The sequence below is a fragment of the Musa acuminata genome, chromosome BXJ3-4, assembly GCF_036884655.1.
Source record: "Musa acuminata AAA Group cultivar baxijiao chromosome BXJ3-4, Cavendish_Baxijiao_AAA, whole genome shotgun sequence".
Classification (NCBI taxonomy): domain Eukaryota; kingdom Viridiplantae; phylum Streptophyta; class Magnoliopsida; order Zingiberales; family Musaceae; genus Musa; species Musa acuminata.
In genome coordinates, this window is record NC_088352.1 from 38,242,673 (window position 1) to 38,303,620 (window position 60,948).

Genomic DNA, 60,948 nt, shown 5'->3' on the forward strand with positions numbered 1-60,948 from the left:
AACATACTTCAGCAATGTTGATTGAATCTATCTTCCATGCAAGAAGAAGATAACCTTGTACAGTAAGTAGCATCACAAATCTCATACCTGCGATATGCAGCATTCATAGTTGTTCTCGTTCTCTATCTAGCAGCTGAAAATTTGTTATTGATTATGATCATAAACAGAAGAACAGTGCCAGCTGAATCTGGCAGAGTCATATTGGATCAATAATGTAACACTTGTTTCCTTCCTGATGGAATCAGATAACTTTCTCTAAATGTATACACTGATCTATACATTGTCTGCTAATACCTTTCGAAAAATTTTCAATAACTCATGCAAAAAAGGGTATGTTAATCTTGTTTCGTTTATTTCTGAAATCACCAGATGTGAAAAACTTCAGTGTCAAATTCTTTTGAAAACAAAAGCATTTTCAATATTACTTCCACTCCACATTAGGGAAGAAAGCTGAGAAAATAATGGCTTCTTGAAGGACTTGCTTATAACAAACAAGATGAAAAAGTGAAAATGAGGTGGAAAATTGTCTAGAAATTGATAACTACAGATGAATTTTCAATATATTAGAAAAGAACTAAATATAAATATCCAATAATTTAGAAGTAAAATGTAGCAATGCTATCATTGAAACTGTTCTCTAAACTATTGATGAAAGTATCAGCCCTTGGTGTTATATGGAACTCAATTTCCTTTCTGACAGCATAGTAGAAAATGATTATGAAGACTTTTGGTTGGGTTTCTCTATTAGATAGTCACAATCACAAATGAAAAATCTGTGATCTTTTTCTTGTTAGCATATCAGTATCAATAAAAGCTAAGATACTTTTCAATTCCATACATCCTAACTAGTAGGGTTGATTACATAATTTTTTTCTCGAAAAATATTTTACATAATATTTGGATATTGAAATTCACTTATTGGTTGTTAGATATATTTTATTTATTTGAGTGCAAGTCAATTCGAAAAGGTTACTATATATCACAATTCAAAAACCTATATATATATATATATTATCTTACTCATCCAATTCGAATTATTACTATTATTATTATCTCAGTGTCTCTAATCTGCCTATAATATCATAATATTTTTTTTACAAAAATTAAGTAATTCGTATGATTGAAGCTACCGTGTGATCGAAAAATTTAAGCCATTAGATTATCCTCTCTCACACAGAAATTATATTCCAAAACAGTGACATGGTACCTTATTGGAATTTATATCAAGACCACAAATTGAACACCTACCTGAGAGATCATGCAATGGAACTATCAGCATTTAATTTGGGCCCCTATATTATTGTCGAAATTTGAACAAGGAAATAGCCACCACATGAATTCATGAGGATCTATGAAAACAAAAGTCTTATTACAGCTTCCCTTGCAATATTCATGCGATAAGCTACACATGAAAAGTTTCTCAAATTCAATGTGTTCTATAACGTTTGATTTGAAATTAGCCGATCTCGAAAAGAATTATCTCATCCTTAAGTCAAAGAACATCATTACTAATGGAGAAGTGAAATGAGAGAGACTAATGTACTGTGTGTGTGTGTGTGTGTGAAGCACATTTTAATTGGCAAGAATCTAATGAACCTCATCGAGTTTATTGTTTTATGCGTAAGGTTAAGATGCTTTCGAATCGAAACAAAAACGAGCATGAAATTAATCAAATCAATCATTTTTCTTTTTGGGTTATATTCATGCTTTCGAAACCAATCGATTAAGGTAATAAGATAACAAGAAAGGTTAATCGAAATGATGTCAATGCATTTGCAAGTGTGGATGATAATGAATGAGAACTATTTGGATGTTAATTCGACTCATTAAAGACCCATCGATTTGATGCATCCATGTGAGTTGTGATATCAATTCTTGCCGCATGGTATGCCGGAAAAGTTGGTGCCATGGTCCCATAGCTATTAGCAATCTCGATAAGCATGTTGTACTAAGTACAGTGGGACTGCCTCTCCCTTGTCTACTTAGACAACTTGCTGGTCCATCTTACAAATGTGTTCGAGACACCTCTAAATTCCACCGGTTTTCACGGGTAATTCCGAATCGAATCAGAATCTCGATTTCGACTCTTGAAATTTTGAATCAGCTAAAAAAAAATAAAGCATTTCATATTAAAAGTTTAATGATTTGGATATGAATCTTGATAGAATAATTTAAAATTTTTTATTAACGATTCGATAGTTTTGGAAGTAACGATACCAAAATCAAAATCAGAATAATTTGAAGCCGATCGTTTTTAAATTTGATAGAATCAAAACCGTCGATTGTGAAACTAAAATTAAATAAATTATAATAGATAATAATAAAAAAAACAAAGACCTTTGAAATAAATATATAGATGATTATATGATATAATCCCACGTCGGTAAGAATGGGAAGAACAAAGGCCATAAACCAAAGGTGTCGATTCCTCGCGGCTGTGCTCGATGGGTAAACATTATCTTTACTTAAAATGATAAAAGTGTTTGATTGAATCTGACACAGAAACGAGAGTACGATACATAAACTCGTGAGAGTGCGCATTGACACCCAACCAAACAAAAGAGACCAGTCTCGAGGTGCCAAAAAAGAGAGCATCAAATCTACCACGAGCGGTACACCTACCCCCAGTTAGGGTCAAGTGTGTGGAATCGGGATCTGAAAAGGCTATGTCACCCACCCACCATTTCCCTAAATTGTAGAGAGTGAAGCCTGGCGTGCACCTCCTCTCGATGGTGGGTAAAAGCTAAAACCATGGAAGGTGGCCAGCAGCTCGAGCTCTTCCTCCTCCTCTGTCCGCAGAGCCTACACAGAGAGAGAGAGAGAGAGAGAACAAAAGGCTATGGTGGAGACAAAAGCAGAGGTTATACGAAGTGGGCAAGCGTAGGGGTGTGTCCCTTCCTTTACTCCTGCGGGAAACCCAGGAGTGGTCACATCACTTCCCGCACTCAATGGCTCCTCAAGACAGTGACAACTGATGCCGTCCACCTTTTCCCACCTCTTACTTAAATCTCTACTCCTACTGCAAGTGAATCTCTCTCTCTCTCTCTCTCATTCTTCTCGTGATAAATAAATAAATATATATATATATCGATACATGGTTTCTGCAAAATTATATGGCTTGTGGACTCGACATAGGGGATGGATTTGCAGCGGCTAAAACTGGAGGAGAAATGATCTTCCTGGTTTGGATGCATCTTATCTATAGTAGGGAGAATGATGGAGGATCATCCATAGATGTTTTAGTCTCCTTTACATCAAGTTTACCACAAGTGATTAAAGTAGCTGGACATATAAGATTTGCATGTATCTCCTTCGATCACTATGCATTCATAGAAAAGATGAATCCATGGACATTTTATATATATATCTTGCTGTCATGAAGTCAGAACAGCTACGGAGCAAGCTAGAGATCGATCGAGCATGCTCATCTTTGACCGGAGTAATAATTTGATGAGCTCAAAAAGACAAGTGAGGTTAATTCTCCTGTCTTAATCATTAACAAAGATGCTAAGCATTCACCATACGTCAAAGATCTCAAGAAAAATAGGCGCCGCATGCCTTTCTGTAGCTGGGTTGGGGTTGGCCGTACGTACCATGAGTGGGGTTCCCCCCGGGCATTATTGCCAGAACAGAACCCTAAGCCATGGTGCACGCCACATCCCTGTGAAGAACTCTTGGACACAGGAGAGCAGACTGCCGCTTCTCTCCCTCTCTTCTCCTTCTTCCTCTTCGATCTCCCTGTACGTACTCATGGATTTGGTCTCTCCCATGGAGCACTTGTGTTACGTGCGTTGCACCTACTGCAACACTGTTCTTGCGGTAATTCCTTCGATGAATGGAAAAGGGGGGAAACATAGAGCAAACATGATGGTTTTGATGCACAGGAAAAAGCATCTTCTTCAGCTACATGAGCTAATCCGTTGTAGTGTTAATCTTAATGCTATTTCGTATCATATATTTATTTTGCTTCACCTATTTTTCAAAGTAATGTTCATCATCATCATCTTTTTTTCTCATACCCTTCTGTTCACTTTGAGAAGATCCGGTTGATGATACTGCTTTGCTATTCTTCTGTTCATGTTGATAGTGTTAGTGCTGTTCATGATGCTTTTCTAGGCTTTTTGTTCTGTTAACTTAGGAAATCAAACTTGCATGTAAGATTTGTACTCCTCTTCGCTGAGAGAGAAAAAGAAGGGATAAATTCTACAAACGGAAAACAGCAATTCAGGGGAGATCAAAACATGTGCATGCATGAGGAAGCCAAAGATGATTTCCTCAGCTGTTGCAGATTTGAGTTCCATGAAATGCGGCTGATCTTGATCTGTGAGCACATACAAAGCCGATAGATACCAGCAAGCCCCCTTCCATGTTCGATCATATTCCACTGTTACGCCGTGCTGAATTGCTTTGTTTCCTCATCACAGCATTATGATAGCATACGCACGACTCCCGATCGACTCGACTTCGATGTGTACTCCCTTAGCTTTCTCTTAGTGTAATCGAAGATCGATTTCCATCCACTTGAACAGATCTAAAATGGACACCGAATGGAAAATAAGACCTAACAAATGCTTTCAATGACATCAGAAGGTTTCAAACAAGTGTTTCCACTTACTCCTTGCTCTTAAATGGAAACAGATCTTTTCTCTTGGCTGCAGGTTGGAGTTCCAAGCAAGCCGATGATGGACACAGTAACAGTGAGATGTGGTCACTGCAACCATGTCTCCTTTCTTAGCCCCAGACCCATGGAGCAGTCCCATAGCCCCACCAATCATCAGCTGGGCCTTCAGGTTTTCTCCTCCTTGTTTGTTTAGGTTTGTAATGCTCAGTGACAAACATGCATGGTGTGAAGTGTAGAATGACTAAGATCTAACTTAGACTAGGCTGTATTACTAATCATTGAAGTCTTGGTCTTGTGCTTTCCTCATTCCCCTTTGAAGTTTGTTGTTAGCTTTACTCTCAATTAAGTACAGTTCAATAATAATCATGCTGCAACATTTCTTTTGGGAAAGCAAAATAAATATAAACTTAGGTTACTTTTTACTATTCCTTTTCTTTCTTCCGGTGGCAGTCATATTTTTCAGCTACTAAATATATATACATACATACATACATACATATATATAAATATAACACTTGCTCTTCCTGTTGTTTGCTTTTAACTCTGAAAGATGGAAGAATTTATTTCTCTTTGTTGTTAATTAGGGTGGTTGCATGGACTGCCTGAGGAGCCAACCTTCACCATCATCATCATCATCGTCGTCGTCATCAAATTCAAATGAACCAACAATTCAAAAACCGTCGTTTGTCGTGAAACGTAAAGTTTTTTGTTTTATTTTCTTCCTTTCATGTTCTTCCTTCCTCTCCAAATTTTATTTCTCGTGTGATTGTTTTGAGGAAATTTTCATGATTTCTTGATGTCAGCTCCTGAGAAGAAACACAGAATGCCTTCAGCTTATAATCGCTTCATGAGGTAAGAATCAGAAAGGTTTGGCTTGGCATCATATTTGATCTGAGTAAGAATTACCAGCATAATGTTTATACATTCTAGTGGCTATACAATATATGGAACAGCAGATTGGAGCAACCTTCTAAATCTAACTTCAAACAAAGACATGCCTCTCCACCAACATTAATACTAATAATGTATTTTCTATGCTTCCTGGGAAGCATAAACACAATATAGCAGAACAATAATGTATTAAGCTTAAACAATTCCATGAATCTTTACTAATTTAACATGCCACTATGTTTCTAATAGTATACATTTTAGTGTTTTTTGTAAGATTTTTTCTGCATTCATTGTTGCCATTGCAAGTCCTTTGTCTGCTGTTGGAAATTGCATACAGTGTGATCCCTTCTTTGTGAATTATATTTGAGTATATCATCATCGAGCAAGTTTTAATGTGTTTAATAGAGTATTTATGATCTTATTCATCGGAATAAAACAAATCAAATTATTGTGATTAACAGACCTAAATAAAAATCATAGAACAAGAGGAAGACACAACAATAAAGAAGGTAATCGATAGAATTCACAGCAATAATAATGATTGAAGAAAACAATCAGAAAATTGGAATATTATTTCACAGTTTTATTTTTAAGAAGTCAATCGAAGGTATAGTTCATAAATTTTTCTTAAGTTTTTGGATATCTATTTTTTTATTAATGTTATGTGGAAAATAAGACTACATGTGGAAAACTAAGACGAAAACTTTCTTTGGATTAGAAGACCTGAAAAAAATTAATTGTGAAGGGTTTAAAGATACAGCACATGATGTGCAATTCGTAATATTCCAATGAGATTAAAAAAAATCAACTATTAACACGAATTGGATGATGAAGTAATATAATTAAACTATTGAGTAATAGTATATATATATATATATATATATATATATATATATATATATATATATATATATATATATATATATATATATATATATATATATATATATATATATATATATGTATGTTTTCATATGTTACTAGATCAAACAGAGAAGTGACATTTAGACAATCTTAAATTTTATTTATGATTAATAATATTTTGTCATACCATCAATGAGTTTAATGATAAATTAGATAAGAAATGTTACGAATATCAAGATAACGAAGAATTGGAAGACAACAAAGAGTATGAATAGGATGAAAATATCAAAGAAAGAAAAATATCATATGTCAGATGATGATGAGATTTTATTGGGATTGATCATATTTAGATCATGTATGAGCAAGATGAAGTGCGTGCAAAATCTTAGTGAAAAAGCATGTCTGAAAACACAGAAGATTGAAGAACAATGTCAGAGCCGCCATATTGTTAAACTTGACAAAGACTTTCACAATATAAAAATTTCAAAGAAAAATAATAAAGCATCGATAGTATTGGCAATATTTATTAGAAGTATAAAAGTTTATATAACTTTTATGTGAAAGAATCTATAAAATCAGATAATGTTAGTATAAATCAAGAAGTTGTTGGCAGTATTACTTTTTAGAGCACCACTGTTGAGGATAATTTTAGCAGAAGCACAATTGTTGAAGACTTGTAAATTACAATGCTTGATAAATTTATAGTGAATTTTCCACTCCGAAAATGTCGACCCTTTTCTTTTTTCAATATCTAAGTTTATGAACGAATTGATTTCATGATCGAAGGTTGATAAAAAAATTTTCACATTTGTGTCTGTCGAAATTTCCCCGCTTGATGTTAATGAGGGTATAGTGCATGTGAGAGGCAACCTAACCACTCGAATCCATTATCAATTGTCATGACTTGACCCGATGAGATAATTGGTTGATTAACTTTGTTAAGCTCAAAATGCTTAGACTTAAAAGCCATGTAAGTCTTACAAGTTCATTCAATACTTAACTCGCTTCAACGTCTCTTGTCTTCTTATATCCCTTGTTTATATTGTTCTAGCATTTTTCATCATTTTTCTCATAGATTATAACATGTAAATTGCACATATATCACAACTTTGCACATGGAGAATTCTTCATTATTAATGATCTGCAGCATTTTGATTTGGGAAAAACTCGGCCAATAAATACAAGTATTTGCACTAAACCAATCATCATTGATTGACTTCAGAGGGAGAACTCAATCCTTCCTCCCCAATTGCACTGCATCCAAAAATGCCTTTGAGATATTTGTTTTTCTTAGTACGTGATCAAGAAGTATCCACAACTGTAGAGATATCATGTCTTAGACAACAGTACTCCTAAAGCATAGTTGTCGAAAGTGAAGAGAGTTATCAAGATCAGAGAAATGTAGAGATGAATAAAGGAAAACAAAAAAAGTCACAGAATTATTGAAAAGATAATTAAATTTAAGATAGAAAGTAAGAGATAAATAAGATAATTATCATAATATTTTAAAAGTGTCATTGATATCTGTATATACTCATCGTATGTAATAGTAGAATCAATCAAGTTTAGTTCATTCAAATTTCGTGCCAATTTGTGTGCCACAATTTGAGGAAAAATTGCATTCTCATGTTGGATGCCTATTTTCATGTCATTCTAGCATTCCTCAATTTAAGATTTTCCTACTCGTTCTTGATAAGCTTTATTAGCATCATTTCCTTTACGACACTTCCATCGAATCCTTTAGAAGAATGAATATGTCATTAATCCATACTTTTCTATGCCACATTGCTTTCTTCGTTTGATTTCTTCATGTTATTTATTGCTATCCCACCTTTCATATCAATCATGATGTAATGAAATAGAAAAAAAATAAATAAAAATGAGATCAAGAAGTGGAAATAGGAGATATGTGAGTCGAAAAAACTTGCTTAAATAAAAATATATATTATCCTTTTGATTTCCCCAAAATTTGATCAGCACATATAATGCAACATTTTGATTCGGAATGCAGCTGAAAGGTAGCTAAACTTTCCTCCTGATTATGCCTAAGCTGCCAAAGTACATAACTCAAGTTGCACATCATGACAGGGAAGAAATACAGCGAATCAAAGCATCTAAACCCGACATTCCTCACCGCGAAGCTTTTAGCATGGCTTCGAAGAATGTAAGTTATCATCACACAAACAACCTATTTCTTCGTACATCGTCTCACTAATCTACTTCTTTAGATGTTGTTAATGCCTGTAGCTTACATGCTTCTTGTAACATGAACTAAAGTGGGCAAAGTGTGATCCTCGTTGCTCAATTATCGACGATAAGCTGACTCCCGTTCCACAAGTGGTAAATCCTATCTTTCCTGTGAAAAGAAAAAGAGTCGTTGTTTCCTTGTGGCTTCATTAATTGTTGTTTGTGTCCTCTTCTTGGCTTAATGGTACAGGAAAGAAGTTGCTCTACAATGGAAAACACCAATTTTAATGAACAAACGGAACAGAAGGATTAGGGTTCCCAATCAACATATGGAGCTCTGTTGTTAAGCTTTGCATGGATCTTGTCCTCTCCCTATAAAAAAAAACAACTCCATGCTGTAGTATTTCCTAGGAGGAAATGATACAGATGTGGCTCATATGAATTGAATGCATATATGTGAATTTTCATGATCCAGACCTAAGTATTCAGTGTGTAGAGAGAAAAAAGAGGACTGCCATTGAAGGTTAAGTTATGAAGTCTCTAACAAGTTAATTGATGTAGATAAGCTTTGACCCAGGAAGGAGTATGAGGACTTGTGTCAAACACAAAAATGCACTTTCATCTATCTCTATGGTTTTGATGAGTTCAAAAAGTTATCTGCTCAACCCAAGTCTTGACAAGGATTTGTCAGCAGCTATGTACATGTCTTTTATGTTTAATGGACAAGAGTTTGCAACACCAAATCAATCAAAGCAAACTTCTATAAATCAATTGAGTGCAACATGTTATTGAAATTTCAGCATTAGTTCAGGTGCCATCATCTGGACAAGCATTTTGAAGGCTCATTTTCCTAAGATCAATTGCTATAAATCTTTCTATCCTCTCATGTTTAGTTCATTATAACTTTCTATCCTCTCTTTCTATGAATTGCTATAAATCTATAATAAACTTACCTGTTTTATATGGAGCTAGTAAATGCAGCCATGAGCCATCCTTCTTATCTATCTTTTTTCTTTGAACAAAATAGTCCTTATTCTTCATCCTTTGGAAACTATCTTTCATTAATAAACTGTGGGTTGAATCCACCCATTTCAATTCATGATATGTAAATAAAAAAAAATAAAGGAAAAAAGTGATTAAGAGTTTGTCTACTTTTCTTTTGAGGAGAAAAATGGTCCAAACTCTCTTTCTTGGTCATAAAATATTATTAATTAACTTGAAACAAGTTACTGTAGTTACAGGGAAAGTTTTAATTAACAGGCTGCTAATTAAGAGATTCATCAATAGGAAAACAGGCAAAAGTGATGACTATTTATGAGGTTGTATATGGTTTGCTTTGGGCACCAATGGTGGGAGTCACTATGCATGAGAATGACTGTCTGATGTATCCAACACAAGATAAAGATTGTGTGGAACTATGCTTTAGTCTGCTTCATCATTCACCCACTCCAACACATATGTGGTCCCATAGCAATGGGAATGAAGAGAGTTAGCATTTATTTTTATTTTACTAATGGGAATCATATGTGATATAATAGACTATATTATTTGTAAAAAAAAATGAAAACAGTGTTTTACAGCTGACTTTTTGAACTGTGCATTATTATAATGTGTACTGTGGAAGCTCTTGGAATAAAAATATTTCTCCTAGAAACATACTCAATTTTTTTGAGATATAATAATTGAAATATATATATATATATATATATATATATGTATATTAAAAACTATTTTTTTGAAAAAAATTATTGGCCTAGGAAAATAATAAAAGATTGTGTCTATACTTTTCAAACCCCTAATTAGTTCAAAAATGTCATTATCTTAACTATCATCACCATTGTCAGTGTCACTATCACAGTCACTGTTACTTAGTGCCCAACAAATATATTTTTCTTCTAAAGAAATAAATAAATAAATACAATAAGAAATTAAATCCTGCTTAGCACAACCTTACAGTTGAGTACATACCTTTCCTGCTGGTGTCTAATCATATTCTGGCCTAGAAAAATAACCTTTCAGCAAGCTTACTTCTTGTGATTATGTCATAAACTTCATGGCTTGGTGGCATGTAATCCCATCAGTTGTTACTATCTTTCATAGTATGAATTACTCCTTTATATTCTTTTCATGTCTTGAATTCAGGTTACTCACAATCAATCAGTTGAGTTATTTGAGAACAAAGAGGTGCATCAGAACCCACAATATTTGTCAAAGAAACAGATAATTTTACTTCATAGCTTCATAATTGGCATAAGAAAGTTTCATATGCTCCAACTTGAGATATGGAACTAATTTCTTCTTGTGTTCTATTTGCAATCCGAAACAGAGAGGAAACAAAGATTGTTAAGATACTGGTTTCTCAAAATGCATGCAACACCAGAAATGGAAGCACGTCTCTTGACTACATCTCATAAGTCTTCAGTTCAAATAGATCAGAGCTGGAGTCACTCCCTCCTCCATCCTCCTCTTCCATCCTCATGGCCAACTCTTCTTTCTCCATGAACTCTTCACTCGCCAATGCTTCTTCCTTGGATAACCCATCACCATTTCCATTAACCCCGCACTTGTTCTCAGGATAACCATCCATGGACTTGGGTCTCTCAGCTGGCCAGACCTCGCTTGTCACCCTGTTGTGGTACCAAGCTTCTCTCTGTGAGCTGAAATGAACAGGCTTCTGGTGCCCGTTGGTCCTGTCATTGGAGTAACCCTCGTTGCTTCTGATGGTCTGGGAATAGCTGATGCTGATTCTTCTCCTCCCTGCCTGCATCTCCTTCAGATTTCGATCTTTCTCCGACTGTGATTTCTTCTCGTAGATAGTTTGATTGAAGAAAGAGCACAGAAAGGTAGCTAACTTACGAGACTTGTTGTCATCCTTGCGCTGGTTCTCACCCTTCTTGGACTGCCGGGGGAGGATGGCTCTTAGTACTGTATCCAAACTCTTCCTACCTGCAACCCAACTCACTCTATCTTCTCCCATGGCTCCCTGAAGGCCGAGGCCTTCACCGTCGACTACACCGGAGAAGTACCGTGTCGCCTCGAAGACGCCAATCTCATCCGAGTCACCTTGGCGTTGAGCCACCACGGACAGCCTCGAGGGGAGGGGCCGGGAGAAAGAGGGCATGCATGAATGCGTGGTGTGGTGCTTGGGATGATGGTGGTGGAAGAGCTGCACCCCTCTTTTGGCTACACTGACCATCACAAGAGAGATGCATGCTCGAGGGTGCTTTGGCTTTGGGAGATCTCTCCACTCGATGCTATTTATGCTGCTGTGGTTGGTCCATACACAGTGGCAGCAGTGGAACAAAATGTGATCTTGAACAGTACACAACCTGGAAATTGTCTCTCAACAGGTTGAGATAGTAAAATGTCTCTACAGTCTGTGATCCGAAAGAGACAGTTTGTCGTGCAATGAGTTCCATCCATATTCTTTTGGATTTCGAGAGCCCAAACCATGACATTGACAGGGGCGATAGGAAAAGACAAAACACAAAGTTTGACGCGATGAAAATGCTTGTATTCAATGTGTAGGTTACCACTCCTTATATACACTTAGTCAACATAGTGATAAAGAAAATAATAAATAAATCCTTAAAATAATTATATTAATCATCTAAATTTGTGGAACTGATAATATTTTCTGATTGCCTTAAATTTATTGAGTGATATAAAAGGATTCTTTCTTAATGGAGTGATTTGATGTTAAAAGATTTTTCCTCCCGATGCTTCCATCATAAACATTAATCTTCATCAGGGCTTTTGTAAGGATGTCATTATATGTGGAGGTACGAGTAACTTGAAGAGAATCATTTGTAATCTTATCTTGAATAAAATAATAATCGAGGATGACATGCTTCATACGAGAGTGGAATACCGGGTTAGTACATAAATAAGTTGCACCAATATTATCACAAAGAAGACGAGAAGGTTGACCAAGCAACATGCCCAACTCAGATGGAAGATTAGTGAGCTAAGATAACTTAGCCATAGTAGAGGAAATAAAGTGATATTCAACTTCCGTGGATGATCAGGCAATTGTCTATTGCTTTTTAGAGCACCATGCTATTGAGTTGGCTTTAATAAAAATGACATAAGCCAAGATGAATATAAAGTCATCACAATTATTGACCAAAGTAGTATCAGAATAAATAGAAAGAATGAGTGATTGGAAACATCGTATAATAAGGTTATGAGAGATAGTAATGTTTGAGATATCCAAGAAGACGCTTGGGAATTGTCCAATGAGTTTATTAACGGTATAAGAAATGTTTGACTATGTAAGTGATAAGTATTGCATGACACTAATGAGAATATGATATTCGATAGTATCTATATAATGAGAGCTATCTCTATAGTTTATTAAGGACCAATTGTGTTGTGGTGTTAAGAGGTGTGATTATCTCTTTGATGTCCTACATCTTTAATTGCTTAAGTAGATCTTGAATATAATTATGTTGTAAGAGAAAGATGCTTTTAGCAATAGATATAACTTCAACTCCCCAAGCAGTGAAGATTATCAAGATCTTTAATTGAGAATCTCCTAGAGAGAGCAACAATGCCATAATAAATAAACAGCTTGAAATTTCCTATGATTAATAAGCCATCTATATAGACAAGAATATAAATTGTGATAGACTTATCAATATAAAAAATAAAGTATCAAATTTAGAGTTAATAAAGCCAAGGGTGAGAATAAAGTTCTTCAATTAATGAAACCAAGCGCAAGGTACACACACATGATTGGGCAAGAGGCATCAACAAAGCCCAGCAGTATCAGCCATCCATGAGTGAGAGCAAGAGAAAGAGAAAGAACAAGCTGAGTTATTTGTGATTTGATTATAGGGCTGAAAGTTTCATAATAGTCTACAATAGGAAGTTGATGAAATCCTTTGGTGATAAATCGAGCTTCGCAAAACTTTCATCCGAATTTTGTTTGATTATAAAAATTCATAATAGTCTACTCTAGGAAGTTGAAGTTTTGATTGGAGGCATTAGGAACAAACTCCCAAATTATATTCTTTATGAGAGCATTAAATTCATCACATATGGCTTCTCTTCTCTCCACTTTGGATCTGTTTAATAGCTTGAGTGACAGAGGAGGATTCAAGTTGAAGAAATGAGGTGTTTCTAGAGTTGGATAAAATGATAGACCATACCTCTTGAAGGTGACTCACTCACTCAAAGGTAAGCCAAAAGATGCTCTTGTAGTGGTGTGTTTGCTTGATGAAGATCAACCACCAAATGGTAAGTCACTAACTTGCATCGACTCAAGCGACGGATATATCCGAATAGGAACCGAATGAAGTTGATGCATGCATCAAACTTGGCAGTGTGACTCATAAAATGGAAGGTAAGGATTCATGATTACCTACCAAAGAAGGTGGGTTTTGGAAAGACATGTTAGAAGAATCACAAATATAAACGGATTGAGTTGGTAAAGAATATTAAGTAATAGGAATTTCATAATTTAGAGATTACTATTATGGTGACATATTTGACTAATTTGAGATGATTTATGGATTTATTTTATCATCATTTGTGAATGTGGATGTGGATGGAATTTGATCTTCAACCATGTGAAAAGTAAATCTCAAGTTCAATTAGACCAAAACAAATATAAGAATTATTGATATTTAAATAACCTAGAAAAAATGTTATTCTAATTTATGTTTGTTATAAGGTCGAAGCCATGGATACCAAAGACATCTAAATATTCATAATTATTCTTAAGAATAGGTATTGGTAGTCGATTAACAAGATTAACAAAAAATTTAAATACATAGGTCCAAAGGATAACGATATGTCGCTGATGATGTTCAACAAATGTTATATGCTAGGGGGTACAGGGAGGAAAGTTCTTTAAAGTATTGAATTTCATGATTTTCAAATATAGATTTTAGACTTTAGTATTCTTTTCAACCATTTGAATATATTGTATTAATAGATACTTTAAAGAACTTTTTGATCATAGTTTTAAATTAAAAAAAAAGAGAGAAAACATCAAATTTATGAGCCATTAGGAATAACGATGAATATATTGTGAAATGATCAACATAAATAACATAAAAGGAAAGATGATCCATTCCATAAATTGGAGATGGACCCCAAACATCATCGATGTAGATGAGATCCAAAGATCATGATTTTCTAAAGTTGAGACACCAAACAGTAATTTATGATTTTTATTTAAATTACAAGAATTACAAAATGAAAACTTGGATTTACTCATATGAATAACAAGATTAAAATTTGGGATAGAATATGATAGAGTACCTGTATGGACGAATGACCAAGTCCATCATGCCAATGATTGAGGTGTTGAAATTAAACTTGTTCAAGTGTCATAAAAAGGTTTATTGCATCAAGTGGGAGAATCATTACATCAAAAAAATGGATTAGAAGTCTATAGAAGGATAAGTCAAATTGGTTATTGGTTCTTGAAAGGGTTTCTTGAAAGAGAATGATTCATCTTGAATACAATTAATATAATGTATCTTTGGGGACTATATAAACCCCATATGTTGGGTCATGAGGGTAATAGAGTTTCTGAAATTTGTAAAGAGTTTTTCTTGAGAGAAATATAGAAGATTGAAACTTGTCCTACTCTTCCTCTGTTTGATATCTCTATCCCCTCTTCCTATCAACATCAACATTTGGTATCAGAGCCAAGTTATGGCCTCTTCCTCAAGTGTCATTCAACTCCAGATCCCCAGATTGACAAAAGAAAATTATGACACATGGTGCATCCAAATGAAGGTTCTTCTAGGCTCCCAAGATGTATGGGAGTTTGTAGAAGATGGATTTGTTGAACCAAGTCCAGCAGAAGAAGGAGCAATGAATGCAGAAGAAAGAAAACAACTTAAAGAAAGAAGGAAGAAGGAGAAAAAGGCTTTGTTCATAATCTACCAAGGCCTTGATGATACAATGTTCGAGATCATCGCTCCAGTAAATACTTCAAAGGAGGCTTGGGAAATGCTTCAAAAAGCATTCGGTGGTGTTGATAAGGTAAAGAAACTTCGTCTACAAGTTTTACGAGCCGAGTTTGAGAAATTACAACAAGGTACTTCTGAAACCATTTCTGATTACTTCTCAAAAATCATTTCTATTATTCATCAAATGAGACGAAATGGTGAACAAGTAAATGATCAGAGAGTAATAGAAAAAATATTGAGATCTCTAGATCCGAAATTTGATTTTATTGCTGTTGCGATCGAAGAATCTAAAGATTTGAAAAAAATGTCTTTAGAAGAACTTATGGGTTCCCTTCAAGTTCATGAACAAAGGATTGCAAAAAGAGGAGAAGACAAAACTATGGAGCAAGCATTACAAACGAAGCTTACTCTTGAAAATAAATGAGAATCAAATTCTCAAAGAGGAAGAGGACGAGGACAAAAAGGAAGAGGAGGCAGAAATCAGACCAATCAAGAATCTCCAAACAGTGAAGATGTTGGAGAAAATTATAGCCAAAGAGGCTGAGGTTATGGTCGAGGACGTGGCCGAGGCCGTGGACGTGGCAGAAACTCTAAAAGGTCTGAAATACAATGCTATGTTTGCAAAAGGTATGGACATTACTCTTATAAATGTTATTATAATCCTAACAATCAAGGTGATAAGGCAAATTTTGTTGAGGAAGAAAAGAAGGAAAATCAAGTTTTGCTAATGAGTTATGAAAATTTGAAAAATGACCAGTCTATGACATGGTATCTAGATACAGGAGCCTCAAATCACATGTGTGGCATCAAAGAGCTATTTTCAGAAATGGATACAAGTTATTCCGGGAATATTACATTTGGTGATTTGTCTCAAAGACCAGTAAGAGGCAAAGGTAAAATTCTCCTTGAACTTAATAATGGCAAGGAATTATGCATTTCAGATGTTTATTATGTTCCTGATATGAAAAATAATATTCTAAGCTTGGGACAATTACTTGAAAAAGGTTATGATATTGAGATGAAAGATATGGCTCTCTCAATTCGTGACAAGAATAAAACATTGATATCACATGTGAAAATGGCAAGGAATAGAATGTTTCCTCTACATTTGAGTATTTTTGATCAATCAAATTGTTTTAAAGCTGATATTGAGGATATTTCTACACTTTGGCATCTTAGATATGCTCATTTAAATTTTGAGACTTTGAAACTTCTAGAAAAGTATAATATGGTGACAGGAATGCCAAAAATTGATCGCCCAGCAAAACTATGTGAAGTATGTGTCATGGGTAAACAAGAAAGAAAGCCTTTCAAAGTGAGAAGAACAAAAAGAGCATGGCATCGACTCGATCTGGTGCACTCGGATGTTTGTGGCCCTATCAATCCAGTAACATTTGGAGGAAGCAGGTATTTTCTTACATTTACTGATGATCATAGTGGCAAAACTTGGGTTTACATGTTAAAAGAAAAGAAAGAAGTTTTAAGCAAATTCAAAGAATTTAAGGATTTGGTTGAAAGACAAAAATTGTTGTAAGATTAAATGTTTAAGAACAGATAGAGGTGGTGAATATATATCAAATGAATTTGAAAGTTTTTGTAGAAATAATGGAATTCTACATCAATTCACCATGCCATACACACCTCAACAAAATGGTGTCTCGGAAAGAAAAAATAGGACTATCCTTAATATGGTCCGATGCATGTTAAAAGAAAGAAAAATTCCTAAAGAATTTTGGGGTGATGTTGTTGCTTGTGCAGTTTATTTGCTTAACAGGTTTCCGACAAAGCGAATTGGTAATGTTACACCAGAAGAAGCATGGAGCTTACAAAAACCAAGAATTGATCATTTGAGGATTTTTGGAAGTGTTGCATTTGCCAAGATACCAGAAGAAAAGAGAACAAAATTAGAGGATAAAAGTCAGAAATGTATTTTGCTAGGTTATCCAGAAAATTCCAGTGGTTACAAACTCTACAATCCTATCACAAATAAAGTTGTGATGTCAAGAGATGTTGAGTTTGATGAACAACAGATTTGGAACTGGAAAAGTGATAAGCAGCATAAGAAAGCTGTAGTTTCAGAAAAAGATGATATAATACAAGCAAGCACCGAAGTTGCTTTGCCAGAATCATCACCTAGATCAGCTAGGTCACGTGATTCAAGAAGTCCAATTATAAGAATGACAAGACCAATTCAGGACCTATATGATGTGACTCGAAGGATTGATACTAACAATGATGAACTTTCTTTATTTTGTCTTTTTGCAGGATATGATCCATTAACCTTCAAAGAAGCTTATAGTGATGAAAAATGACGACAAGCTATGAATGAAGAGATTCATGCAATTAACAAAAATAATACATGGGAGCTTACTACACTTCCAGAAGACCACCAAGCTATCGGTGTTAAGTGGATCTTCAAAACAAAAAGAAATGCAAAAGGAGAGGTGGAAAAATACAAGGCCAGATTGGTTGTAAAGGGATATAAACAACAATATGGGATTGACTATGAAGAAGTATTTGCGCCAGTTGCTCGATTGGAGACAGTAAGATTACTTATCTCTCTAGCAGCTCAAATGAAATGGAAGATTTTACAAATGGATGTCAAATCAGCATTTCTTAATGGAGTTCTTGAAGAAGAGGTATATATTCAACAACCCCCTGGTTTTATTATTCAAAAACAAGAAGACAAAGTATACAAGTTAAAGAGAGCTCTTCATGGGCTTAAACAAGCCCCACGAGCATGGAATTCTCGAATAGATACTTATTTTATTCAAAATAGTTTTTCTAAATGTTCACATGAACATGCTTTCTATACAAAATCTAACTCTAATGGAGATATCTTGTTTGTATGCCTGTACGTAGATGATTTAATATTTACAGGCAATAGTAGCTCAATGATTATAGATTTTAAACACTCTATGAAAAAGGAGTTTGAGATGACCGACTTGGGCTTAATGACTTATTTCCTTGGTATCGAAGTTATACAAGATAATGAAGGAATTTTTATCTCACAAGAAAATTATGCAAAGGAGGTTTTAAAGAAGTTTTCGATGGAAGATTGTCATCCTACATATACACTTGTTGAATATGGCACCAAGTTGACCAAGCAAGGTGAAGGTAAATACATTAATCCAACTTATTATAAAAGTCTAGTTGGATGTTTAAGGTATTTGACATGCACTCGACCTGATATATTATTTGGAGTTGGTTTAATAAGTAGATTTATGGAAGTTCCAAAGACATCTCATTTAAATGTCGCTAAAAGAATTTTGCGATATATCAAAGGAACAATTGAGTATGGAATGTTCTATTCATCATCTAAAAAGTTGGAGCTCATTGGATATAGTGACAGTGATTGGGCCGGAAGCTACGATGATCGGAAGAGTACAACTGGATTTATATTTTATTTTGGTGAAGCTACATTCACTTGGTCTTCAAAAAAGCAACGAATCGTTGCTCTATCAAGTTGTGAAGCAGAATATATAGCAGCTTCTTCTAGTGTTTGTCATGCAATATGGCTAAGAAGATTACTCCAAGAACTTCATATGCCACAGGAGAAGTAAACCAAGATTTATGTTGATAACAAATCAGCTATTGCCTTAGCCAAGAATCCAGTCTATCATGAAAGATTGAAGCATATCGATACAAGATTTCATTTCATAAGAGATCATATCAAAAAAAAAGAAGTGGAGATACATCATGTCAAGACAAGTGAATAAGTGGTTGGTATACTCACAAAACCTCTTAAATTTGAAATATTTCAACAACTTCGAAGGAAACTTGGTATGCTGGATGGAACAAGTTTAAGAGGGGAGAATGTTGGAATTAAACTTGTTCAAGTGTCATAAAAAGGTTCATTGCATCAAGTGGGAGAAACATTACATCAAGAAGAAAAAATAGATTAGAAGTCTATAGAAGGATAAGTCAAATTGGTTATTGGTTCTTGAAAGGGTTTCTTGAAAGAGAATGATTCATCAATGTATCTTTGGGGACTATATAAACCCCATATGTTGGGTCATGAGGGTAATAGAGTTTCTGAAATTTGTAAAGAGTTTTTCTTGAGAGAAATATAGAAGATTGAAACTTGTCCTACTCTTCCTCTGTTTGATATCTCTATCCCCTCTTCCCATCAACATCAACATGAGGTTCTGACTCCAATGCAACCTTTCTTTTTCATCGGCTACTCATTTGTGTTTCTCCCCTAAGTGAGAAATCCTTCATAAAAATAAATAGAAAGAATTCAATAGATGTATTATTTGTCTTACAAAATATAGATACAGAAACTAATTTTATTATACGAATGGAACATATAAAACATTTGAAAATAAAAATAAATTTAAAGAATTGGGGAGAGTAGCGGTGCTAGTACGTGTAATATGTAAACCTAAATCATCGCCAATAATAATATCATTTGGTCCCTCATATGATCGGTGAATATTTAAAAAAATTTTAATTTTATGTGACATGATGAGAAGCTACAAAATCCAACAACTAATTTGAGGTAAAGCCACCACTTGCCATGGTGTGATTAGCAATGTTACATGACAATATAGCCTTGTCTAGCAATAAGAAACAAGAGGAGTAACTATTGCTTTAATACCATATATTGAAACAAGAAGAGTAATAAGAAAAGACAAAACACATAAAGGGATGAAAAAGCTTGTATTCAAAGACCTAAAATAATTACATTAATAATTTAAATTTATGGAATTGATTCCGTGAAGATTTTTTCTTAATATTGATTGAGCTACAAACGTAGAACATAAGAAGATAGCTTACCAGACATTACTGTCATAGAAGAGATGGACCTTCAACCTCCAAAAGACTAGTCTTAGAAGATCCATGCTAACCCTATATAAATATCATGAGTACTAGTTCTTTAGATCTACGACTACCCGAAGAAGAAAAAGAAGAAGAAGAAGATGAAGAAGAAGAAGAAGAAGGAGGATTAAGATGTACACTCGCATTCACAGGGTGTATCTGTATCCAATATCGAAAGGCAGGACCAGTGGCAGATCAACCACAAGAAAGGGACATGAAGACCACCAGATTTCACATGCATTGGGTAATCAGGTAGTGCCATTTCGTGCAAAGTCTTCCACCGATCTGGTTTGAGGCTCATCCAAACCTCTCTTGTCTGTGATCTCCTGTGAGGTTGCTTTCCTCAGTCGACCCCCCCTGGTTCTAATTGCCAGTACTTTCTGGCTTAGCAATCTAATGCTGCAGCTTCCACTCATTGAAGTACTTACTATCTTTGACTGCATATGTACTTGCTTTCTCTTCCTTAGATCCACATATATTAGAGAGAGAGAGAGAGAGAGAGAGAGAGAGAGAGAGAGAGAGAGAGAGAGAGAGAGAGAGAGAGTTCAATAATAGTTGCTCAGTATTGGATGTGCCCTCGGCTTCCTTTTGAGGATGAGGAAGAAGAAAGCAACATCTCATGTTTAGCTCCAAACTATGGTTTGTCTCTTCTTGAGGAATTACTGAATCCAAACATCTCCACAAACTCCATTATTTTGTTGTTTTTTGTGGTCAGATAATACTTTTCTTGTATTATTTGGGTGCCACCAAATCCTGCTTGGTATACCATAACATGATTACTGAATTCTTTCTTAATTACTGAGACTTTTTTTTTTGTTAGCATGAGCTAATTCCTCTAAAATACATATTTAAGACTGTATAATTAGTCAGACTTAGATTTATAATTTTTTTAAATTATAAACAATGATAATAAATTTTTTTTCTTTCGTACCGATGTTTACGCGTCACGTTTACTAGAAAATATTTTTATTAAATATGACCTGAGTTCAAATAGGAAAAATAATAAATCAAGTTTGTTTTTCATATATGATGAAATTTATTGGTATAGTTGTCATCATTTATATTCATAAGATAAAAACTTATTGGTATAGTTGTCATAACTTGTTGGACCCATAGGCTCTACCTAAATGAGTCCTTTGGTTGAATTCAAATAGCAAGAGTGTCATCACCATAATACAAAGTTTGGAAATAGTATATTTGTTATTATAAATTTTAATATAGTATCTATATCATCTCAAATATTAAGATCCTTCTTCTATACAATTATTATTATTATTATTATTTATACAAATTTTCAAGATAATTATTTTTTAGTTATGATTAACACTACTTTGTTTGAGTTCAAGAAGTCGTGAGTTAAGTCGGTGTGTGAAGTATTATTCTCCGTCTTTGAGAACGACACCGAACTGAACAATCTGCACCTAACACGTGGCGATTTCTCCATGGTTGCGGGGTCGATTGTGAAATGGACGATTGAGATCAAATGGGTATCTATTCGGGTTTGTCGTGTGGGTATAAATAGCGTTTCCGCATATAATAAAGAGTCTATCATGATGAGAAGACTCCTCGATAATTGAACGAAGAAACCCAAAATGTTTGCGTACTCGACTTATTTCAACCCGAATTGTTGACCCACTTCTATCAAATCCCTTACTGTTAACTGGGCCCACAACGTCGAGTTCTTGTTTGGGGTAGGTAGTGATCAGGTGCGTGTTGTAATCAAATGAAAAGGCCATCAGCGCTCTTGACTCGAGTCTTCCTGCCTGCCTTCTATTTGGCCTTCGCTGCCTTTCCCCTTCCCTCCTACGCTGAGAAGCCATGGAGGGCCTGAGGAAGCTACTGGTGGAGAAGGCGAAGGAGGTGAAGGGAGCGGACGAGCTCAAGGAGAGCGTGGCGGAGTTTGTCAAGGAGAAGCTCGCGCAGCTGATCCATGTGTTGCAGGACGCCATCGGGTTCCTGGCGGAGAAGCTGGACCTTGTCTTCCCGCCTGAGACCAGAGCCGAGACGCTGCACCGATGGCTGCACGTTGGCTTAACGGTGGTCCTTCCCGTGGCTGTTGTGCTCCTCTGTCTCTACTGCTGCTGCTGCCGCGGCAACCGCTGCTGCTGCGGCGGCGGCAGCCGCGGCACTGGCCGGATGATGAGGGCGCCCGGGCGGCACGGCGCCGTCATGCCCCGGGCATCCTTCGAGAGCGACCCCCGGGGTTACTTCATCAACCTTCGAGCCAAGAAGGATCTTGTGTTCTAGAAGAACACTACATGATAAATGCATGGGGAGAGAGAGAGAGAGAGAGAGAGAGAGAGTTAGTCTTCTAAGTATGGAGTTGTGTGTGGGCTCTGAGAGTGTTTGTCTATGCTGTGCGTGCTTCAGATGGAAGTAATAAGCTGTGTTAGATGTCATTTCTTGTTTATCTCTTTGGAGAAATTGTGTTTCAATTGGCAGTATTGAGATCAACCGCTTTGGAGTTGCCTTATGGCATCTATAAGACATGGCCTTTGTTCACTACTTTTCTCCACTTTTGTGGATTAAAGATGTCTCGTTTCAAGATGAAGGCTCCTGCAAATCCAATCAATTTCATTGTCGGTAGTGCATAAGTTAGGTTTATTTTATATATATTATGGTGATCATGGTGGACACCTTTAATGGCCAGATAAATTTCCACAGCTATGCATACATCCAAAAGGAAGCCACAACAAGTCTAGCAATCATTAAAGATGAAATGATTTGACGTTCTTTTATATATATATATATATATATATATATATATATATAATATGACATAATCGGTACCTAAGTAGTTATACGATACATCTACGTTACATGATCGACACCAAGGTCATTACTAATCACATCATATATATTGCATATATTATAAATTCGACAATGGTCTATTAGGATCAAAAGATGCTCATAATCATCTTAGACATCATTATAAATCTGAGTATAATAGTCCAAAAGCCATATTATAAAAAGCGCTTTTATGTGCTTTCCTAAATACATAATATCATATCCTCTTTAGGCATTCAACTCTAACATTCTTGGCATTCTACCAACATCTTATTTATTGAATTGACTTAACCATAAGAGGAGCTTTGTCCAACATGCTCCAAACATAATTTTATAAGTTTTAACATCCCAAAGAATTTCATATTTCCCTAAACTATACAAAGATAGTGATTGAATTTCACCTCCGTTGAGTCCGAATTAATATCTCAATTAGATAACCAATTTTTTAATGTAACACATATTATTATATTAATTAATCAAATTACTTATGTCATTTTTGATATTATCATAAATATCATATCAATACTATTAAACTATCACCGTTAGTCATTGTCATTGGCCACTGAAAAATAGGTGAATTTATAGAAAAGCCTTTTTCCTTAATAAATTCTGCCTTAATTTTTAAAAATTCTCATAGAGCAACCTTTGTTATGTGAAAAGATAATTTTACCCTTAGCCCATGTTGGACCTACCTCTACCTTCGCCCTACATCATCCTTACACCACCTCCATAAATCTCATCCTCACCCGCGAGGAAAGAGAGAGCACGAAAGCAACAATAGGGCCTACAAGGGTCAACAAGGTTTGTAAAGGTAGTAATAACCCTCACCCACTCCTTCCTAATGCGAGGGTCATATGCGATCATGATGAGAGCGAGACATGCAAGGGAGATTCTGATATGAGTCAACAAAATTTACAAAGACGATGACGACCCTCCAACAAGAGTCATGAATGACAATGCTAGTTGCTTGTGCAATGGGTGAGAATAATGAGAATGAGATAACAAACTTGATGGGGCAAAGGGAAGATGAGACAAAGGCAAAGGCCACACAAGGGTAGGTGCAAAGTGAAGGCGGATTTAACGAGGGCTAAAGACAAAATTATCATTTATCAAAAAAATATTTTATAATTTTTTTTAAAAAATTAAGCCTCTATGCAAAAATTTCTCAAAAGACTGAATTTTTTTTTAAAATTTTATCCTTAAAAAATACACCCCTTTCTTTATCAATAAAGAAAGCAAAAACAAATAGGTTAACCTTTCTTCCCTCTTAAGCCAACTCCAAGCAATTGCCTTCAACTCCTGTACATATCAGTGCTATCTCACACTATCATGGAAAACAGAAGCAAGGTAGACGTGTCAGTTCATTTGTAGTGATATTATCATCATAAGAATACAGTAAAGATATTTTCATAAAAAAGTTATTGAAAAGAAAAAGACTAAATTTGGGCAGGAGTAAACATGGAAGGTGCATTAAGAAAGACATGCTACTTTACAACTCCATTTCATGATTCCTAATCCACTATTAAGATCGATGACAATCTCAATCCAGAACCATGGAGCACAGGCTCAATCTGGTTTGGTCAGTCCCTGCAGCTACTGTCATCTATTAGGTACTGTCATCTGTTCTCAATATAGTTCTCCATGGTGCTATAAAGAGTTAGGTGTATCAGGCCGACCAAGTGATGCAGTGTGATAATTGCCATCTTATTTCTGGATGTGATATCAACTCTAAAGTACATTCCATACTAAGTACCAAAATAGCATGCATCAGTTTTGAACTTGGAATGCTACCTTGATACTGTACAACACCACTTCAAAAGTGGCCGTTCATTTTCTATAACCTACTTGGCTACCTGTTGGATGCTGCAAACTAAGTTGGATCTCTAGCCCTCGAAAAAAAAAAATCTCCAACAAAATGATGAAACATGTCTCACCAACTGGAGCACCATCAGGTGCCAGGTATTATTGGCAGATGATATCTTTACTGCTTCAACATCTGAAAATTAAATTCTAAGTTCATCAAAGATGTACAAAATTAGAAGCTCCAAGCTCAAGGTTCCAAGAAAGCATGGTTTAAGATGAAGCATTGCTTTGAAACCTAAAGGACTTCAAACATGAATGCCTACAATGTAGCAGATGATTCATATGCTTTAAGCGGCATCACAGGCTTTAAAGAAAGCAAAAGAATTGGTAAATTGAGAGAAACACCACATTCACCTTGGAACTCTTTTACCCTAGTCAACCAAATATTTGTTTTCAATTTATAACCCTAAAAAACACATTAATCCATTAACTTGGCATACCTAAATTATGCATGACATGATTCCCATTCTTGAGCATTTGATGCAGCCCCTTGTGATATCAATCTCGATTAAGTTGTCGTCCTCACCGATTTCTGATACAAGCTCCATCAGTCCATGTTGACTCAGTACTGGCTCAAGCAAAAGATTTGTCAGTAATCCTCTAATTATATCTGGCAGTGGCTTCAACCATGCTTTTGACACCTCAGGCACAACAAAATGATCATCTGGGATTATAATCTCAATGAGGTTTTCATCATCTGATATTGAACCTTCAAAGCTTTCCTTCAAGCAGCAAGCATCCTCAAGCAAAGACTCATCAGAAGAGTTCGAGCATTGCAATGTGCTTTGACTTAAATTCTCTTGTGCATTTTTGCCACTGGAACTCAAAGCATCTACCGATAGAAGCCCACTTGTTAACTCCCCCTCCAGCCCTTCATACTTTAGTGATGGATCTTCTGACCCATTGACTGCTTCATCATTGTGATATGCGACAAATTCTTCCATGGATGCCTTCTGATCCGCAAAAACTACATCTTGTGGCAGAGCAGCAGCAGCTTCTGATGGCTTCTCCTTGAAGCAAGCCTTGCCAATTTGGCCGAGAAGTGGAAAAAAGGTGGATAGTACCAGCAGTAACAAGGTAAGCAACGTTGAAGTCACATGATTACTGCAATAACTCCAATAGATCAGTAGGAGGAGACAGAGTGCAATGGCTAATCCACTATGTTTGGGGGAACAAGGAGATGCCATTTGAAGAACAGATGGTTCCAGCATGATGAGTAGTACACTAACTAGGCATTCAATTTAGTTGGATCATGACGAGGAACATCTTAAAGAAAATAGTGAGCAACTTGAATAAACAACTAGAAAAAATGAAGGTTAATGGGGCAGCAATTGACTCTTCTTTTCTTTAGCTACTCCGGAAGCTTGGAGTATGAGAATAACTCAGATACGTGCAAAGAAGGAAGAAGTTCATGCACCTAATCTTCGGAACCATTGAGGAAAAGCAAGCTACTAAGAACAGGAGAAAACATTGGAGAAGATATAAATCTTGGCCTGAAACAGTAAGGAGATCTGATAAGAAGAGTCTATTTAACAAAAACTTCTTGCATAGGAAAAATCCAAATATGTGATTAAAAAGGAAGAGCTTCAAGCGTTTTCCTACTGAAACAAAGAATGGCTGGCAAGGCTTTCACACCCCATCACGTTCCCACTCATCTTTAAGGAATATATTACTTGCTCTCTTTCCCTATTTGTTTTCCCCCACATATATGTCTTCTCTAATAGCACCAAATAAGTGGTACCACTGTACAAACTACTGCAGCCATGAATGGCACTTCCAACCTAAAGCTCCACTAGGGAAATCTAAAGAAAAAGTAAGCACAAAGGTTCAAAAGTTATATTTTCTTTTTCCAAATTTGAGGAAATCATTCAACAAAAACAATGTGTTTTTATCTCAGTTGTGAATACAGATGAAAAAAAACAAACCTGTTATGAACTTAATTTCTTTGTTCTTAGATTAAAAGACTATCGACCTTATATATATACACATGCATACCATATTATAAATTTATAAACCAAGAAGCCAACATATAAAGAACTTACCTGCCTTCTTCATGAATCCGTCAACAGATCATATCATTCCTACTTGAATAAAACATCATTTAAGGTTATCTAAGAAAACTAAACTAGCTTGGAGTCTAATGCAAGTAGTTAACTTAGAGAATGAAGCACAGTGAAAGGGGTAAGTAATATATTTTTGTATCTCTCATATAATATTCCCAGCTAAAATAAGTTATCTGGAATCAATGACCTTGTCTGCCGTTTTTGCTGCTAATGATGGCCTCAGACATGCCTTTTTCTTTATCCTGCCATGATGCATGAGTGCTCAGTCTAATCAATTCATATCTCACACACTTGAGTGGTGGAGGTCCATTCTAGATCATTTATCCATGTTTGCATACCATTTGTCCTTGATTTTTTTTCTCTTTTGAACTTTTGGAAGGCCATGTTCAACTTTTATCTTCTTTTGATCCAATCCAAATGCCTCACCAAATAATTTCATTAACAGAGTTTCGAGTTTCTTCAGCTTCAAATGCAAGCATTAGAGGTGAAACCATGGCCCTTGTCCAACAAGATCAGGTTTTGAAGCTTCGAGATGAAATCATTATCTTGAGACAGCCAGCTCCAAGAAGAGGAATCAACAGCTATAAATGATCTGAAACGAACAGAGGCGATGGCGCTGTGAAGTTGCATCAGCGACTCAACAGTTGCGGATGCCGATGAGACCGACCTACAGAACTCAGTAGGAAACATTGAAAACCCAGAATCGAGAGAGAGAGAGAGAGAGAGAGAGACAAAAGGATCAAAAGCAAGTCTTCCATCACCTCCAGGCGAGAGGGAACGTTCTGTGCGGCAGCGAGGACTGTGGCAAGAGGGTTTTGGAGCGGACCGCAGCAGATCTCCCAGGCGGCATCACCGCAGACGTACAAGGCGACGGTATCTCCGACCTCTAAACCCTGAAGTGCCGTTGTAGTGTTCTCCATTGTGATCAAGTCTTTTTGTGACTTGTTTACGTGCATTACTTTTGGCAATCCCCCACCGCCCAACAATCGCCTTTAATATTTTTTTAATAAGACCTATCTATTTCTCATAATCATTTAATTGATTCGGGATATGATCTTCTGGATCTTCGGGTCGTTGGGTCATAACTTAATGTTTTAAATTCTAAAAATATTAAATTAATTTAATAAATATAAAAAATTATTTTTCATTTTTTCTTCTTCGATCTTCGTATCATCATAATTGATTATCTTTCTTTTTTCCATCGACGATAAAAGATGCTTTGATGATTGCAAGAAGGAGAAAAACGATTATATGAAATAATTTGTTAAAATTAAATAATAAATTAATAATATTTATGTCAATTTAGGGAGAAATATCCTAAGAATATTAAAAGTTATAAATAATAAAAACATATCTACCAAAGTTGAAAATGACAAACTTACTTTAATAGTCAAACAATAGTCAACTAACATAGTTTAACATAGTTTATCTATCAATGACTATTTTGTATTTGTTTTATGGATGCAACTTTAACCTAACAAACTTGCCCATACATATATACATACATACATAAATATACATATATATATATAGTGTATGTATATATATAAATATGTATATGTACACACATATATATATATATATATATATATATTACATATTATATATATGCACGTATATATATATATATACATATACATATACATATTATATATATATATATGTGTATATATATATATATTCTACAACGTACATGAATCTCACAACTATATTGTTCTAATAAAATTTTGAAAATATTTTCAATATAAACTTTTATTCTGTTATATAAATATATTAACATTATTTATAAAACCATGAAAACCACAAAATTTATGACAGAATTTGTACAGTAGTGGGAGCCAACATTTTATCAGAAATGACTGCAGATCTACTAATGTATATCTTCTAAACAATAGAGCTGTGCAGAACATAAACCAGCAATCCAAAACTATTACTAGTCGTGCAGGAAGTAACAGAAGCAGAAGCACCTTCCACAGTCACTGAACCACGGTGGTCTCAAGTGGCACAGAACTTTCGACTTCTTTGGTTTCTGAAGTCCTCTGTGCAACACTCTTTGACATTCCAAACATCTGAAACATATAAAAGAAAATAAGTTGCAGACAAATTCATGACCTCTCCGAGGGATAGTGTTCTCCTACTGACCTTTTGGATAGTCTTTTTAAAGCAAGATTTGTGCTCATCCATAGAGGCATTAATGAATTCGTCCATATGGTCTCTCAGATCCTCCAAAAAGCTAGCTTCCTCCGATTTCTTCTTTCTGCATGAGGCCATGGCTTGATCAACTGACCGCGGCTTTTCAGATTGAGGTTTTTGTGCTTCCATTTTGTGTGGAAAATTTCTCTGCAGACTAGGCATGTCATTGTAATGTACAATGTTTAAAACATTTAAAAGCAGACAGTATAATTAAATGGAATCTTCCTCTATCATTTTTTTTGCATAAAACACATAATTCAGCTGAATGAGATCAGGATCATGAGTTAAAGCAACATTAACAATCATATAGAAATGTTTAGACTCCTAGAAACTACTACTACACTCTTTTGCTGGTCTCCGTACATATAAGATACAGCTCATAAGAAAGTAAGAAACATAATAGAAGTGAAAAGATAATCTTGTTCTCATTCTGTTGAGCAAAAGAAAATGAATTATCAAAACCGGTGAACAGATCTGCAGACCTAAAAGTTGTTGACAAAGGTGAGCCATATAAAACATCATGTTCATCTACAATTGTTCAATGAATAAATTCTCATTGTAGTTTAAGTCCTGTGGTGTTAAGTTATGACAGCATAAAATGCATGAAACATACATTGGACCAATCACATTCATGCTGACACATGCCGAGCTCCTCTTCATCATCTCCACTATGGGTGAGACAAGGTACATCATACAAATGCATACCATCTCCAAAATCTTGATTAGCTTTATTTATACTTCTTTTGGAATGGATCATCAATGCTGAATTGACATTATTAATTACCACTAAATAAATTCATAGTGACTATTTGAACCACTGTATGAATAATTAGAGTTATAAACAACCATATAATTAGTCAAACAAGATTAGATGTATTTTTCTTGTTGTTAAAAGTAACTATTAATAGGTGCAATGATAAAGCCAGAGTGACATATTAAAGGGTAACAACAACCTAAACCTACACACCATGTGGGTTAAGCCCCCCACAGAATATTTAGAACATGCTTCTTAGAAATAGATAATAACTTATACACTATCTGAAATCATAGCAGACATGCAATATGAGGCTATTCTTGCACAAAAAACAAACAGTAAAAATATAATACAAATCATTATAGTCAAAAGCAAAAGCACAGGGCGCTAAAAGGCACCAAAGTGTGAAAATGCTTGAGGTTCCGAGAGAAGCGAGACACTATTGGATATTAAAATTTAAAAAATATATCATGATTGATAAATATGATTATTAAAATAAAAATAACACATCAAATTCATTTAAAGTACGAAACTACAGTATTCACATCTAATAACAAAAATGACAAAACAAAACAAAATTAACACCGCTTATGTGGTTGTGGGTTGCTATCGGTTGGAAGGGGAAGAGGGAGGAGGAGGAAGGAAAGGGGGCTGTGGTCTGGGAGGGGAGAAGCAGGGGATGGCACAGGCGGCGGCGAGGCAAAGAAGAGGGGAAGAGGCTGGCGGCGGGCGCGGGCGCGGAGGCTGTGGCGAAGGAGAGGAAGAGGGGAGGCAGGGAAATACGGCGGCGGACGCACGCGATCCATCGGAAAGAAACAGTAATGTCCCAAGAACAAATTAGGCTTGGATATATAGTTAAACTTCACTTTTTTTCCGCAGGAATTCAGAGATAAGCATCACAAATTTGGGGAAAATGGAAGCAGGTAATCAAGAATCATGACAAGAACAGATTATAATTGTCAGATCATATATATGAACGAAGTTTAAGGTAATACAAAGAGATAAAATAAGAGGCAACAACCCTAGAAATTCACAATCCGCAACGACGACACTAATAAAGATCGAAACGAAGGTAAAGATGGAACGAAGTTTAAGGCAATACAAAGAGATGAGATCGAGAGGAAACAACCCTAGAAATTCACAATCCGCAACGACGACACTAATGAAGATCGAAACGAAAGTAAAGATGGAGAGGGAGATGCGCACCTAATTTGAGAGAACGGAAGCAGATGGACGAAGAACGCAGCGTTGTGTCCTTGGGGTTTTATAGCAGACGCGGATCCGTCAGTTTTGGCATGCGCCTATAATCTTGAGAAAGGGGGCCGAAAGACGGGGCGGATCGCATTCCTTCCATATCCGAACCGATAGATCTACGGGTCGGATATTTGGAAGTCCGAACCAACCCAAACTTTTATATATTTTCTTAAGGGCATATTTGTCCCCTTTGATATATATATATATATATATATATATATATATATATATATATATATATATATATATATACCTCCAAGTATTTATAGACATATATTACTCCCTTCAACAAATCCGAAAAATTAACTACTATTGGCTCATAATTATCACTGAATTAATTATTTTTATTTTTCAGCAATTATTTGACCCATTATATTTGATAATATTTTTTATACCAACAATCAACTCACAGAGATTTAACTACACTGATACTATATATTTTTTATTTTACAGGAATATAAATTGCTAGGCTTAAACTTAGAGGGGGTAAATAAGAAAGTCACTAACCTTAGAGGAATATATACACAGTTTTACCCAGTTGATAATAGAAGATTATATGTTAAGTAGAAGCATTGCATGCTAATTATTCCTATTGAGAAGATGGTTTCTTGGATATGCATACTTGAGATTAAAACTAGTAAAGGCCTAAAAATATGCTTCTTAAGTGTTGTCGATGTTTGATGGGATGATAGTGATGGTTGAAATAGATGGGGAGGATAAGGACAAGGCATGGATATCAGAAAACATTCATATTATTCTTTAAGAAGATTAAGACATTAGGAGATATGCATATAGATCACAGTTTATGTTATGAAATGAATATACTTTGGTTTGGATTAAACAAAGCAGGGGAATACTTTAACAAGAAAATTAAACACAGAGGAGCTGTCAGTGATCAGCATGCTTTCTTCTCAAAGAGACCGTCAGGACCTGAGAAAACAGAACAAAGAGGTATATAGATGAGAAATGCACAGAGCATAGTGTAGATGCAAGTAGTAGTTTACAAGGGATGCTCGAGAAAGATAGAAAAGGAATTAAATGAACCACTTACGAATGACAATTAACAAAACAAAGGATTAAATTAGCACTAAGCAAACAGGGGAGCATGGAAATAAGTCAATTCTCTGAAAGAAGGCCTAACTTGTATGCAATATGCATAGTCTGCAGCAGAGTGTAACTCAGAAATGTGAAATTATATTAAATAACTATCAAATATACAAAGAAAAATGCATGCCCAGGAAAACTACTTGCATGGACATGGTGTGCCTGTTCAGACAAATAATGCCGACATCACCAACATATGAAACAGTTGGACATTTCACAAGAACTGGAACTAAATTACTTGTGCAAGACATTATGCCGCTTTCAGCATGGTAAGCACAGAAGCAAAATAATGTTCGATGGTATCACCAGTATCGTGGCACAACCAGTTTCAAAAATGTGTTAGCAGTGTACGGATCTATGATGTGCTCAGGATTGGTCGATCCCGTTCCAGAATTGCTGAGTGCATGCCATTATGCTGCTTTCAGCATGGTAAACACCAGAAGCAAAATAATGTACAACAGTATTCTATTATCATGGCAAACCCTATTCCAAAAAAGTGCTGGCAGTGTAGGTATCTGCAGTGTTTTCTGGATAGATTGAAATCAGCTGATTCGAAGTGGAATCAGCTGCTGTCAATGTGATCTCCCCCAAGAAATCAGGCATCTACAGGAAGTTGGCCGGAAAATGCTAGATCTTGGCTGGACCCTGGAGATCAGCTAGAATTGACCAGAATCAGATAAATTTTCTTAAAACTTGGCAATCTGGCTGATTTAATCAAATATAGAGAGAGTGTCTATGCAGCAGGAATTAGCAGGTGTGCCCAGTGTAAATGATGGATGATGGTGATCTTGAGGAGATGAGAATGGCTATAAGAGTAAGTAGAAGATCCTTATTGCGGACACCAGGAGATAACCAACAGTTCTTGTACAGTGGTTCAGCTTCAATACATATTGGATATCTTCAAAGGGCGATTGGAAGCAGAAACAAAATTAAGGTTTCACAAAGTGCCAATGTATAAATAAGCAGCGATTCGTAGAGTCAGGGATGTATTTGTCACATGCTACTAAAAACAGAAATCAATGCATCCGAAGTTAAAGACTGTGCCACAAGAGCTCATGATAGAGATATGGTTTCATCATAGTCATATTCCCTTCCATACAGCTGATAATTCTTATTGTCAAGATATAAGGAACATCATTAAAAAAAAAGGCTAAGGGGTTTATATCCTTACTGGCAGAGATCTAGAGGACACAATATGATTTATTATAGTCGATGAGATCAAAGTTTGGGTGGGAACAGATCATAAAATACCAGGACAAGATGGGTTGTAATCTAAGATTTGATGCATGGATCCCTTATGTCTCACGAGAACTGTCTTTCTTAAGTCAGTAATTGAAAACATAAACAAGCAAAATATATTTATGGTGAGAACAGAGTTGTTCAGATAGTTACTGATAAGAGATCAAATTTCAAAGCAGCTGGTAAATCACCTCAATTCATGCATGCTTTTAAATAAACATATTTATGGTGATTTATGATTCCTTGATGACCAGCCCGTCTAATTAATTAAACAACAAAATAACTCAAGCCGTATCAAGAAATGAAAGAGATTATGTTAATATATGAGAAGCATTTCTGACAGAATATAAATTGCTATGAAATTTATATTCACATCACTTCAGGAGAATAAAAAGGAGCAAAGTGATAATAGAAAACGCCAAGATAAGATAACAAACCCCAAAGGAATTCCTTGTTGCGAATGTGCAGATAAGGAAAAGCCTGAAAAGCAAAAGATTTCAACATGATTAAATGAAAAGTATCCATTTAATCATCATATAATCGATCACGGCTCGAAGGGGGAAAAAAAGGGAAGAGATTGGAGAACGGTACTGGGGTTCTTCGCCGTGATGATGACCCTCGGAGAGGTTATAGATCGAGAGCATACGTTATCTTCTCCCATTTCGCGGTCTCGTCTGCAAGGATCACAACAACTAAGCATAAATTACGACACCGAAACACAAAAAGAGAAACAAATCCCCAGCTCACGACGGTGGTCGAACAGATCAAAACCTAATCGAAACGGAAAGAGAAAACGAGAGAGTGACAACGCTACGGGCGTCATCGTGAGCGGAGGCTGAGAAGCTCCGCTAGGTTGGGGCGACGGCGCGTCCATTCGCTCCTCGGCGAGGAAGAAGCGAAGCCGATCGGAGGCCGAATCTCGCGCCATGGTTGGTTGCGAGGTATAAGCCAACGGGTTATCTTTATCCTTTGCGAAAACCCGAATCCGCTATCCGAACCCAAACCCGACCCGAATACGACGGACGAAATGATATCTCAGCCATCTCACAGTATACCAATCATACCCGTATGTGATTCGGGACTACGACTGGGGCCCATTTAGACGGGATGGAACATCCAATCACAATGCGTGTAACCTACACAGGTAACGTACACGTAGAAACGTGACTCGCTGTGTTTGGTGTCAACTATAGACAGCATTTTGTATTATTTCATTAATGTGTTATCTTACGTTCATATTATCTAAATCTATAATGGTTCATTTTTATTTTATTTTTAAGGCATTAGATTATTTGATACCTATATTATTTTATATTCTAATAATTGTATTAAGTCTATCAATCCTTATAAGTCGGATGAACAGTTTATTGTATGGTTAGGGATGGATAAATAATTTATTTTGATATGACTGGAAGCCTCTTAATTAGCCCTATAAGGTCAATTTGATACATCAGAATTTTGATTCCTTTATGTCAATTAATACAAATCTATAATTATGTTTAGTAAATATTATGACCGACGTTAGAACATTATGATTTTATTATTGTCTTACGATCAGCTGAAATTATTTTGTTGGTTCTTTTTTTTTTTTACATAACTTCAAGTTTTTTAATTATTTTAATTTTCATGAATAAGTCTACACAACAATAATAAAATCGTAAGTCTGAACTATTTAGGGTTTCATGAATAAGTCTCTTATTACAAAAAAAATTACTTCGAGTTCATTAACCTCAATCAGAAAGCAAACAAGCTGACATCTTCCATAAGGTACAGTCAAAGAAACAACATTAATTTCAAAGACTAAATCCATACATTAATAATTATTTAGTTGATAGTATTAGTAGATACATAATGTCTAACCTAAAGCTATACTGAGAAAAAGTGATGCTTTACTGAAATGAAGAAGCGGTCTTACAAAATGGATTTCAAAGCAGTCTTGTGATTGTATTATTCTCATCTTTTGTGCATTCTTCCTTCCTATGTATTGGTTAGAAGATTAGAGTTTGACAAACTCTGCATTGGTAGAAAACTCATGAATTAGTCATTCATTTCTATTAATAGAATAAAATGTAATCTTCATTACAATGAGAAATATGATACTTCTTTTTTTTATCATCTAATTTATTGACTTAAATACCTTATCATTGATGATAATTTTTTCTATCGAAAAAACTGATATGTAGGATATGAAAATAGAGATGAATGGAAGATTAATCTCACATTGCTAATATTTAAAATAGTTGAATGGCATGTAATAAATTTGACTCAACTAAACAGCTCAGATTTTTCAAATACATATGATGTCAAGTAACATGAATGTTAACCTTATCAATTCCACTCAAAATCAAATTATAAATCCCTGAATAAAAAAAAATTCAACATAGGAGTAAAACCAATTAATTAATTTTTATCTAAATTAGCCAAAATTAAGAAGATGTCATTCTGAATCCAAGAAATGCTTTGAGTTGCTGTCAGTGGCTGAACTGGGGTTTTATTATGCAGACAATAAGTTCTGTCAAGTGATCATGTCTATGAGATTGGATTAATACTTTTGGCTGCATCTGTCTGATTAGAGCATGTACTGGGAAAAATCTCTCTAAACCTTGATAGTGCTGCAAAACTATTAGCCTTCTTGTAATGGTTTGGAATCAAAGAAAATGGATTCTGATTTTCCTTGACAAGCCTGCTATCAGGAAAGTTTGATTGGGTTACCACAAATCCCAAAAGCTTAAGCTATTAGAAGAGCACCAAAACTCTATTAAACTTTTAACATCATATTCTCTATGATTGTGAGGATTATTGATACCATTTGTGTTTTCTTTATACATCTTGCAAAGTGTACAGTTTATAAATTTAGCAGTGGCACCACAAACTCCTTTTTGTTTTGCATGTACAATTTGCATAGGTTTTTGTTTGAGCAAAAAAGAAGCAAAATGTCTTCAGATTTAGGAGTCCTTCTCACCATCAGAAATATAAAATATCAGCAGTAAACATAATGGGGTTACCAAATAGGCTGCAATCTTGAGCAAGTCTTCAGTCTCCTTTGAGATCACACCAATTCTAGACCAGTCCCCACTGTACCTGATCCAGTGCATCACAGTATCAGTTTTGGAAGTAGAATGCTGGATTAACCACAGGAGATTAGATTACAGTAAATGGCAGCTAAAACTTTGTGCAGTGTACAGAGATATGCAGTGAAGGAAACTTATTCTTCCATAGCAAGTGATTACTTGAATTGCTATGTTGAATACAAGATCTTCCTTTTGTATAGGGAGTAGACAACAATTAGGGATGTAGGTGTAATCATAAGCACTTGAAACAAGACATAACATAATTTAGGAACACTACACAAATGAGGGCAACCCAATCTCTGCCTCTGCTTCTTGATTCATCAACCGGATGTTCTAAACTTGCTGGATGCTTGGTCATCATTTTGAGGTTCTCATGTATATTACCACAGCTAATTTGGATGCTATACTCTGAATTGCAGACAAGCATTTAGCCTACCATGTTCCAAAAATTCTGTCTTGATGGAGCACATCTATTGGACTTGTGATGGCATTAATTAGCTTGGGCTAATTATATTGATGATTGCAGACATTATTTATATATAAATAAATCTAATTGTTATTGATTGGGAAACTAAAGAAAAAGTTTCAATATCCTACAAGCAATTAGTTCTATTCAGGGGAAGAAAGAAAAAAGGCAGCAGAAGAAGGAATATATATTGTGAAACATTCCAATTATATTCAGGAAAAGGTCACTTAACCTCATTATCATATCTCACAAGAGCTGCAAGTCTCAAAGCTTTATAATCTTTGGTATGGGAAAATACTTCACAATCAATTTGATATGGAGGAGGAACACAAAAAACATATGCATGCCAAAGATATGTTTTTTTTTTTCCATCAATCAGTTCATTCACTACAAAGATGTATCAAAAGACAAATTATTTGTCAGGAATCACCAATGAACATAGAGGCTTTGGTGAAGCATTAATCATCATCATTTTCAGTGGAATTCATTATCAATTAGAAAATAATGAAATTTCCTGACACCAACTCTGATTTAAGAGCTCCATAAACTCATCCTTGTTGAACAAGTTGCTCAAGCAAAACACACACCAGTATGAACTACGGTGTTAAGGCTTACCCAGCATCAAGGAATCCCAGTCCAAATAGGACAACAGCAGATCTGGCAAGAACAGCTTTGGATGCCCTCAGGGAGAAGGTTGTTTCTCCTGCTTGTGAGTCTCCTCCAATGTTCTCTTTCTTCGCCCTTGCAGGTTTGAGTAGCCTCCGGTTACTGCTGCATGGGAGCAGGTGGGGAAACCACCTGAAACGAGGGGCAAAGCTCTTCCCCGACACTATCATGCTTCCCTTGTCCTGCAGAGGATTGAGCTCAGCGGTGGCGATCGGCAGAGCCGACGACAAAAAGAACGCGGGCAGCCACTCAAGACTCGGATAACGTTTCGGTACGTGTTGTGTTCTTTTGGTGCTTCCAGAAACAAGACGCAGAAGTGTTTTTTGTTTTTGTTTCCATGAACAAAGTTAATTACCCACGACTTATATATATATATATATATATATATATATATATATATATATATATATATATATATATATATATATATATTCTATTAAAATATAAAATTTATATCTTAAAAAAAAATTGAAGTGATAACGATGAAGTTCAAACCAAAAACGTTTCGATGATCTGTTAAGAGTCTTTCTCAACTAAGCTAGTCAGTACTGTATCATATGTTTCGATCCCTTAATTTTTGATAAGTAGATTTGATAATAAAAAATATTATAGATAATATTATAAAAACTATTTTTATAGTACAAGAAAAAAATGACAAAGATAAAGAGAAATGAATATAATAATATTTCTCTTTTTCATCTTGATAATGAGAAATACTTAAATACATTTGGGAAAAAAATCAAATATTTTGATAACAAATAAAGATCTTAATTGCCACGATCCTGAACAAAAATCTTTATGCTGATAGCTATGAAAGATCAAATTCTTTGCATTACAACACTCATGCATTAATATCAAATGTTATTGCCAATGAATGTTTGGATTCAAAAATTGTATCATCAGTATTTTCTACTAGTGATTGGCACTAACACCAATCAACCAACAAAATTCTCAACAGCACTATCATGAACTAATTGTGGTTTTTCATTTTTAAGCGCAACTCACACTTGCATCAGAATTTAATTTATTTTGTCCTCGTAATATAACATTAGAATTTATATGTCGCAATGTATGGATTGGATCTAAATTATATTGAGGTTTCAGCATCTATCTCGAAATATCCCAATTAATCTCATGTCAAAAATAGATATATTAATGTTATTCCATAAATTTTGGATAGTATAATCATGTGTACCAATTATGAGTTTTCCATTTATTACTAATTCATCAATTTTATTTGACCTAAATAATTAATCAAAATATTTAAACTAAAATTAATAATTATATATTTATCAAACATTTATAAGTCAATCCTAGTCTTATCTATTTTGGACGTGAGACTAATCATGTTGCTATAATGATGATTACTTTTGATAGCTGTAGGAGTTTTACAATGCAAAGCATGCAAATAGGAAATAGAAAAAGCTTAAAGGGATTGGATGCAAAATATTTGGATCTGTTTAGAGGTAATAACAAAGATAAGAGTAACAAAGTTCTTGTTTTTGGATAGCAATAGTAGTAGCTTAAATATCCCAAATTGGTAGAGAATGGTCCAAGTAGAGACATATTTGGGAGTTTCTCTAGCAAATTCTTACAATATCACAAGACAATAATTGCAGGTCCATGTGACGAATTACTGTGTCGAAGGCACAGGATGTGAAGTTCTACATGTATGTGAGCTGCAACATACAGATTCATAGTGGTGTACATATGTATATGTTGGATATCCCATAAATGGTTCCAAGGTGTGTAACTCCATGATGCAATAAGCTCTAAGTAGAACCAATGGAAGGAAAAGAGAGTTCATAGAGGTTCATGAAAAATCCACCTTTGAATCATAGCCAAGCATTGCTTTGGCCTGTACTCTGGAGCTGTGTGACCACCACCCTACACAAAATAAATATATAAATCACCAAAAACTAAAGAGCAAGACAGATATGCATGCAACATAACCTCCCTATTTATCTTAAATTTGTTCTCCTAGCCCAAAAAACAAAAAAATTATGGTTTTGATTAACTCGCCTTCACAGTAGCAAATGTCAAATTGTTGGCATATTTCATTGTATACCTAGTAAACAAAGATCATGGTAATCAGAATGAGAATGTAGCGGTATTGTTATAGGAGAAATCTTTGAACCAATTTTTGACACTGTCACAAAGCTCACCCAGCAACTTGGCCTTCTACATGCCAAGATCTCCAATCATCCACAAGCGAGAAGTTGAGAGATTTTATCCATGCCTTTGTGCCCACAAATGGTATGTAGAGGTCGTGATCACCGCTGTATGTGAAGATGCCACAAGAAACAGTGAGATGCTGTTAAGTGCAACATCACATTTGCATTGATCGGTATCAACACTGTATTAAGTATTACCTGTACACCAAAGCACGGAAGCCTCTGGTTGTAAGGTTGAGATGATACTCTAAGTTACTATTGAGTCCCTTTGCATATGGCAAATCACTGTTGCACCTCTGCCATTCTTCGACTGTTCCCTGCATCATCATCAATTTTTTAGTCTTATGTTTAAGCAGAAGAATGAGTTAATATTGGAGAAATCAGGATAGCGTAAAGCTGCGGTTGCTGCCCTAGATATTTTACTCCTTGTTAAGGGATGAGTACTTAAGTCTATTATTGATAGGGGAAATATTCTCAACCAATAACAGTACATGGCTGCTTGATTGACATAAATAAGACAAAGTCTGCCCCTTTGGTCTGCCCACGTAGACATAAGTCCAAAAGAGACGGTTTTGGATTGTTCCCTCAAAAAATATTATATATGATATTCCCCTCCTTTTTACCTAGTACAAAAAGCTATCTTCGGCATAATAATCGAGGTAGAAAACCTTTTTACTATTTTCACCCATCCACCTCGGGTCTCACTTGAGTGCCAGAGGGACCAAGTCGGGAAATCCACACCTGAACTCAGTCTTTGTGCAAGTCATCCACATGAGCACATCCACCTCAAGTCGAGAGAATTCCATAGATCCCTTGGTGGCCACCTCATCACTCTTATGCACACGGACCTGAACCACATAAGGTTGACTTGGACGTCACCGATTTTTCTCCTAACAATTACTAAACCCGAAGCTGCTGCCCCTATGAAGTTTATTCCTTTTGCCTGGCTAGGTGCCAAAACTGGATTTTGCATTTAGGGACTGCAATGCATTCAAGTTCTACAAGAGAAGCATTCTTTCTGTTTGCAGAATCTACTCTGGCCCAGGTGGCCTTCTTGACTGTCTCTCAACTTGGAAAGTTGTCCATTGTTCCTAAGCAGCTTTCAAGTTTAGCTGTTTGTACTCTGTAGCTATATGGATGCAAATTTGGTTGGGAAGAAACAATTTGGTGTTCACAATAGGACTTGCAGCAATGTCAATTTGCACAGCTCCTGGTCAACTAATCAAGTTTATTACAGAAAGAAGAAATCTTTTTTGTTGCTTAAATTAACCGGGCATGATACTTGCTCCTCTTGTTTTCTTTCTTTTTATCTCTATTCTCTCTTTCCTTTTTCTCTTTTGTAATTCCTAGTTTCCTACTATGTTTTTTATAATAAAAACTATTAGGTTGTTCCACCATTTTTTTATAATAGATCTTTCTTTTTCTCTGCATCTTCGTTCTCCCTTTTTTTTGAACTTTTGAGAAGCTTTATTCTCCAGTGTGTTATCCTCCTCATGTCCTTACATAGAAATGCAATAATCTTACAGTAATAGCTTCAATGTGGCACATTTTTTTTCCATTCTCATTTTATATATTTAAAGAACTAATTTACTTCTGGTAATAAAAAAGAATTTCAATCAAGAATGCATTTGAACCAAGCCATTGCTCAATCTTCTGAAACTTTCTTGTTCTCATTATATATATGAAGGGTTTGGAAGAGCGTACCTTCTTGATATGGAGAGCCTGTCTCACAGCATTGCTATTTGCCCAATAGTAGGACAGAAAGTAAGCATAACCCTGCAATAAGAGATTGTTGATGTGTAAGCAAAAAAGGCTTGAAGATATAAGAAAAGCAAAAAAATTATTAGACGTATGGCAGATGTGTGTTCATATGAAGGATGACTATCTACATCCAAGTGATTGCTAATATGTGCAAGCTTTCATCAATGTGAAAAAGCTGTTAGTACATTAATGGGCTGCACAGCACTCTCAAGTGCACAGGCTATGAATGAGTGATAAAACCCTAAGACTTTATTTAAGAAAATAAATAGGGATTTGATCGCTTCGAGGGGATCAACCTCCAAGTTGACCAAAGGCTTTGAGTTATATGTAATTACTTGAGAAAATTAACCAAAGACATGGCATGTATATAGAGTGATTAATCCTTAGCCAACTAGGACTAGGATTTCTAACAAAAATAAAATAACAATTCCTAATTTGCTATATCAAAGGACTCCTAACATAATTAGGAAAAACTAAATAGGATATTAAAAATTAATATCAGATCCCTAAAATTAAAGACTCCTAAAATTAAGGAATCCTAACAATGAGAGAGATACAGACTTGAGTTGGAGGACTAGTACTCACTCTGCAGTTTAGATCAGGAACAGGTGGTGGCTTAAGTAGATCCATATACTCCTTCAGGGATCTTCTATCTAGAAAAATATCCTTTGGCTTTGGTGATGCCAAAGCACATTTTGGTTCCAAAATATGATTCTCATAGATCTCTGAACAAAACTGCCGGCAGAATACATCAATTTAACATAATTTTTGCCATTCAAACAATTAAGGTACATAAAAAACCTCACGTTCTCAAAAGTCTCAAGACACGATGCACATTGCACGGTGGTTGGATTTCGATGGTCTTGCCCTTTGCAACTTCTTTGTATCATCTGAAAAGAAACAATTTGCTGTAAGATGTTCCTCTTGAACATTTACATCTGGCTTGTGCCTAATCAGAGTGAGATTACCTCAAAGACACCATCTGATATAATTCCCACACCATGAGCATAAGGCACTCGAGAATTCTCATCAAAATTTTCACCTGTAACTGGGTTGCCAATTAGGTAACCCTGAAAGAGGCCAAATAAGAGAGTTGTTACTAAAATCTTTTGTTCCTCCTTTCTTTCTGAACAAAAAAGTAAGAAGGACACCATGAAAGGGTATGAAAGCAGCTACAGCAGCAAGACCATATATGTGCAGAATTTTTGAATTAATGAATCTGCTCTCGAGCAAAACCATCATTCAATGTGCAATGAGTAATGGCTATGTTTTCAAAACTTAATTAGGATTCTGTACATTCCCTGAGAAACTAGAAAAGATGATTGAAATGGAAAAGAACATTAATGAATTATGTAAGTTACAGAATTCTTCTGAAATGAAACCTCATTTAGTTAAAGTTTCATTCAGCGATATATTCATATCCCTTTAAAAGCTAAAACAATGGTCAATAAAGAAAATGCAGCAATTTTTGTAGACCAATGCAAAGAAAATTACCTTAAGATTTAGTTGCTTGTTTCCAACTTTGGTACCTGGGTTTTAAGAGAATTACATCAGTAAAGCATAATTAACTTTCATACATTCATACACAGATCACACTTCTACACACTCAGCCACCCACATGCTTACCTGAGCGCTTGCAAACACACATAGAGACATTGTCCTTTAGTTATGTTCTTGTAGGCATACATATATGTCTTCATCGATTGCTCTATGTCCATAGCAATGTATTAAATCTTTTACGGTTAAATATCATTTACAAAGTAAGCCAGTTTTACCTTAGAAATTATACCACTGTCTACAAGGTTTTGAGACCAATAAATAGATCAACTGTGTGAGATGACAGATTCGATAAATTTTATGTAACTATTTAGATCTAGATAGGTATTGGCTAGAGTTTGCTCATCCAAATTAGCAGGAAATCTCTTCACTTTGCTTGACGTGAAAAGATAAAAAGTGAAATGACAACCTATAAAATAAATGATGCATTATTATCTTGTGCTTGGTTTCGACACTTTTTTGAATAATAAATTTGAAATTCCCTTTCATTTTGACAAAAATCTTGTTGCCTCTTGTCTCATCTGTGGATTAGTTTGGTCTAACATGACTTGGAGTTCTCTCACAAATGGACTGATAAAACAAAATCTTAAATCTTTCTTTTACTGAAGCTAGTTTTCATCCTAGAAGCCTATCCACTTCAGGAAACGGAAGTTATGAGAAGATTGCAGAAAGCTATTTCAGAGAAGCTATTCAATGGATTTCATTTATTTGAATACCACAGACTTGCCCAAGCTTGTGCTATGAAAACAAACTTCTTATTCCAGAAAAACTGCAGACAAGGAGTTGAATTGAAGTTACCTTCGGATACGCGGTGAGCGACGATGGGAACAATCTTTCCACCATATGAATCTCCGGATATGTAGAGAGGGTTGGAGAGGAACTGCGGGTGATCAATAAACCACTACACAAAGAATTTGGGGTATAATTGTAAGGCAACACAATTTTTTTCTAAAATCTGAATTGTGTTCAGAATACACTCAGGAATCAGGATATGAATCAAATAATTAATCATCTCACCTTTATGAGAAACTTATAAACATGTTCCGACCAAGACATGTCATTGGCATTATAACCTTCGTAACGACGTGAAAATGAGAACCCTGACCCAACCGGAGAGTCTAGAAAGATCATGTTGGCAACCTGAACATGGTTTTGCAGCAAAAAGAGATTTACATAAGTGAATACAGAGAAATGAGTAGTAGCAGAGTACATCACAAAGAAAATAATGATATACAAATCTAGAAACATAAAACAATTCTTCTAAATAAACAAAGACGATAACCATATTTGAAAAGACAAGCAGAATCACATCTGATATACCAAGAAAAGGCATTTCTCACCTTTGTCCAAGAATACGGATGATATACCAAGTTTGGCAAGCTTCCATTGTACTCCGCAGGTACAAACTTCAGAGGACCTATGTTCGACACATGATGAACTTAGCACACGTATCTAATCTTTCAACAAGTTGCAGCCTGAACTTAGTAACAATACAATAAAAGGTAGCATAAAATGCTAAAATACGGTGAGAACAATGGGAAATATAAATAGGACAACTTAGAACAATGATGAAATGTTATCTGAAAATATGGCCTCGATAATGCTTTTCATATGAACATATAGCTCTCCGAGTTAAAAGAATAGAACTCAGATATTAAGGGTTTAGGGGTTAACATGGGACTTATCACACTAGCGTTTCACCTTTCTTCCTTCGTTCCGACCATCGATGGTGATGCGTAAGCTTAATCGATCCTCTCAATCTGTTAAGTTTAGCCTAATTGGTGCCAAATTCTTTTTTGAAGATCTATTATCTGACCCTGTTCATGAGAATAATGAATGATGACCAACCGCAATGAACATGTCACATTGATTCGTCCAGTAAATGTCCATTTATTTCGTTCAGCTCTGAGAAGGTGGAGGTAAAGAGGAGAACTTGTGAGATGAGGCTACGAAACGTCAGACGCACCAACTTCGAAGACCAATCCACTCAGGGCAGAGCACCTGGGGCCGCCGTTGAGCCAAAGGAGGAGGGGGTCCTCGCTCGGCCGGCCCTCCGACGGGATGAAGTAGTAGAAGAGCTCCGCGCCGTTCACCTCGTCCACTTCCACGTACCTACAGCAGCAAGAAGCAGCACAGCATTCATGGAGACCGATCGCATACAGCTACGTGCGGGTGAGGAAGAGGCAGATAAGAGAGTCAGTCGTACCCTGTCTCCAAATGGAAGGGAAGGGGGCCGCGGAATCCGGGCAGGTGGGTGACGGTGGAAGCGGAGAGAGCAGGCGAGGGCGCAGAGAGGACCACGGAGAGGAGGAAGAGGAACAGTTGTGCAACCGCAATCCATGTTGGTTGTGGCTCACGGGATCGATGGCCGAGGCGGGCAGAGCTCGCCATTCTTCCGGACTGATTTGCCCAAAGCTGCCAACACCATGGCGAAGTTTATGTAGGCCCTGGACATGCGGCGCGGGACCCGAGTCGTGACCCACCTACGTGTGTCCACGTCAAACCGTGCAAAAGACCACGTCCGTTCGTCGCCGCAGCTAATCCGCATGACGTGGGTGCTCTCCATCCACCTCCCTCGTCCACAGGGAATTGAAACCTGCGGCCTTCCTTGCTCGTGCAATCTTGACTCCAACCATGGCAGTCACTCCCCTGTCTTAGCAAGCTGACAGTTCCATTACCCCATTCATGGCTCTCAAAATTGGAGCTCTGTCTACAATGAACAGGCAATTTCCCAGCTCTGCTGCAGCTTCACTTGTTCTTCCAAGACCTGTCACCAAGTCAGCGCACAGAAATGACATCGGAAGAAGAGGGCTATTGACCTTGCTCATATCCGCAGCAACTGTTCCTGAAGCCACAGATCCAAAGAAGGCTCTTCTCCAAGGTATCGCTCATGCTTGTTTGCATCTATCTTTCAAGCTGTCACTGATCCATTGTGTCTGTTGCCAGAGTACCTGAAGAGATCCAAGGAGAACAAGGCCAAGAATGACAAAGAGGTTATCGTTTTCATCCCTTGCTTACAAACTGCAAACAAGCTTTTAGGTTTCAGAAATCTATGAGCTGGGAGTTGATAGGTTTCCGTTTTCTCAGAGGCTGGATGACTACTACAAGAGGAACTACAAGGATTACTTCGAGTTCATAGAAGGTTCATTGAAAGACAAGAACGAGGAGCTGTTATCTGAGTCAGAGAAAGACATAATCAAGTGGCTTCAGAAGAACAGGAAATGAAATGCTGGCTAATCAGTATCAGTGATGCAAACTCTGAATTCAATTGTTAAATTCCTTGCAAAGTATGCTAATTATAATGAACGCCTACTCTTGTACTGTGCATTTAGTCAATGATCAGAATGCAGTGATTTTTCCTGAACTATATGTTAAATTACTTCAATATAAACAGATGATTCCTTCCTCTTAAGTATTTGAATCACTAAATCATGTGAGTGTCATGTGGATTGGTCAAATCCATCTCAGTTTTGTGACCCCAAATCTGATTCATTGAGATCTGTTCATGTATTCTTTGTTTATTGAACCCCAATTGTGGGTTCATTTACACTCTGATCATTGATGTAACTAAGTAGAGGAGAGGAGTCTGTCAGATGAAGACGCAGAGAAGAGTGTTCTCTTAAAGGTTTGTGTAAGCGCAAGTGTTGCATATTAGATCAAGTCATTAGTGTTTGGCTTTGACTTCTATGTTGGCAGATATTATAAGTCAAAGTATGCTATGAGTGTTTGGCTTTGACTTACATAATGTGGACTTAAGAGTGAATTGCAAGTCAAAATTAGAATTTGACGTCGGATTTGTCTCTTGTGTCACACGTCGGAATTGCGTCGAGCTGATACTTAGGAAGGATAAAAAGCCTCGGCAATCGAAGTCGACTTTGCACCCAAATCACTTCACCTCCTCCGTTCTTCTCGGGCTGATCATGTTGGAGATGTGACATTAAATGACTTCAAATGCAACAACACCATATAATAATGCCACTCCATTTTTTCTTCCTTCGCATGCCCACAGTTCACATCGATTGTGTGCCAATAACCCACCCACCCTTCTTCTTCTTCTTCAAACCACATATAGTATATACAAATGATCTCTCTCTGTGATGCCGTGTTGATCTCTTGCACCTCTTCTTTAATCGAGTCACTGTGCCACTGGATCCAACCTTGCCGAGCTCCCTCCTCATTTCACCTCGATGAAGAACAGCAGCAGCAGCCCAACTCAAAGCTCCATGGAGATCCAGATCCATTGCCCCGCCCCTGCAACGAAGCTGCCGCGCAAGGTCTGTGCACCCGAGGAAGTCACCCTCCTGCTCAGGATCTTAGCTCTACTGTTTCTTCTCCTCGTCGTCATGTCCATCGCTACCACCTCCATGGACGACGAGCGGTTGCGGTCCTGGAGGTTCAGACCGCGCGAGGACGACCACGACTCCATGGCTTATCAGCCACCGGCCGACCTGATGCACAACATGAGCGACGGTGAGCTGTTCCAGCGTGCAATGGACGTCAGCCAGTTGAGCCGGCACCGTCTCGGAATGGTTCCCAAGATCGCCTTCATGTTCTTGACCAAGGGAGCTTTGCCGCTGTCGCCGCTCTGGGAGAAGTATTTTGCCGGTCACAGTGGACTCTACTCCATCTACATACATCCCCGTCCGTCGTATCACGCCGACAACGCGTCGAGTTCCGTGTTCTACAGGCGGCAGATCCCGAGTAAGGTATCGAATCCTTCGATGACCAGTGGCTTCCCCTGTTCATGTCCTCGTCATGTTAACGATCTCAGCGTCCAATCTGCAGGTGGTGAACTGGGGGAGTCTGTCCCTGGTGGACGCTGAGAGACGACTCCTCGCGAACGCGTTGCTCGACCTCTCGAACGAGCGATTCGTGCTGCTGTCGGAGTCCTGCATCCCGCTCTTCAACTTCAGCTTCACCTACCAACACCTGATGAGCTCCAGGTACAGCTTCGTGGACGCCTTCGACGAGCCCGGCCCGGCGGCAAGGGGGCGATACCAGCCGAAGCTGGCGCCGGAGATCAACGTGACGGAGTGGCGCAAGGGCGCGCAGTGGTTCGAAGCGAGCCGCCAGGTGGCTGTGATCGTCGTCAACGAGACCCACTACTACGCCAAGTTCGACGAGCTCCGCGACGTGATGTACCTCCAGGACGAGCACTACATACCCACCATCCTCACCATTAAGGCGCCACATCTCATCGCCAATCGAACGCTGACATGGGCGTACTGGACCGGAGGACCGCATCCGGAAACTTTCGGGAAGGATGACGTGAGCGATGGGTTCCTGAGGAAGATAAACCAGGAGAAGAATTGTTCCTACAATGACCAGCCATCGACAGTCTGCTACCTGTTCGCCAGGAAGTTTGCTCCCAGTGCACTGGAGCCTCTGCTGAAGCTGGCACCCACTTCTCTTGGGTTTGGGTAGAGCGAAGACATGATGATGATGATGATGCCCAAGTTACAGAGCATTGGGAAAGAGGATGAGATTGAGAGATCACAACATCGAGGCATGAACAGATGAACATGATCATCGACAAATGTAACCACAAAACTCAGAAATTTCTAATAATAATATTTATACACTGTGCATTACTCTTGACAAGGCCACGAATCCAACTCCTCATGAAGAACATGCATTCCAAGTCCTGTTCTGGTTCAAGAACTTTGCTCCTGGAAGACGGAAGGAGTCTTAATGAAACAGGAACCTTGTTCGTCATGGAGAATTAAGGTCAATACTACTCATGGAAGAGCTACAGCACCAAATGAACCGAAATGGAAAACTGGCCACAGCTCAGATTACATCGCCACTGGCTTCTTCTTCTTCTTCTTCTTCTTCTTCTTCTTCTTCTTCTTCTTCTTCCTTCTTCTTCTTCTTCGCTTCTTTGCACAGCAGACAAAAACCTTGTCGAAGTTAAAGCAGACGCCTGTGGATTTAACGGAGACAGTGCTCGAAGCCCAAACAAAGTTGACCGGCCGCCAACCGCGGCTCCTTGTCGACTGCTCTCCTCCGTTGCGTTCTAGGCTTCTGCGCTGCTCGTCTTGCACTCGAGACAACGAGTCATTGACAATGACATGCACAGTGATGCTTCTCCAAGGAATACATTGGGATTTCCCTCTGGTAACGAGCGCACCATTCGATGCTTCGGTCAAGTGGGAGACTAAGCGTAGAGAGAGGGAGTGGAGACGAACCGAACGCATTAGTTCTTCTGGGGACTTTACTGTGAGAAAATTAAAAGTGATGGCCTTTTTATAGGGCTGGGAAGAATGTAAAACATCAACAAAGGAACTTCACAATTGTTGAAAGACCACTAAAATCTCTCCAGCCGGCAGCTCATGCGTTGCATCCGAGAAGGATTTAGCCGCACATGGGAGGGTCTATAAAGGCTTCGAAGAAGAAGAAGAAGAAGAAGAAGAAGAAAATGCGATGGAGTAATATAGTAATATAGTCAATGCAAAATTCTTATTTATATTTTACAATACTTATAAATGTTTATTTAAATATATTTTTATATAGAGGATAAATAACGAAAACGGGATTCATGGCTTTCTCCGAGTCACATCGAGTAAAAGATCTCTCAATTAAGTGCACTAATTCCAACCCAAGTTGACTCCATCTCATATCTATCTCCAGATATATGTCGCATTGGATCGATCTGAACCCTAGCTTGGACCCAGCCTTCGTCCTCCCTCACCACTCCACAATGCAGAGCGGCAGCAGCTCAGCTCATGTCTGCATGGAGGATGGAGTCCGTTTCTTGGACCTCGGAAGGAAGCAGTCAAGAGTTTGCTCATCGGAGGAAGTCACCGTCGTGGTGAAGGTCTTCTCCGTGCTGCTTCTCCTCGTCGTCATCGTCTCTGTTCTCGGCACCTCCGCCGGCCAGCAGCTGTGGTCTTGGAACCCCGCCATGGGAGAAGAAGACGACTCCATGGTTTCCCGGCCTCCGATCGACCTGACACACTGCATGAGCGACGACGAGCTCTTCCGGCGTGCAGTGAATGTGAGCAAGATGGGCAGGTATCGTCGTTCCAGGGTGAGTACTCCCAAGATCGCCTTCATGTTCCTGGCTCGAGGAGGTTTGCCACTGTCTGCCCTCTGGGAGAAGTATTTCGAAAGCCACCGTGAACTCTACTCCATCTACGTCCATTCCCATCCGTCGTATCAGCCCGACTACCCCTCGAGTTCGGTGTTCTACGAGAGGCAGATCCCAAGCCAGGTACGTACAACGAGTCCTCTGTTTCCCAAATGCTTCGACTCCTAATCATCGTCTTCCTCGTAAAGATCTCGGCTTTTGCAGGTGTTAGCCTGGGGTGGTTTGTCCATGGTCGACGCTGAAAGAAGACTCCTGGCAAACGCATTGCTCGACGTCTCCAACCAACGCTTCGTTCTGCTGTCGGAGACATGCATCCCTCTGTTCGACTTCAGCTTCACCTACCGTTACCTGATGCGATCCAAGTACAGCTTCGTGGAGACCTTCGATGATCCGGGCCCCGGCGCCAGGGGGAGATACGACCCGAAGCTGCAGCCCGAGATAAGCATCCAACAATGGCGTAAGGGCACGCAGTGGTTCGAGATGAGCCGCCAGGTCGCCGTTGTCATCGTCAACGAGACTGCATGCTACGCGAGGTTCCATGAGCTTGGCGGGGGAGTGATCGTTCCGGATGAGCACTACATTCCTACGGTGCTCACCATTACAGCACCCCATCTTATAGCTAACAGAAGCCTTACTTGGACGATGTGGAAGAAGGATCACCAAGGTCACCCTGCAACCTTTGGGAAGGATGACATGAACGGCACGTTCCCGGAGCAGATCAACCGGGATCGGAACTGCTCATACAATGACCGGCCATCTGCTATCTGCTTCCTGTTTGCCAGGAAGTTCGCTACCAGTGCGTTAGAGCCATTGCTAGAGTCGGCATCAGCTTATTCTGGACCCGTTAGGTCGAGGACTGATGCAGAAGACTCAAAGTCCTGAGGACTTCATGGCCATCAGCTCAGCTCGAGGGGAGGGAGATGAACTGTCCAAGCTATTGTTCTGATTAATATATGAATTTACTGTTCATCCCCAGCAATATAATCTGCTTCTTTCGTAAAATTTACTTTATTAGTAATATTTCTAATAAATTTGGATCGGTAAAGACAGAAAGGAATCGTTTGTTTGAGGATGCACAGTAAATATTAATAGGTCTTTGTATTCTTATTAGTTTAAGGAGAAATCGATGGTTCTTTCTTAGTTCTTTCTCACGTCGTCAACTTTGCATGTGCTTATCTGTGTTCTGCAGCGACTTGTAATCTACAATCTATAGGCTGTAGACTCTCATTCTTTATCTACAAGATCTTGACTTAAGAGTTCGACAAAGGAATCGAAATCAATTCAGCTATCCGGCAGAAACTAAATCAAGCTGAATTCTATATCTGTGGAACAATTAATACTGCAGCAGCGGCCGGATGGTTCTTCGTCTCCCGAGGTCGTCGTTTGCGCACTTCACGAAACAATTAATACTTCCTAGGATCTCATCTCTTTCAGCTCTTTTTCTTGATCCATGTGTTCCATGTGGACCTCGGGCCATTAAACCTCCATAGATCATGACGACTTTGGCCTTCAAGTCAAGTCCTCCTGTTACTTCTATGATCCGGTAATCACGTTCTTGATGCGGTATCGAGGCCTCCCAAGTCAACTCCGATCCCTCTAGTTCTGCTGTATAACGAGGCACTACGCTGATCGACTGCTTCCCCACCCTCCACGATGAAGGAGACCAGTCGCTTCGATCTCAGGCGGATGCAGTCCAGCGTTTGCTCCTCGGACGATGTTGCGGTGCTGGTGAGGGTCTTAGCGGTGCTGCTGCTTCTGGTCGTCGCGCTCTCCGTCGTGAGCACGTCGACGGAGCAGAAGCTGTGGGCTTGGAGCGTCAGCTCGGAGGAGGAGATCAGCTACCGGCCTCCCACCAGTCTGATGCACAACATGAGCGACGAGCAGCTGTTCGAGCATGCGTTGAGGGTGAGCAAGCTGAGCAAGTATCGATCGAGGGGGACGCCGAAGGTTGCGTTCATGTTCTTGGCGGAAGAACGCATCTCTCTGACGCCTCTCTGGGACAGGTATTTTAGAGGATATCAAGGGCTCTACTCGATCTACATCCACAGTTCGCAGGGCGACTATGCACTGAATTCAGTGTTCTACAAGAGGCAGATCCCCAGCACGGCGTCCGACAGCAAAAGCTTCTCCACGATAGACGCCGCGAGACGACTCCTGGCGAACGCACTGCTCGATCTCTCGAACGAGCGCTTCGTCCTGCTGTCGCCCGCCTGCATCCCGCTCTTCAACTTCAGCTTCACCTACAAGTACCTGATGAGCTCCAAGTACAGCTTCGTGGAGGCCTTCGACATGCCCGGCCCCGGCGCGAGGGGCCGCTACACCCCCAAACTCGCACCCGAGGTCGGCCTCTCGCAGTGGCGCAAGGGCACGCAGTGGCTGGAGGTGAGCCGCCGGGTGGCCCTCGTCGTCGTCAACGACACCACCGTGTACCCCAAGTTCGATCGACTCCGCAGTGAGATGATCGTGCAGCACGAGCACTACTTCCCTACCGTGCTCACGGTCAAGGCCGCCCACTTCATAGCTAACAGAAGCATAACATGGGAGCTGTGGAGAAGCGGGCAGTTCGAGCCGGTGACGTTCGGGATGGAGGATACCACAGAGCAACTCCTGCGGAAGATCAATGAGGAGCACGAGTGCTCCCACAATGACAAGCCGACGGCAGTCTGCTTCCTCTTCGCCCGGAGGTTTGCTCCAAGTGCTTTGTGGCCTCTGCTGAAACTGGCACCCACTTCCCTTGGATTTGGTTCTCGTGAAACTTATTGATGTTGTTGCCATCAGAGTTCATATCAATCTTCAAGAATAAACCCAGAATGTTCAGAAATTGAGTTTTCTTTGCCTGATCTGCTGACCTGAAACAAATCTTTCTGCTCTACTTGTGTAAATGGCTGCTTCAGCACATTGTTTTGAGAAGCCTTTGCAAAACCTATAACACAACCTTTGTATCAGACTCTGTCCGCTTCATATATCCACATGCTCTGTTCTGACTCTTATCGTCCACAGATCTGATGCTTTCAGGGCATGAAAGTTTCAGCACCAACTGCAGATATGCTCTACAGATAAGCGATAAACTTTTGCCAATGATTGACTATACTTCCTCTGGTTTATGATATAGTGTCTGATTGAGCTTTGATATAATCAGTAGGATATAAAAGAAGAGTTACTATGTTTAGGGGAAGGTATGTGTAGATAGATTCTATGGTCAGGAACTAATCAGAGAACTAAGAAAAATCATATTGAGTTTGTCATGTCTCACAGAAAGTGATTTTTGAGATCACAAGGTCAACAAATGAGTAGGAGAACAGATTACTGGTACAGATGCAAAGTGAGGGTAATAATGACGATGGGACGTGGGTTAACGTCGGCTGCGCCCGGATGACGCCTCGTGCCTCAATTGCCCTGACAGCGCCTGGTCAAAACAGACCGGAATACTGATCGAGGCACATTAACATCCTGCGCGAGCCTGGTCCTTCACGCCACACCAACACCGGTGTCAGACGTTACCAGGAGTACGATCCTGCTTCCTATAAGCGGGAACATCAAGCAACGGTAACCTTCCCTATAAAAACCCTTGCGCTCAGAAAAAGTGGGAGGAGGGAGAAGAGGAGAGAAAAAACCTCCTAAGACTATCCACTGACTTGATCGTCGGAAGAGTCGGGTCAAGCCTCCCGACCCGACCTGTGTGCAGGGACGAAGACGGAGCGCCTCCCATCGCGTGCCCAGGTGAGGAGTTCCCTTCCAGAGGAAACGACTGTCCCGTCGCGATCGGACCACCGCAGTCGGCCACCTCAACAGTTTCAAGGGTCGCTCAGGAAGATCTCCAATCATTCGGATCCGAACCCAGCCGTGGTGGCCCCGAGGCCACGGCTTAAGGTTGTTGACACCAACACAAAATACTCAAAATATTATGTGTAATCTTGTCAAAAACATATACCAGCTGTGTAAAATTTCATAGAAGTTAAGTTTGCAAATGAACTTATTTGTTCCAAGGAAAAACACAATTTGGTTAGTAAAAGAAACCAGTTCAAGTTCATATTTCAAGTCTTGATCAAACATGAATCATGTTTTGGATAGAAATGCACAACTACTTGCTTACTCAACATGGAAAATCAACTTCAGAATTTGCCACTGCATTTCATCAGACCTTTTAAAATCTGAATAAAATCATATATTGATATGACAGACCAAGATCACCAGGACAATACAATATTTGAAGAGTTAAAGATGCAGGAAAGGGCCCCTAATTTCTTAGATTAAAATGATGCAATAACCACAAGGTAGATATTAAAGTTCAAGACATGAGACTTGTGGGTTATAACCAAATTTAATCCAGGCCAAAGAAGGGGGGTGTTGAATAGTTTTCAACCAGCAATTGTCCTCACTAGCTGCAACATTGCCCAAGCACAATTACCACAATCTAATCTTCATAGAGGAGTCCATTTTTGTTTTGTTGAGTTCAGTAATTGTAGTGGCCTAGACAGGACACCTTAAATGATCACAGTAAAGACATACAAAAAATGTTATCAATCAATGACTCAGCTTAAGTAGGCATCAGACTTGAAATTAATCATGTACCAAGTAGTTTGGACATTCTTTGTTGTTCCTTGAGGAAGGATATTTTGGTGAAACTTGTTTCACCAACAAAATCCTCACCATATACCATAATAACTATAACAAATAGATAATTTGTGAGAACACAAACTCTATGAGAAGCTAAGCAATTGGTTTCTCTATCATCACAAACATCTCAACTGTGTCATCTTTATGGAATGAACAAGAACAGATTCTCCACACAATCAGTAACCCGACCCCACTTGCAGCATGTAAAGAATGTGTAGTCTGTCACAACATGAAAACTAAAAGGACTCCCTCTCTCTCTCTCTGTGTGTCCAAACTATTACAGGCCTCAAACCTGGCTATGTTTTCTGACAGACACAAACTGCACCAATACCACAACCTGAAGTCACTCTTTCCAATCTCTGCCTCATCATCCCCACTGCTAATTTCACTCCCATCTATCAAGCAAAAGCTAGTGACAGTTACAGGTTTCTTAAGGGAGAAAATCCAGAAGAACATCTTTTGACCTAATCTTTGCCCACATTTAAGAGTCATGGACCACCTGACATCAAAACTATTACCAAATAGAAGAGAAAATTAAGTGTAGCAGATGGGTAGTCCTAGCAACTCTACAATGTGGCCCAGGTGACACAGAGTAACAGATGCAAGGTCTCCACCTATTGGAACTTGTCCTTGACCCCAATCCACAAGGCCAACAATTGCCTCTCATGATAACCCACTGATGGCAGTTGCAAGCAAGAAAGACTATGTTTGTCAGATAAAATATCAAACACCATATTTCTTTCTTCATGACTGCATCACAGAGATGCCTTTCCACCTCGAACACTTGGAAAAAATAAGAACATAGCTGCTTTCAGATGTCATTGTCCACATCTTTCTTTGCAGAACCAACAAAGTCCACTTACCCTAAATTAACTGAAAAGGATTTGCAAGATAAACCTATAGTACATTATCTCAGACTTGGTTTAAATATCAAACTCTTCACACCTACCCACTTATTCCACTTCTAATCTATGGTAATACATGTTGATTGCCCAAACTACATACTCTCACCAAACATGCACTACAAAGCAATTCAAGCTCATTTGACCTTTCTCTGAGACTTCAACGAGAACATTTGAATTGCGGTGCCCTTAAACAAGCTTCTCAGTGCCTAAAGAAGACAACCTAACTTAAGGAAGAAGAACCCAAAGCATCAAAGAACTCAGGCTAACATATGCTACAGTAAAAGGTACAACCAAACAGAGACTTCAGCAGTACGTCGTCACAAAACAAGCAAAAGAATTTAATTGTTAAATCGATCTCCTGTGGACACTGATGCAATAGACCCCCATGGTCCACAGAAGAGAACAATTCATACCAACTATAGGAACAGGAGCATGCATCAGTATCCAAAAAATAAATGCTATGTCTACATTAAACTGTTCATACATATCTTGCATTTTGATGTATTCGTTTCTTGAAATGACACATATCTTGATGATTATTCAAACATTTCCGCGGACTGAATCCAATAGCTTTTCGAGTGGATTCAAACAAGTGATCAGCTTCAATGGAACGATGATTCTTCCATTAATTCGAACAGAATAGTAAAAGATGCCACCTTTGAACCTTCTGCTTCTCCTTTTACCGTGGAAATTGGAACAGAGGTTTACCACTGGATTCCCTCTGGGACGGGCTCCGCCAAAACCCCGCGCCGTAGAAGTTTGCCAACATCACCTTCTCCAATTCCAATATCTCCTCTGACGGCGACTTTGTCGGCCACGCTTCCTTGTTTCCGGCCGTCGCCAGGAGAGCCGCGCGGCGAATGCTGACGTCGTCGTGGTTCAAGGCACCGACTTTGGGTCGCGAGACAGCGGCTTTCTTACGGGACCTGTTCCTGATCCGCCGCAGCGCCTTACGGACGAGCCCCGCCGGCAGCTTCACCACCACGACCACGAGGAGGTTCACAAGGCCGCATGGGCAGCAACAACAGACGGCCGCGCACTCCGCCGCCGTCTCCCCAGCCATCTCCGCAAACCTTGCTCGTCTCCTCCCGGGTTCCTTGAGGACCACGGTCTTGCTGCCACTGCCAGTCAAGGAAGCGGCGGCAGCGGCAGATGCCGGTTCCTCCGGAGGCAGGGGAGTCTGGGGCCTCTTGCGCACCATCCTCCCCTCCCTTAAGTGCGATCGGCGGCCTAATCTCAGAAGCCGAACGCTCTCATGGCGGTCAAACTTTCAAAATTTTGGCTTCTCCTCTTCTCTTCTCCGACACCGAACCGCGGGCGCTTTGATCGGGTGGATGCGGAAAGAAGAGGAGCGTCAAAGGACGAAGGCCTCCATTTCTCTCCGCTGCTCGACTGTGGTCAGGCGTCTCTGCAAGGCGTTGAACTATGGCTCCAGCGAGGGGACGTATAGGCTTCCCGGCGAAGTCGTCCGATCGATCTCTCTTCTTGCTTCACTCCCATGAAGGAATCAGAACGCGAAACGCTGCGACGGCGAAGAGAGAAGGCGAAGGGGTTTTGGTAACCGAGACAATAAGATGTTCCGCCGGTGTAGGATTAGTTTCATTAATCGTCGGATAATTAGTACACACGTTGTCTTCAATAATCGTAAAGTCACTATGATTCATCTGTAGTTTCTTGTCCGCGAGGTAGTGAACCTCATAATAAATAGAAATATAGAAATGGACACTTCAACTAGTACCTGGAAAAATACTTGTCTTTTAATTTGGTAAACTAGTGGAGCCCAGAATGACCCATGCTGGGTGTCATGAGGGTGTACGGTGGCTGGTGACGCGGAAATTTCTCGGACACGTGCGCGGTTATCGCGGAGAGGTAGTTACGGTGGGGGAACGTCCAACCGCCCCCCTTCCAGGAGTAACGGCCCGTGGAAGGGGAAACGGGTTTCTCCCTGGTCCAGCCCGGCTGCCAGAAATAGAACGGAGATGCCGAAGCTTCTCCGCTGTCTTGGTCGCCAAGACGAGCGGCGGCAGAGAGTTCGCCGAAAGTAGGTTTACGCTACCAAATGAGGCTGTGTTGCTCGTGATTCGTTGGCTTCTCTTCAGCAATCAGGAATGGCCGGAGTTTAGTGTATGCGTTGTGTTGTGTGCAGATAGGTGGTGGAATGTATCTGTAACTAAGAACACTACTCTTCTCATGATTCATGTACATGTTGCTCAGATCGTGGCAAAGAGCCTCTTGTCATGTTCTTGTTGGGAATCACTGCGACTTCTACCACTATCTACTTCCTCTTCCTTTTGTTTGGTTCATGGTTTCCTCACCTTCATGCCATCAAATCCCCAAGAAGTGTCTCCTCATTGCAAAGAAGACCAAGCATGGATCAAAAGTTTTGATGGTAAGTTGGTGTTGCTGTATGTGACCAGCAACATCCACCATTGAACTTGAGATCTTTTCCTAATCTTTCAGTTTAAGAACTCACAGTAGGAACCTACAAAGCTGATTCAGCTCGAGATTTAAGGTATGCAGAGAGAAGTTGATGCCAATCCGATCCATTGTTGGCATTAAGAAAGATAAGATAGGTGAAGAATCTTACTAGTCGATTCTAATGCTGCTGCCACATTCCTTGCATCGTCAACCATTTCCACTCCATCTATAGATTCATTGTATGTCTGTCTGTGACATGAAATCCTTCGATTTAAATGCTTTCTCCAGCTTAAGTTTGGGTGCTGCCTTCTCACCACCAACCATATCCACAAGCTAAGAAGACATGAGCTTAGGGACAAGCATGAATGTTTCTTCCAGTCTCCTTTTTCTGCACAAAGCTTTCGTTATGTCGGCTATTCTTCTATCAAGTATTTGATGGAACAACAGCCAACCAACCTCATCGGTCTCTTCATTTGATTGATGCAGTTCATCGAGAAAGATTGAAGTCCAAGGAGAAACAAAGAGTGGATTTCTTTCAACCTATATCTGCCCATGAAATGATTCCTTTCGCTCACTCATATGTTCTGTTCATCCATCGCATCATTCTTGGCATCTATGATGGCTCACCAAAGAATTGTTGTGCAAATGTGTTGTAGGCTTTCATGAAGCTAACTAATAATGAACTTCTATAACATCATAATCGGATCAAATCGACCGATACGATCGATCTGACTTTTGGATCGAAAATGTCAAAGGATCAAACTGTAGTAGGTCAAATCGATCGAGTTTTCGATAACCCAAAGAACATATTAGTCCTATACGAACTATACTCTCTCTCTCTCTCTCTCCTCTTATGAATACACTCCCACTCTCTCTCTCTCCTCTTATGAATACACTCCCACTTCACCACTCTCTCCTCGTTCGGAGTTCTACAGAACACTAAGCTATGGTGTGAATGCCATCTCGACCGTGTGAGCCAATGTCGAATCGAGAGGCTTAGCGCCCTTAAGCCAACTCGGTGTGTGCCCTTGGCAGCTGGCTATACAGAATACTTTGATCAGTTCAACGAGCAACTCCAGTGTGTCGGTGTGACTGCATATCACTGTACCATCCTGAGTCCTTCTCTTGCCATCTTTCTTCGGTGCACCATGCTTCGTCTACGTCATCCAAGGCTCATTCATGCACCTTCATCGCGCTCTTCGAATGTATTGGTTCAATTCCATATCATCAGTTCTGAGGATACATATATATACAGTGTTAAAGCTCCACGATGAATGCAAGAAGGGTTATCATTGGAATCGTGTTCCTTGGCTGCCCAGAGACATTTCAATCTTTTCAGCAGACCTAAGGGTAATGGGAGCAAGAGGTAAGTGAATGTCAGAGAATCCGAGACGAGCACCAGAGAATCCACCACTTTCGTGAGGGAGACATCATCTCGTTGCTCGCTGGAGTTGCTTCTTTCAGCTACAACAATGTCGAAGTACTTGTCGTTGTGATTACCGTCATCGACTCGAGTAGCAACGCCGATCAATTAGATCGCCCTCGATAGTCAGAAGCTACCAACTCTAATGTTCATCCAAATGAGTGCTGTGAGGGCACTTCATATACATGATCTTAATGTGCATGCACCATCTCCATATACTAAATACTCTCCATAGAAAGACCAAACCAACACTTCATTCATGCATACGTTTTTTTTTGTCCATTAGAGAGAGAAAAAGAAGGAATGAATAATTTCATTGTAACACCCATAATTAGTCTCACATCAAAAATAGATAAGATTGAGATTGACTTATAAAGGTCTGATGAGTATATTATTATAATTAACTTCAACTTAAATATTTTGGTAAGTGATTTAAATCAAACGAAATTGATAGATCAGTTAGCTCATCAAACCCGGATCGTAACATTCATTATATCAAAATATGCTTATATTCGATGTAAATTTATTCTCTATATCTACTAAATCTAACTATGGCTTGGATTATAAATTAGAGCATCAATGCTCAAGTTTGGTCGATCCACTCTTCTCTCTAGTTATGGGAGTTTACCCTAACAATTCATTTTCGGGGTTTAAGGTTTGATCTCATCTTATCTATCACAATGCAAGAAAGGTATGTTCTACATTATTTTGATTTTAATCTCTTTATTCAAAGCAATTCCATATTGCTTTGGAAACCATAGTAAAGTTCAAGAATTAGAAATTATTGATTGAATTGAGCTACAGTGAGCAAAGCAATAAGAAAATATTGGTTATATTTAGGGCACATTCATCTTATTGCTTTGCACACTATAGCTAAGTTCTAGATTTATAGATCAAACTCTCTACGACAGAATCAATAAGAAAATGATGCTGTAAACGAGATGTCTTGACTACCATCTACAGCAATGAAGAGAGTTCCAAATGAAGAAAACACCTATAACTTGTACTACTTGTGCTCTCTTTGAACCAACTCATGTTGAAAATAATTTTCTCTTTAGTGAATATTCGTCTTCGGTCATAACTCGATATAACTCGATATATGGTCTCATAGTCTATGGAAGAAGATAAAAGCTCTCAACCGTCAGTCAACCGTGACATCAACATATGTCTAATATAAAATATTAATATTATGAGAATATTTTTTGCTACACAAAATATTTTCTTGGGCAT

General features: G+C 38.3%; 10 protein-coding genes across 15 annotated transcripts; 6 read left to right on the forward strand and 4 right to left on the reverse strand.

The window, feature by feature from the left end:
• Positions 1 to 3,559: 3,559 nt before the first annotated feature.
• On the forward strand, positions 3,560 to 9,044 carry LOC135635157 (protein DROOPING LEAF-like). The gene is made up of 7 exons (XM_065146042.1): positions 3,560 to 3,819; positions 4,659 to 4,790; positions 5,206 to 5,317; positions 5,425 to 5,473; positions 8,465 to 8,540; positions 8,654 to 8,716; positions 8,814 to 9,044. Exons 1-7 carry the CDS (start codon positions 3,595 to 3,597, stop codon positions 8,874 to 8,876), a joined length of 720 nt encoding a protein of 239 aa, XP_065002114.1. The 5' UTR covers positions 3,560 to 3,594; the 3' UTR covers positions 8,877 to 9,044.
• A 13,042-nt stretch (positions 9,045 to 22,086) lies between these two features.
• LOC135635462 (uncharacterized) lies at positions 22,087 to 22,815 on the forward strand. Its single transcript, XM_065146542.1, has one exon. It carries the CDS (start codon positions 22,132 to 22,134, stop codon positions 22,558 to 22,560), a length of 429 nt encoding a protein of 142 aa, XP_065002614.1. The 5' UTR covers positions 22,087 to 22,131; the 3' UTR covers positions 22,561 to 22,815.
• A 5,945-nt stretch (positions 22,816 to 28,760) lies between these two features.
• Positions 28,761 to 35,475, reverse strand: LOC135636749 (uncharacterized). 5 transcript variants are annotated; one of them, XM_065148744.1, is made up of 6 exons: positions 34,385 to 35,174; positions 34,162 to 34,244; positions 34,008 to 34,050; positions 32,085 to 32,157; positions 29,169 to 29,366; positions 28,761 to 29,095 (listed from the first exon to the last, which is right to left on the reverse strand). In XM_065148744.1, exons 4-6 carry the CDS (start codon positions 32,127 to 32,129, stop codon positions 29,003 to 29,005), a joined length of 336 nt encoding a protein of 111 aa, XP_065004816.1. In that variant the 5' UTR covers positions 32,130 to 32,157; positions 34,008 to 34,050; positions 34,162 to 34,244; positions 34,385 to 35,174; the 3' UTR covers positions 28,761 to 29,002. The 5 variants fall into 5 exon arrangements, with proteins under 5 accessions (XP_065004816.1, XP_065004815.1, XP_065004814.1 ...); XM_065148743.1 differs by having other exon boundaries at positions 34,380 to 35,174; XM_065148742.1 differs by having other exon boundaries at positions 34,342 to 35,174.
• Positions 35,476 to 35,807: 332 nt separating this feature from the next.
• Positions 35,808 to 38,045, reverse strand: LOC135636748 (uncharacterized). Its single transcript, XM_065148741.1, has 3 exons — positions 37,723 to 38,045; positions 36,576 to 36,651; positions 35,808 to 36,253 (listed from the first exon to the last, which is right to left on the reverse strand). Exons 1-3 carry the CDS (start codon positions 37,941 to 37,943, stop codon positions 36,194 to 36,196), a joined length of 357 nt encoding a protein of 118 aa, XP_065004813.1. The 5' UTR covers positions 37,944 to 38,045; the 3' UTR covers positions 35,808 to 36,193.
• Positions 38,046 to 39,252: 1,207 nt separating this feature from the next.
• LOC135636745 (serine carboxypeptidase-like 18) lies at positions 39,253 to 45,792 on the reverse strand. 2 transcript variants are annotated; one of them, XM_065148736.1, is made up of 14 exons: positions 45,472 to 45,792; positions 45,232 to 45,377; positions 44,606 to 44,682; positions 44,283 to 44,405; positions 44,064 to 44,166; positions 43,203 to 43,237; positions 42,677 to 42,778; positions 42,515 to 42,598; positions 42,294 to 42,443; positions 41,652 to 41,723; positions 40,146 to 40,264; positions 39,939 to 40,052; positions 39,796 to 39,841; positions 39,253 to 39,660 (listed from the first exon to the last, which is right to left on the reverse strand). In XM_065148736.1, the coding sequence occupies exons 1-14, from the start codon at positions 45,654 to 45,656 to the stop codon at positions 39,577 to 39,579; spliced, it is 1,440 nt and encodes a 479-aa protein (XP_065004808.1). In that variant the 5' UTR covers positions 45,657 to 45,792; the 3' UTR covers positions 39,253 to 39,576. The 2 variants fall into 2 exon arrangements, with proteins under 2 accessions (XP_065004808.1, XP_065004809.1); XM_065148737.1 differs by lacking the exon at positions 39,796 to 39,841.
• A 72-nt stretch (positions 45,793 to 45,864) lies between these two features.
• Positions 45,865 to 46,629, forward strand: LOC135636747 (uncharacterized). Its single transcript, XM_065148740.1, has 3 exons — positions 45,865 to 46,146; positions 46,212 to 46,258; positions 46,353 to 46,629. The coding sequence occupies exons 1-3, from the start codon at positions 45,951 to 45,953 to the stop codon at positions 46,488 to 46,490; spliced, it is 381 nt and encodes a 126-aa protein (XP_065004812.1). The 5' UTR covers positions 45,865 to 45,950; the 3' UTR covers positions 46,491 to 46,629.
• Positions 46,630 to 47,061: 432 nt separating this feature from the next.
• LOC135636746 (glycosyltransferase BC10-like) lies at positions 47,062 to 49,308 on the forward strand. Its single transcript, XM_065148738.1, has 2 exons — positions 47,062 to 47,971; positions 48,051 to 49,308. The coding sequence occupies exons 1-2, from the start codon at positions 47,453 to 47,455 to the stop codon at positions 48,687 to 48,689; spliced, it is 1,158 nt and encodes a 385-aa protein (XP_065004810.1). The 5' UTR covers positions 47,062 to 47,452; the 3' UTR covers positions 48,690 to 49,308.
• Positions 49,309 to 49,934: 626 nt separating this feature from the next.
• On the forward strand, positions 49,935 to 51,373 carry LOC103975410 (glycosyltransferase BC10-like). The gene is made up of 2 exons (XM_009390371.3): positions 49,935 to 50,478; positions 50,560 to 51,373. The coding sequence occupies exons 1-2, from the start codon at positions 49,966 to 49,968 to the stop codon at positions 51,235 to 51,237; spliced, it is 1,191 nt and encodes a 396-aa protein (XP_009388646.3). The 5' UTR covers positions 49,935 to 49,965; the 3' UTR covers positions 51,238 to 51,373.
• Positions 51,374 to 51,837: 464 nt separating this feature from the next.
• LOC103975399 (glycosyltransferase BC10-like) lies at positions 51,838 to 53,300 on the forward strand. Its single transcript, XM_009390359.3, has one exon. It carries the CDS (start codon positions 52,009 to 52,011, stop codon positions 53,116 to 53,118), a length of 1,110 nt encoding a protein of 369 aa, XP_009388634.2. The 5' UTR covers positions 51,838 to 52,008; the 3' UTR covers positions 53,119 to 53,300.
• Positions 53,301 to 56,224: 2,924 nt separating this feature from the next.
• LOC103977621 (uncharacterized) lies at positions 56,225 to 57,385 on the reverse strand. The gene has a single exon (XM_009393190.3). The coding sequence runs from the start codon at positions 57,076 to 57,078 to the stop codon at positions 56,557 to 56,559; it is 522 nt and encodes a 173-aa protein (XP_009391465.2). The 5' UTR covers positions 57,079 to 57,385; the 3' UTR covers positions 56,225 to 56,556.
• Between the last annotated feature and the right edge of the window lie 3,563 nt (positions 57,386 to 60,948).

Coding starts and splice junctions, on each gene's coding strand:
- LOC135635157 (XM_065146042.1), top strand. CDS start 3,595: ATGAGTGGGGTTCCCCCCGGGCATTATTGCCAGAACAGAACCCTAAGC. Junction 4,791..5,205: donor ATCATCAGCTGGGCCTTCAG/GTTTTCTCCTCC, acceptor GTTGTTAATTAG/GGTGGTTGCATGGACTGCCT. Junction 5,474..8,464: donor GCTTATAATCGCTTCATGAG/GTAAGAATCAGA, acceptor ACATCATGACAG/GGAAGAAATACAGCGAATCA.
- LOC135635462 (XM_065146542.1), top strand. CDS start 22,132: ATGGAGGGCCTGAGGAAGCTACTGGTGGAGAAGGCGAAGGAGGTGAAG.
- LOC135636749 (XM_065148744.1), bottom strand. CDS start 32,129: ATGCTGATCACTGACAGCTCCTCTGTGTTTAATTTTCTTGTTAAA. Junction 29,367..32,084: donor TGTTTAATTTTCTTGTTAAA/GTATTCCCCTGC, acceptor CCTAGTCTGCAG/AGAAATTTTCCACACAAAAT. Junction 29,096..29,168: donor TTAAAAAGACTATCCAAAAG/GTCAGTAGGAGA, acceptor TATATGTTTCAG/ATGTTTGGAATGTCAAAGAG.
- LOC135636748 (XM_065148741.1), bottom strand. CDS start 37,943: ATGATAGTGTCGGGGAAGAGCTTTGCCCCTCGTTTCAGGTGGTTTCCC. Junction 36,652..37,722: donor CTGGGATTCCTTGATGCTGG/GTAAGCCTTAAC, acceptor GCACTGGATCAG/GTACAGTGGGGACTGGTCTA. Junction 36,254..36,575: donor TCAAGATTGCAGCCTATTTG/GTAACCCCATTA, acceptor TCCTGATAGCAG/GCTTGTCAAGGAAAATCAGA.
- LOC135636745 (XM_065148736.1), bottom strand. CDS start 45,656: ATGGCGAGCTCTGCCCGCCTCGGCCATCGATCCCGTGAGCCACAACCA. Junction 45,378..45,471: donor CCCTTCCATTTGGAGACAGG/GTACGACTGACT, acceptor TTGCTGCTGTAG/GTACGTGGAAGTGGACGAGG. Junction 44,167..44,282: donor TTTATAAGTTTCTCATAAAG/GTGAGATGATTA, acceptor TTCTTTGTGTAG/TGGTTTATTGATCACCCGCA.
- LOC135636747 (XM_065148740.1), top strand. CDS start 45,951: ATGGCTCTCAAAATTGGAGCTCTGTCTACAATGAACAGGCAATTTCCC. Junction 46,147..46,211: donor AAAGAAGGCTCTTCTCCAAG/GTATCGCTCATG, acceptor GTCTGTTGCCAG/AGTACCTGAAGAGATCCAAG. Junction 46,259..46,352: donor AGGCCAAGAATGACAAAGAG/GTTATCGTTTTC, acceptor CCGTTTTCTCAG/AGGCTGGATGACTACTACAA.
- LOC135636746 (XM_065148738.1), top strand. CDS start 47,453: ATGAAGAACAGCAGCAGCAGCCCAACTCAAAGCTCCATGGAGATCCAG. Junction 47,972..48,050: donor GGCGGCAGATCCCGAGTAAG/GTATCGAATCCT, acceptor TCCAATCTGCAG/GTGGTGAACTGGGGGAGTCT.
- LOC103975410 (XM_009390371.3), top strand. CDS start 49,966: ATGCAGAGCGGCAGCAGCTCAGCTCATGTCTGCATGGAGGATGGAGTC. Junction 50,479..50,559: donor AGAGGCAGATCCCAAGCCAG/GTACGTACAACG, acceptor CGGCTTTTGCAG/GTGTTAGCCTGGGGTGGTTT.
- LOC103975399 (XM_009390359.3), top strand. CDS start 52,009: ATGAAGGAGACCAGTCGCTTCGATCTCAGGCGGATGCAGTCCAGCGTT.
- LOC103977621 (XM_009393190.3), bottom strand. CDS start 57,078: ATGGTGCGCAAGAGGCCCCAGACTCCCCTGCCTCCGGAGGAACCGGCA.